The sequence below is a fragment of the Bemisia tabaci genome, chromosome 8 (assembly GCF_918797505.1).
Source record: "Bemisia tabaci chromosome 8, PGI_BMITA_v3".
NCBI classification, from domain to species: Eukaryota; Metazoa; Arthropoda; class Insecta; order Hemiptera; family Aleyrodidae; genus Bemisia; species Bemisia tabaci.
The window spans coordinates 44,790,752-44,851,358 of NC_092800.1; the positions used below are offsets into that span (position 1 = coordinate 44,790,752).

Consider the following 60,607-nt stretch of genomic DNA (forward strand, 5'->3'; position numbering starts at 1 on the left):
AGAGGAAAAATCACAGAAATTTTCAAGACTGGATGTTAAGTAGTTTTTCATTTAAAAAATAAAGTATGACAGGAAGTCTGCGACGTCGCAGAACCGAGATACGTGGGTTGGTAAGTTTTCACCGGCGAATATATAATGTGTACAGGTTGGCAAGGCGTTGCAGGTGAAATACCTTCAATCTGGAGAGTATGCAATCCGCAAATGTGGTTTCCCCTTGTGTCCGCCACCACACCGAGGCGGGCTCCTGAGTTCTAATACAGCCCTGGTTTTGCCCTCTGCTTTGCAACGTTTGATTCACTTCCGCCCATACTGCGTGTACACGCCATAATTGATGACAAAAATATGGAGCATTCCAGTGACAGCTCGGAGGGGCACCGATGCATCTCGGAGCAGAAACCGTTTTAGCATCATGCTCCGTGACGCACTCCGCCCTCACGCAGCAAATCGGGATTTAAATATCTGTCACGCGGCTTCGCGTCCACCTGTTCCGAAACATCATACCACCAACGTAGAGCAATGAGATTTATGCCTTTTCCGGTGGAATATTCAACAAAAATTCAGGAGTTATGTAGAACGTTCGCTGGAGAATCGCAAACGTATTGTTAATAAAATAAAATGTTTACTAGCACACGCATTTTAAAAGATGAAAAATTAACTGTTTGTTTTCTTGGATGCATTTTGGCAAGAATTTGTAAAAAATTTTCTGGCAAAATCCTCTGAAATCGTAAAAAAATGTACATAAATTTTAATAAGCCACATGAGACCAAACCAAACTTTTTTAAAATAAAGGAATAGAATGTTTAACAGAGCACGCATTTTAGAAGATGAGTAATTAAATGTTTATTTTCTTGGATGCAATTCGACAGGATGCCATATTCAGCAAGAAAATATTTTCACAACACGCAAAACAGTGAACTTTATCAAGATGGAAAGATGCATCATGTCAAATTTGTTCTTGATAAAGTTCTCTGTCTTGTGTTCTGTGAAAAAATTTTCTTGCTGAAGATGGCATTTTGCGAAAATCATCCAAGAAAATAAACAGTTAATTTTCATCTGTTAAAATGAATGTTTTGGTAAACATTTTATTCCTTTATCTTAAAAATGTTGGTTTGTCCTCTTTTTGCGCATTAGAATTTATGTACATTCTTTTACAATTTCAGAGAATTTTATGTTCCTAATATGTTTTCTTTCTTTCCGACGGTACAAATTCAATTTTAGTTGAAATTCCTAGAGCTGGAAGAATTTAAAGTTTTAAACATTTTAACGATTCTCTCACTCATGTCAGCTGAGCTAACTCGTATTAGGTTCTCCAGTATCTGTGCTGCCTCTTCGTATTCGTATTTAGCCTTTACGTTTTATTTTGTTGAAAAAAGTTAATCTTCCAAAAAAAAATTTTCTACTTTTATTTCAAAACTGCACATGTTGGGCACGAAAGGACTCGAAATTTTGTGCAAATTTTAGGTACGTGATACAAATGCGTGAATTAGTAAAATTTCCCTTTTTTTTCGCCTCTTTAATATTTCGATTGTTATTAACAGCACGGTAATGCGACAAAAAATTGAAAATTGGAAATTCTCAAATTTTTCTCTTTTTCTTGTTCCTATCCCTGCAAACTTGCCAAATAAATGCATCAGAAAATGTTGTATTCAGAATATTTTTCTCCAACATTCATTCTCTTTAAGAATATTTTATTTTCAGTGAACATTTTTCAGAGGAGAGAGAAACAAAATCAAAACTCACCTGATCACCTCAACTTAGGTACATCAAGATTTATTACTACCGTTTGAAGAGGAAATAGACGTCTTCAACAAGCGTGTAATTCTCTAATGGCATGATAACAAATTGCAGCCTGGAATCGTCAGTTGCAAATGCCTCAATCAACGATTGCACCTCCATTGCGAGGAGGCCAAATTGCAGATATTTTAAATTTTCACATGAGGTATGTTTACATTTACTTCACCTTTCGACAGCACTGCTCAATACACTGGTTGAAATTTACATTGGCACGCACAATTTTCATGGGACAGTATTGCCAAAAGTATGTATAGGCTAAAAAAGTATTAAATCATTTTTTAAATGAATTTTAAGAGGAGGAAATTCAGGACAGACTATCCTGGCCAGTCCCATACCAAGACAAGGCCAGACCTCCCTGCGCCAACGGCGACGGCAAACACCGCGCTAAAATTTGACGAGTTCAAAATAATATTTTATACTTTATCTCGTCATTTTTCAATTCAGTTTAATTGTTAAAATACATATTAAATAACAGAGTTCATTAAAGTAACAGCGTATGGTGGATCGAGGCAATCAACGCACATATGACACACAGTGCTTTCGCTGCCACTTCAACACATTATAGTGCGATCCACTAATACCACGAGTGATCTCGATTCGAAAATTGACGAAAGGCTTTAGCTTCGCAAGGGCGTCGTTTTGGAATACAGTCAACGGAGATAAAATCTAAGTTCCAGATCGTAAATGACGCCCCTGAAATTTGTTTTAGAAAAATGCAAATTTTAAAATTTCTTATGAGATGTTTTGATATGAGCTTATGCCCAAATTAACTGAATGCCACCAATTCTTTTGAATTTATCGATTTAATTTTCACAACACAATTGAATATGCTTCATAGATGTCTGCTATGTGAATACGTATGAATATTAGCCCGTTGATTTATCATGGATTCCCTGGTAAAAATTGGCGATAAGAGCTGCGTTTCGAAATACCGTAGGAATTCTTGTATCCGGCTAAAGAAGGCTACAGAAAAGCATATAGCTGGCTGTAGAATGCGGAGAATATCATACGGCCGGGCTATACGAAGCGATACAAAATTATGCAGCCGGGCTATAGTTCCTATCGCCGGGCTTTACACTAACTTGATTGTTGCTTTTTCGCCATCGATTATAAAAGACTATAAGAAATTGTGTAGAAATTCGTGTGCTTTGGAAATCATTAAATTCTATACGGAACCACCTTAATATTTACTAAACACACATTATATTTTCTTTTAATACATATGTTTTTTTCATCCATAAAAATGAGAATAATCCATACAGGATGTGCAAAAATTTTAAAATCATGAATTGAATAACGCTGACTCCGCCAGATTAATTATTAGAGCCTAACGCACAGCGGAGCGGCGACGCACTGGCGCCTACAAACCTAACAGGGATACTTCACGCATTGCGCAACGCGTGAAGTATCCCTGTTAGGTTTGCAGGCGCCAGTGCGTCGCCGCTCTGGCTGTCCGCCTGCCGCGCCGCAGCGTGCCACGGCGCTTGAAGCAACTATTTCACACCAGATGTATTGCACAGTATCATACGAAACTGAAGGCGCTCTAATATATTAGTAATGGCAGGCATTCATCAAAAGTATGGAGCTTTCCTCGCAAAATAAATCAAGATACTACGGCCCAAAAAGAGAGCAGTATTCCAAAAACTCACCAAGTCCTAGCATCCGTAATTAGTAACGCTTAGCATACACTTAATCGCCTGGCTGTTGCTTTATCGCCATCGGCTATAGAAGGCTACAAAAAATTGTGTAGCCGGCTATAGAAGCTATTGGAAATCTTACAGCCGGCTGTAGGTCTATGGTATTTTGGAACGCAGATTTTACTGTCAATTTTTACCAGGGTTTGGCGCTCAAAAAACTTTTTCTTTCCCACAATAAATAGAAAAAAATAAACACGTTTAATCGAGACGGAGCAAAATGCATCGTATTTTGACAATTTGAGTTGTTTGCCAGTTTTTTTTTAGAAAAAAGAAATAGAAGAGGATTACACATCGACAGTGAAACTACCAAAGCGCGTATCTCGTTTGCTGTGTTCCAAAATCTCCGCTCCAATTTTCTTTTTTTGAGGTAGAACGACAGAACGAATCAATATTATTTCTTGAAATTTTTGCATAGTTTTCCTGGTATAGAGAGGAAAAAATACGGAAGTTTTCAGGAGTTGATCGTTGATCAGTTTTCCATTTTAAAACCAGAGTTTGACAGGAAGCTTGTAACGTCGCAAACCGAGATACGTGGTCTGGTGGTCTCATCGTTGATATAATCATTGAGATCTTTATAACGCTTCTACCAAATAACACGAATTTGCAAGCATTTTCAATGGGAGGATTTAACTTTTTTGGGAGTCGGGTTTTCTTAAAAACTGTGAATAAAAATGAAACTTGTACACGACTTTGCGATGCGTTTTTTTTATTTTTTAATTTTTTTTATTATTATTATTATATACTTTTTTCACAAAAATAAACAGTTTTTGGATTTAAACTGACTGAAAGACGGGCCGTGGCCAAGTCTTTCAAACCTATAGCCTTTTTCAAATTGCTAAATTTTGAGATTTTAAAAAGATTGTTAAAGTAAAAGAGTTGTTAAAAAAATTTAAAGTGCAAAAACTACTATATAAGCAGTCGCTCACATAATTAAAAATAATAATACAGTCACTGCCCGAAGCTTAGGAATGATCTAGTGATATTACAGGTGTACAGGATCACAGGTATTATTTGGAAACATTGAATTAATGAGATAAGTAATATTACTGCGCCATTTTATCATGAACAAATAGCGCGCCGATAAAACACTGTTTATTTAATTCTAAAAATCATCATCAGTTCACATTTCGCATCCTCTTTGTAAAGAAATTACTATCTTTTTTACTGAAATAACGATCGACTTTCAGAACCAGGGGTACGTTCTTTAGAAGAGTGGTTGGTTTTATTTTCTTGGTGGGAAAAGGAGTAACTATTACACATCCTACATCACTGTACCAATGCAACTTACTGAAACTCAGAGCTCCAGCATAGTTGCATCTGTCGCATTCTCTACATAAATAAACGCACATCCTCATCTCATGGCTGGATGTCAAATCATGTCAAATTCGAGGGGCTTTCGACTTCATTCACCACTAAATTCCAACGTTTTTATCCGGCGACGGCAACGCGCACATTCAGCGGCTCCCTTTAATCCGCACGCCATTCATCGCACTTCGACAGCCGGACACTAATCTTGTTTATTTTTGACCGATCTCATCAACGGTTTACTGCCAAATCTTCGACGAATCCGTCGGGTCCCCGTGTAAAGTAGGCGTATTTTAGCGTCGACCCGCAAACAGCGAAGTGTCTTCACCAGCGTTGTCTATGCCTGGAGAATGCGTCGGCTTTCCCCGTATGATCTAATGTAAAGTAGGGGGATTTTTCTGGACCATCGGCAACGGCGCGTTTCGGCGGATGGTCCGGCTGTCACGTCTGGCAATTAGTGAGTTCGAGTGCGCGATGTACAGTGACGAGTGTCGCGAGTTGCAGGAGCGGCTTCATGCCCATTTGAGCGCCAATGGCTGCCCCCTCCTACCAGGTGATTGGCTCGTTTCAATGTGACGTCACGTTGGTCATGATAGGGCCCAACGGGCTACAAAGTGCGATAGCGAAAAAAGCAGATGGTGATTGCGAGTTGTGGATATGTTTCCAGTGACGTCACTGGAAAAATGTGAAAAATCGCTATAACCTTGCGTTCATTCACGTTTTTCAGTTTACTTGGTGGATACTTAAATTTCAAGCACTCTTTTGTGCGTGAATGTTTTCCAATGGATCAACCGTTTACAGCTGGGTACTCGTGCGATCACCCCTTAGATGGCGCAGCGATGCACCGTTAGTCGGACCGCGTTAAGCAGAAAGGAACCAACCAAAAACGGTTGTGCGGATTTAGATGAAGTTTCTGTATAGTGCGAAACATATCCCTTTAAATTTTCAAAAGAATTTGCATAAACGTTCTCTTGTAGAAAATTAAATTGCGCAGTTAAATTTGGCACCAGTTGAAGTGGCTTGGTTCCTTTCTGCTAAACGAGGTCCAGTTGTACTCTCAGCGGCGTAGTATGTGCAAATGGCGCATAAAATGGCTCTGCAAAAATGAACACGACGCAATCACCTTTGAGAAAGTGTAGTTCGCAGTACGCAGAATGCGCTTCATGACGAAGAGAGAAGCGATTTTTGCACAAACGGTATGCACTTTTGGCGGGGCAAAAAGTTCGGTACCCGGTGTATAGAACAGAGAAATGCCAGCGTCCTTGCGTCTAGTCTATCGAAGTGCGTGGGAAATTGGCACATTTTTGGCCACCTCTTTTAATATCTCTGTATCTACTTCTTTCTAAACTACGAACAATATCAGTAGCCTTGAGTAGAAAAATCCCGACTAAATGTTCCCTCTTCCGAGATATCACGAGAAAATTGCCACGTGGCACCATTGTCTCCGATGTAATCCACAAATTGTGGACATTGTAATTTGTATTCTCGCATCTGGCATTAGATATCACTATCAATTTTTTTTCATTCATGCATATGGAAAGAATCCTCATAAGAATCCTCTCATAAGAATATGGTGAATGTGAATGACTTGGATTTTTCAAAAATTAATAACAATTTTTAAGTTACGGATATATTGACGTTAAATATGGAATACAGAGTATCTGTAATGGATATTTCAAAATTTGTTCTTATTTTTTTCTTTGTTGTAAAGCTGCAAATTGGTTGTTTCAGTGGTGCCTTCTTAAATTTTGCATAACTTTTGGTGAAAAGACTTTTGTTTTGAACATACATATTTGTAGGCTGCCGTTACTAACCACACGCCTGGGCGGAGCGGAACTACACTCAGAGTTGAGCCCGGGCAAACATTGAGTTATATGGACGACAGGGCTCAGAGGGGAGAGTAGTTAAATCCTTATGTCCGGAGAACGATGATATTCCGGTCAAAGCATCACAAGCACCATGCGACGTTTCGCTTCCCGTCATTTTATTTTTCACAAAGAAATTGTTAAACAAAGCTGTCCAAAAATTTCACTGACTTTTCTTTGTACTGCCTATTAAATTCAGTGAAATTTTCAAACAGATTTAACCAAAAATTGCAGTTTAAAAAAATAAAACGACGGCGGAAATTTTGAAACGTTGCATGGGGCTTGTGATATTTTGGCTGGAAGGTGATGATATTTGATCGCGGAAATCCATTTCATAGTAGTCAAAGTAAGTTCACAGTGAATCCTTCACGGTTGCCATACGTAAAGGACCCATTTGAAAGTATGTCTTTGAATGATTCATATATCAATTTTAAGAAATAGGCAAGTCAAAGATCTGTGGCTTTAAGACGTTATTCATACAACTTGCATCTCCTCCCAGCCTTGTTCCTGTTCCCTTGTGGCTTAAATGAACTGAGTTATTCTTGTGCTTTGTTTATACGTTTATACGCAGCACTTCAGTTCATCAACTGGGAAATATTAGACACTCTGAACTCTCGTTAGCTCCATTAAGAGGCTGAATCACCGAGATTTGGCGCGGTCTGAGACGCTGCTAAAATTTATGGACAGTTAGAGTGACAACACGCTCGTTATGACCCGCGAAACAGCTCGCTATTCGATTACCGGACGCATCATTCAGAGCCCCTGCTCCAAAATGGTCCCAGCTTGTGCCAATCTGGTTTCCCCCACCTTAACTCATAGAGCGGTGCGTGTTTTCTTTACGCTCTGACAATATTACATTGCAAGTTCAAAATTGGTCATTAAAGCATCGCTAGTTTCCAAGCTGGGTTATATTCAGGCACAAATGAGGGGTCTAGAGGACAAGGCGCATAAGTGCAGTTTTTTAAAAAAAAATGAGTTATTAATGATTTCAAGTAAAACTAGTTTTACTAGTTTATAGTAGTTAACTTGTTAAGTCATATTCTTTGAAAAATTGGCCCAAAAATTTTCATTTTCAAGCATCATCAGCAAGTCTGATGAACTTTGTCTTGAAACAAAGTCTTGTTGCAAGTCTTAGAACTTTCTTTTTGCCTTAAGGATCCATGTAATTTAGAAACTTCAAACACGTATTTCTTGAAATAGCAAAATCTGCGTTCATGCGCCTCGTCCTTCAAGCCCATTAAATTATCTACGGGTATTCTTGTGATCGCATGACTTTTTCAAGTTGATCAGTATGTCTGACAATCCAATGAAGATTATTTTCAAATTTAAGCTGTATGGAGGAGGAGCACTTTGCGGCTGCGGTATTTTAGTATTTCCGTGAATATTTCATTCATTGCAAGGAAAATAAAATGCATGCATTTTTTTCCGAAATTTCTCTTCTTCTTTTTCTCTTTCTCATTTTTCTAAATTTTTCTTCGAAATGTTTATTGAGTATTTTTTACCAAGGTTCTGTGGAGACGCATTTCGGAAATATCACCCATCAGATTCTTCTGTGAGGCATAAATTAGGGCCGATGATTCTAAAACATCGCAACCAAGAAGTGCTCATCTCGCCTCCAACGTTGCGACCCAAAATTAATTTTCTCATTGAAACAGTCGCCAGCTCGGCATATCTCAGAACAGCAATTGGTTCAAAGACACAATACTACAGGTGTCCTCCTAAATCGAACCTACATATAATTGTGTAAGTGTCAGTTACTTTTACGGAAAGATAATAATGACCATCGCGAACTATTTCGTTAAATTTCAGTGCTTGATAGTGAACTCATTGAAATTTTGCCTTTCTTACTAATAGACTATCTTCTTATAGACGCCTCTTTTCAACCGACTCTCGCCCCTTCATGATTGAAATTCGAATGATTTGGCGTCCTCAGTATTTAAGTAAAGTAGCTCATAGCCCATATTATAGACCAATGCAATGGACCACTAGACAAGGTACGAATTTAAGCAATCTGATACATGTTTCTTAATCAGAATTTCACGTAAAACACGATTAGCGCAACAAATATCACTGAAACTAACTTCTAACGAAGATATTAACGTTTTAGTTCACATTGGTTACGAGGAATTTGAACTGCCCGCTCACAAGAAACTTAAAGCTCTACGTGAGTCAAATCGTGCACTACAACGGTTTCAGCAAGCTTCTCAATCGAGCAATGTTCATTTCCCGCCATGTGTTGTTCACACTATCAGCAATTTGCTATAGCTGAGCCAAAGCGTCAAAATTGAGGTTGCCGGATTTTTAAATTGCAGATACTGTCATGTTATAACGTTTAGCGCGCGATGTGAATCACGCAGAGCATTGAGTTTTCATGAGCGGGTGGTTTGAATCTACGCATCAAGAATCATCAAATATCTTCGTAAGGAGATGATATCGGTAATTTTCGTTGTGCGCATAGTATTCTACGTAAAATTTTGGTGATTATGTAGCATCGCGTCCATGATATTGGACTCCATGCTCACCCTTGATATACTTGCCTGCTCATCTAGTCCAAGATCTTGGACTCCATGCTCATCGCTAAACTTATCTCTTCTTTGCTTGAGCATGGAGTCCAATAGCAAGTGGACCCTCCTTAGTTTTAAAGTCCATCATGATAGAAAATCGTATACTTCTCTTATCTCATCAAACTTGAACTAACCTAACCTAACCTAACACAACATAACCTAACCTAACCTAACCCAACCTAACTTAACCTAACCAATGCACAATTGTTTACGAATACATTATTTCACAAAAATTGTCTAACTACATTTTTGGACCATATGCTCGTGTGTTGTCAGAGAATACCTGCATCCATAATTTTGGACGATATTCTCACTCCGATTTTTCTAAAAAATTATCCCTCATTAAAATGAGCATGAAGTCCAATATCTTTGACGTGATGAGCAACCGAACATTATATAGGTGATCATGGAGTCCAATATCATGGACGCGATGCTAAATTACCATTTTGGTTAAGCATCATGAATCACAATGCTGAAATCCGTACCTTGTCTAGTGGTCCATCATAGCATTCTCCAAGTCTCACAATCCTTCTGTCCCGCAGGCACCTGGACTTTGGGAGCCTCGCCGCTGGCGGGTCGAGGGGTGTTCGCGGGGAGGGCGCTTCGGGCCCACGAGGCGGTGCTGTGCGACGCCCCCCTGGTGGTGGGGCCCCGGACCTACGAGCGCTGCCCGGTCGTCTGCGTGGAGTGCGGTCGGTGGGGCCCTCGCGGGCCTGCCCCAAGGGCTGCCTCCTGCCGCTGTGTTCCGGGTGCGCGGGCGCCCCCTCCCCCGCCCGCCACCGCGGCGAGTGCGAGTACATCCGCCAACTGGGGCCCCAGGGAGCCGCCGACGAGGGGTACTCCCGGCTCCTGTATAAAGCGGTGACGCCCATCAGGTGTCTCGCCCTCCGAGCAGAGCAGCGGGAACTTGTCAGGAGACTGCAGAGCAACGATGAGCCCAGGCACTCGTTCGAGGTGAGTTGAATTCGAGCGCCTATATTATGGACAGCATTAAGCAGGAAGTACAAAAAAAAAGTTAATATGGTCATATTTAAAGAATGGCAGGAGACAGGTTCCCGAAGAAGATCGTTGATTGGGTTTCACCTGGGAGAAGACGCAGAAGGCGCCCAATAGGAGGTTGGAGGCAGGGGGAATAGGGGATTGATGCCGCAATCACACGCTGGCAGCTGAATGTTGCAGTCAACAGTCAGTGCTTAACAGCTGAAAATTTCACTAATTCGAGTTATTTTCATCCAAATGTGTATCAAATCTATTCAAATAGTTCAGATAAATCCGACATTATCCGATGGTCGCTGAGAATCGTTGCTGAATTTTGCGTGTCACGCGCAAAATTCAGGCATCAAGCCGATGACTTTCACATTCAAGCCACATTCAGCTCCCACATTCAGCGTGTGATTGCGGCATGAAGCAGAGATATTTAGGTGCTCAATGCCCCAGGGTTGTGGTTCGACAGAGAGCAGTGGAGGTTAGGTGTCGCGCAGTGGATCGAGCCAATTAGAGAGGTCGGACATGAGATTTTTGACTAAAACTGCAAGTTTCAATGTTTATTTCGTCATATTTTAGATTTTAAGAAGTGCTACGGGAAGAACATTTTACGAGGAAACAAATGGAACCACTTTCGGAACCTCAAGGTTTTGATAAACGGAGTTTTAAGCGTTTAAAGTGTCCAAATTTTGTCCGACCTCTTTAATTGAGTCAATCCTTCGTGTGTCGTAGAGCGCAATGGAGTGCTGTAACGCGACCTAGATGTATGTATGTAACAACACAAATGGACCTCGTCAAGCAGAACGTAACCAAGTCATATCAGCTATTGCCAAATTTAATCGGGCATTTCTGTTTTTTACATGAAAACGGTTGTGCGGATTTTTGTGCGAATTTTAGAGAATTTTTTGCATAGTACGAGGCAAATTCCTTAAAAATTTCAAAGGAATCTGCACACACGTTCTTTTGTAAAAAAATAAATTTCCCAGCTAAATTTGGCAAAAGCTGATGTTGCTTGGTTTCTCATTGCAAAACGTGGTCCATAAGGAAAGTGCGGACATGTCGGTAGTTTAGAGGGTATGTCATAAAACTTTTCGGGCCCAAAAGGACACCGAACTAATGAATTCAAATGATCAAGAGTAATTTATCATTATAATTGGATTACATTTTGCAAAAAGGAACCATTATTTCTGGTCCCTTTTAGAAACAACATACATGCCATTGGTTTTCCTATGCAGATAAGTGCTTTTATGAAAGAGCCAGAAATAGTGGTTCCTTATTGCAAAATGTAATCCAATTATTATGACACGTTATTTGTGTACACGTATTTGACTTAATTTTTGCATTTTAGTTAGTTAGTTAGTTATTATAATTTTAAGACATCCAGCATCTCAGGCTATTAACGTCTTTACAGATAATTTTGAAAATGGGAGTATAAACGAAAATTTAGATTTTTAAATTAAGAGAGGTGAAGAATTTTAGAATTTTCTCACTTTAGCGGGAGATCCCTCATACAGGGTGTCTCACGAAAAACGAGCCACCTTGAATATCTGCCGAACGCGTCGGAATTTCGAAAAACGGTAAAAGACGTGTTCGTTTATATCGAAGGGGGACACCTTTTGGCGTATTCGACATTTTCCAACAACGCACCGCGGAAAAATAGCGTCCTCAGAAGTATCAAGGTCCGGCTCAAGTCATTGACCCCCCCCCCCCCAAAAAAAAGCTAATCCATTTGTTTTTCTACTTAACTGCTTCTTTATGGACACGGTTTCTTATGCTTCAGAAAAAGATTAATAATTCTTGTCTAAAACTTACTACTCCCTCCCGATGAGCGCTCCTCGGAAATGTTCGGTATTACGAATTTTAATGTCGCAAAGAAGGGCTCCGCGTGCTCTAGATTTCGGGTGCAGCAGATTTTTTTTATTTTTTTATCGAAAGTGCAATGTTTAAGAATTTTTTTGGCGGAGAGTTTGGTTTGATACAGCAATTCCATTGGGCGTGGGAAATTTTTGAAAAGAGCATGAAAAAAAATGTTTCAAACTCTCTCAATCACTGAAAAATTGTCCGATTTACATTCGGTTTGGACAGGGTAGCTTGTTTTTTTGCGTAAAATTGATTTCTGCAATAAAAAAGTAGGGGTGCCATTTGAAAAGTTCGACTTACGGGTGGGGCACCCCCCGCCCCGCGCCCCTCCCGCGGTTTGGGAAAATGTCGAATACGCCAAACGGTGTCCCCCTCGACATAAATGAACACGTCTTTTACCGTTTTTTGAAATTCCGACGCGTTCGGCAGATATTCAAGGTGGCTCGTTTTTCGTGAGACACCCTGTATACAGCCAGCCTCCTTAAACAAAATGTCAATGCCGACAACATATTTTTGAAATTCGAAAGGGAAAGAGAAACTATAGGATACTCATGTACAGCGGCAAAAAAGTACGGCTGTGTGACTCGAACTTTTCGGGTGACCATACGTTTTATCTGAATATTCAAGATTTCGCTCGCATCATTTTAATTGTAGGTGGATATTCTGAAGAAGTCCGTCGAGAAGCAAATTGAGCCTGAAGATGAGGCATTCATGCGACTTTGCTGTCAAGTGATGGACGTCAACGCTTTCGAGACAGTTGCGCTCCATGAAGACAGCCGCAAGGGTGCAAACTACGAATCCAGTTTGCGAGGTCTCTACCCCTGGCCGCCATTATGAACCATTCCTGCTCCCCAAACATTAGGATAGGATTTGACGATAGACAAAGGTCTGTATACAAATTAACAAATAGTCATTTTTCTTTAGCGACTAATCTTACAATACGGCTTGACATTAAGGAGGAGTGTTTTCATTACTAAAGATATGCTTATTATAAAATCCCCTCGGAATTAATTATGGAGGGGTTAAGGTACCTAAGATCGTAAGGAAATTTTTGAAATACTAGACCACGAAACGTTATGAGCTTACTTAATTTTTAAAAAAAAACTCTAAAATTCTTCCTACTGTTGTTTCGGTTTACGAGAAAACCTGATGGCTCAGAAAGCGACGGTGTTTTATAACATAGAACGTCGTGCCTTCAGACCGTAACGAACTCAAGGACGCATCATAATTTTTAGAACTTTCACACGTGGTTATATTTTCGGAATAACGGCTCTTTAATTAGTGCTTTGCATACCATAGGCATTGGACATACAAATTGGCAGTATGGGCTCTTCATCCAAATAATACCATTTGTAACAATATTAATAATCGATATGAGGTAACCTATTTTGAAAATATCAAATGTTTCATATATCTTAAAAGGACATCAACTTTAACAAATCGCGAAAATTTTCACTGACCATGAGCTCTCTCACATTGATCTCATCAATATTCATCACAGATACAAGTGGTGCATCTGTGCTCAATATATCCATCACCTATATTCATGAGATTAACGATAGGCAGAACCTCAGAACCATAATTACTGATTACATTATTCAACATGTTATTGTTAAAAGTCTTTTCTTCCGACTCTTGAAGATACGGCGACAACTCGTCGTTTTTCTCACGAAAGAACGTAACTGCATTTCAATGTTGCCAAATTTTCCCTCACAAATTGCATTTTTACCACGATAATCTTGGCTATTTCTACCTGAATTCTACACTGATTTTTTGTCCGATATCATGCAAAAAGTTACGGACATTTTCAACCACAAGTACACGGGTATATTCTCGTAAAAAATTGAATTGTTTGAGTCAATTTGCAACCTTGGAATAAAGCTACGTTCTTTCGCCTGGGAAATGACGAATTAGGTGGATCTCATCGGTGGCGTGGCGAGCTTTGCGTTATATTGAGTAATCAGCCATTGAAACCTATGGAAAAGGATCGAGAAACAGGGTGTTCGTCACAAACACCTCAATAATCAAGTCTTTACCATAGTTTCAAATGAGAAAATATCGATAATCGATCATTCATGCCCTTGGATCTCATTACTTTCTGCTAGCCGGTAAGATTTATTCATCAAAAGATGCTCCGGTGACTTGAACACTCTGTAGTGAATTACTTTCTGTTTTATCTCCGCCTAATTGTCTCCTTTCTAGAATGGTAGCAAGGGCAACTAGGTCGATTGAGTGTGGAGAGGAAATCACAACTTCTTATTCTCTCTTGCTTTGGGGAACGTCCACTCGGCGATCACATCTACTAGACACAAAGCATTTTCTGTGTTCATGCTTCCGCTGCCTTGATCCCACTGTAAGTTTTTCTTGTGTGTGATTACATACAAATACGATGTTTATGACCAAAGAACTAGTTTTACTTTGAATTTTTGGCAGATGCTCTTTTTCAATGAATCTATTTTTTATCAACTCTCAACTGAAGTTGAAAGTATATGAGCATAAAACATTGAGTTCGAATGGTCAATCGAACGATGGACGTCGGCGTTTTTCTGATTTCAATTTTATTTAAAGGGTTTACAAAAGAGCTTTTTTGCGAGTAAACAGCTGAACTGTTTCTTCATGCGTCAAAGATCCGTCTGTATTATTTGCGACATCATACTCACAACCAAGCGAAAATAAGCGAAGGAATGTGTTGCCTGCCGTGATGCAACTATAAAGCCTCCGGAGTCGTGATCTAGCCTATACGCTAAATTGAAGGCGTTTTTCACTTTTAGACATTCGATCAAGTAACCCAGAGAATTACGCTAAATAATATGATACGCTACGGTTGGAAATATGTCTTTGTACCTTCAGATGTTGTAAGTGTAGATATACGCTGGAGCAGGGGGGGGGGGGGGGGCACATGACCTCTGCGAAACCCAATTTTAACGTGTTTCGTGCCCGCGACAGTCGGGGCATGCAGTCGAGCCTCCCGAAGAGAAAAAAGCAAGAGCCTCCCAAAATTTCGCCCCTTTTTCGGTATTCGATTCGACCATCGAACCAAGGTTTAAGTGGAAGCTTATAATGACAGAAAACTCAGGAAAAAATTTCAAGATGAGTTTAGGAACCGTTTTCGAGTTACGGGGGGGCAAAGGGGTCAAACTCCGGCCTTATTTTTCGCTATTTTCATGTTGAATTGATGTGTCTACGGGGTTGTTATCGTTGTTTACGCATGTTATACACACCGGTTCCTGCGTATTTTTACACGCAAAATCGAGTTTTAATGTTGACGAGTCGATTTATCGATCGGTTATATCGATCTTTTTAGATTCTTTACGGAAAATCGACGATTTTTTGAGATTGAAATTGTTCATTTGTGATTCATGGATGACTAAATGCACCTAATATGACTGTAGTACACCGACACCTACGTATTTTTTCTTGCAGAATCGATCTTTAACGTTAACGAGTCGATAAATCAATCGCAAATATCGAATTTTTGCGATTTTTTAGGAAAATCATTGATATATTGGTATTGAAATTGGTTATTCTCCATCCGAGAACAACCAAATTTTGGGTTGCAACACATTTCCGGTCGGGTCGATTTCCAGTTGAGTCAAGTTTTCGATTGGGGCACATTTTCGGTGCAGTAGAAAGTAAGATTTTCGATTTCCGGTCAAGTGAAATTTCGGGTGGATAACGAATCCCGTTGATTGTGGTTTCGGTAGGTTAGATTTCCGATCGAATCAAATTTTCAGTCGAGTCAAATTTTCGACAGGGACACGTTACCGGTTGGAAACAGTTTCCGATTGGGTTAATTTCCGGTCACGTCATATTCGGATGGATTACGGTTCCAGTGAATAGGAATTTTTGGATGGGTCAGATTTCAGGTTGGATCAAATTTCCAGTTGGGTGACGTTTTCGATTGGAGCACGTTTCCGGTCGAGCAGAGTTTACGGTTGTCAATTTCCGGCTAAGCAAAATTCGGCCGGACGATTGGTCGATTGATTTGAGTTTCCGGCGGGTAAGATCACCGGTTGAGTAAAGTTTTGGTTAGCAGGGTTTGATCAGGTTTTCGGTTGAGTAGGATTTGTGGTTAATTTGAGTTTCCAGTTAATTTAAAGATTCAGTCAAATGAATCAAGTGTCCCGTTTAATTGAACGATCCCAATTTTTTTAATGACGATTTGCGTTGTCCAGGATGATCATCGATTTTTGAATCCAAGAATTCCGAGGGATGCACCAGAAACAAAAAAGAAAGACACATGCTGATTAGAAGAGAGAAAATTACATGTAAACTTAAAGATGGAAATAAATATCTCTGAAATATTCATCAGTGTATAAGTCGCAGGGAGTCAGCAATCGCCGGCAATTTGCAAGCTCCGTACTTGTCAATTCGTCGAATTGTAATTACGATAACATCGATATAGTAAAGATTTCTTTACGCCTTCAAATCCAGCGTTACTCTCCGCTTTGCCAAGAAGTTAGTTTAGTTGCTTAACCGAACCTAACACAGATTATTGATGACATTTCACGAACTCGCGAGTGTGCTAGCTGGCACCATGTATCCAAGAAGAAGGGGCTAACGTATGTTTGAATTCAAAGCATAATAATCCCTACTTCCAATCTCGTTTTTTCACGTTAAAACGATTAAATTTGTTGATTAAACACGAATAGATTGCAATATGCCGGCGATTGATAATTGCCTGCAACATATATACCTGATAATTTTTGTAAAGAAATTAATGAGAAAAAAAAAATTACTGACTGAACAATCATAATCACTGCCTGTGTAAATGTTAATTAAACAATACTAAAGCTCTTTATAGATGGTGAAAGTGCAGAAGTGCGAATCTCGGAAAACACGATTTTCCAGGAGAATAAAGAAACTGTCTGCATTCCTCTTTATTGTCGGTAGAGGGTAATAATTCTTGAGGATAGCAAGAATAAGATGTTTTTTCAAACTCCATCAGCAGTTTCAATAATTTCTCGAACTGCTAGAAAATACGGCAGAAATGCCGAGATACGCATTTTTGCACATAGTGATTTAAACTTGTTGGTGGATTTGGATCATTTAAAGACTGAAAAAAGGGTTTCACACTTCAAATTCCTTATCAAATAAGATTTAGTTGGTCATCGATGCTCCATCCATCCATGCTTTACGCTTTCCTAATGGACCAGTAAACAAAGTACCATTTCTTCAATGTTGATTATTCACAGTTAATCAAAGAAAGCTCATTTTATCCGTACAAAACTTTTTAAATTCACAACCGCTTTTGAGAAGGTTGCGATCTTGTAAACGGTGACTCTTTTAATTTCACTTCAGAATACAATGACCGAACCAGGGTACTTAAAATACACAATCTGATCCAGCCCGCCTGCGCTCTATTCTTTGAAATAAGACGTAGAGACCAAAAATAATCTTATTATATTTTCAAAATAATATTCCTCGGCAGTTTTCGAACATGCAGCTCGCATATAAAACCCAAAATAATGAACTATTTGGTCAACATCATTGTACAAGGCCACTCACAATGGAAAGAGAAAAGCGCCTTCAAATCAATCCGTAAACTTAATGCAAAATTCTGATACCACTATTCGTGCGTCACGGTAGTCATTCTGCATACCCGGCCATTTGAAGGCGAATCATTGACTGCAGGAAACGGGGTACGAATTACAGCAATGTCATTCGATATTCTTAGGGAGAAAAACTCCGTGACGGAATGTTCTAAAACACAATTGTTAATTCGTATTCAATGTTTCCGACGAATTTTATTTTCCTTCTTTCCGATGACAATTTTTTTTTTATTTCAGTGAGTAATTCAGATACTTGGATCGCATTTAGCAAAAATGAAACAGCGTGATTACAGTGCCTTAACATGTTGCTTCTTCATAGTTATATAAAAAATCTTCGAGAATAGCAAATAGTTTTTTCTTCCCTCCAAAACATTGTTAATTTTAAAGGAAAATAATTCTATAAATTTGAATACTGTACGAGTATTTTTAAAAGAAAAGAAGAAGTCGCGCGATTTTGGAAACACTGAGATTGGGCTGGTTCCTTTTTGGTAAATATAATCCACTTGCTCCTATATCATATGGATTACATTTTGAAATAAGGAACCGCTATTTTTCGCCCATTTCAAAAACAACATACATACCATTGGTTTCCCTATGCAGGTATGTGCTTTTATGGAAGAACCAGAGATACTGGTTCCTTATTGCAAAATGTAATCCATATTTACAGTTCATGGTTGTCATAGTTTAATTTTGTGCAAAATGAGAGTTTTCCCCGATGAGGCACCGGTTGCTTCCTTCAGTTTTAAAACAAACATAATGCACAAAAATGTTACCTTACTCAACCCAAAATTAAAGCCAATATCAAGTATGCATTATTTTCTACGTGATATCCCAGCGTGAGGTTGGTTGTACGAACTTGGGTAACGTTGTGCGCGGCAAATCCACTACTTTTTTGCCGCACAATAAATCAGGCCCCAGTCTGAGCAATACATCAAAGTGTGACGTCATCGTTCCGCGCTTTCATTGTGTGGTGGTGGCAGCAAGTGATCAAAGTTGAACCCTGCAATAACGGCTTGGAGCTTGTCAAACAGCGAGAATAATGCAGCTAGTACAAAAAGGGCGGAATCATACACGATCAAAGAACAAACAACGCTTAAAACGTGTCATTAGTCAACTTCGGCTGAAGGCGGGTTTGCCAAGCGATGAACGTTCCGATGAAAATTAGAGCTAACATCCACCAATAGCGGTATAATATTTTCATTTTCATTAAAATGAATCGCATTAAGCAAAAAGGAACCGGTGTGATAACAGTGTTGTATAAATGTTGCTTCTTCATAATTATCTAAAAAATCTCCCAGATTAGCACATAGTTTTTGTCTTCCCACCAAATAATTGTTGATGTAAAAGAAAAATAGTTGTATAAATTTGAATACTGTACATAGTTAAGTATATTTGAAAGAAAAGAAGAATTTTTACAACTTTGAAAACACTGTAAACGCGCTAATTCCTTTTTGCAAAATGCGATTCAAATAATATCACCTGATACTGTCGCGTAGAAATTTCAAGGAATGTTTTTGGAGGAGGAGGAAAACAGAAAAAAAAGAGAAAAAAAACATTAAATTTTTTGTAGTAAAGAGGATTGATTGCAGAAGATAGACTACGTAGATTCACTACATTTTCAATACTTAGTTTCTTTTTCACTGTATATATCCAAATATAAACAAAACGATGGTTTCGTAGAATTTCATATCCAAAGAATGTATATTTTTCTGAGAGGGCAGAAAGGAAAGGTTTGCACTCATGTCTTTCTCATGTCTTATTAGAAAAATGTGTACGTATGGAGAAACTAACGGTCGAAGTTGAATTGGACGTATTTCTGCCAAACGGAACTATGCGCATTAAGACATGAGCCCTGAGACCCATAAAAATATAAGCATAACAGAGCTAACGTCGAAATGCACATAGCTCCGTTCGGCAGAAATACGTCCAACTGAAAGACGAGAACTCACAAAATGGCAAACAAAACGCCTCTATATATTGACGCGTCAATGAAAAGCAGATAGTTTTTTCACTGTCGACTAACGGTCCGCATTTGCCGCACTTGTTTTTTTTTTTTTTTTTTTTTTTTTTTTTTTTTTTTCTGGGCAAGACATACATCATCCCCTGTTTGAAATTTATTGTGCGCGGAACTTTTTTGTGCTACCGTGTCCGACATGTGACATAGAAATGTCAGCACTTAACCTGCATGGAACGTGACAAATATTCCACTGATAAAATAATGCGCTCTTTTTCATCGCGGAGGGTCGGGTGAAAAAAAGCGCATACAGTAAGCTGAAAACTGAAACCACTTGAGTGAATTTCAATTAAGATCATTAAGTTTTAGGGCCAAACAACTTTTGGTATGAGCGGGAAATTTATACCTCGGTAATGATTTTACTGAAATTATCTCGTAATACTTCGGCGTTAATTATTTTTCGAAGGTTCAACGTGATGGGTATCGACGCAAATTGACTTTAATACAATTAAAAACCTTTCTTGATATTGAGGCTTCCTCAGGAATTTTCTCAAGGGTCACATTTTTACCGCCTACACATCCTCTAGCGGCCAAACAAATCCGTTACTCTGTGTAACGGCTGTGAATCGCTTTTCGTCTAAAATAGGATCATTTTTAAACAAAACGTAAAGCGCTTACATCATGCATAGGATATTGTTTTTTGCAGTGAACGTGGTATTTATATTTGGATTTCATTTTGCAATAAGGAACCACTATCTCTGGCTCTTCCTTAAAAGCACCTTTCTTCATAGGGAAACCAATGTCATATATGTTGTTTCTAAAATGAGCTAGAAACAGTGGTTCCTTATTGCAAAATGTGGTCCATTTGACTATTATACAAAGTAGACTGTAACTTGTTCAGTGCCAACGTTCAAAAAGAGGGATCACGCCATTTAAAAACCAGACCAGGACACATAAACGAATTCTAGAAACACGGAATATTATTCTGCCGTGCTAAGGAAGAACGCCGTATAAACATTCAATAGTTGCCAAATTTCTTTCGATGAAATGTTATTTTGGAGGAAAGTTTGTAATATTTTTCCATGGAATTTTCAGGGAATTCAGGTGAAATCGCGAACAAAATTTACTGACAAACTGGAAGAAAAATATTCATGAGCCTACCGAAAAATTCGCATTTCATCAAAAGAAAATTTGGCAGCGCTTGAAGGCTCATACGACGTTTTTCCCTAGCATGGCAATATTTAGAACGCGGAAAGAACGCCTGGAAGAACATTTTAAGCCATTATTGGATGAAATGTGTTTAATAAAATAATTATCCCCTTGGAACAATTTTTCTATTACAATATTTATATGTATCTTATTTTGTTTCAAAATCTTCCGATTTATTTTTCATAGAGAAAATTCACCAAAAATGTATTGTTGTTAAATAATCTATCTATAAAAAATTACGTTACCATCGGAGTTAGGTTTTTTTTTACTAAAACTATCGATATGCAATCTTTTAACCGGCACTCATTGTTAATGCAATGTTAATGCTAATTTGATAGTCATTTTCAGGCATTTGTCGTATGCATTAAATTTTCATCTGAGACCCCAAACGATCACGCTGATAAGTGCCACAGAGAGCAAACCAGATCTGTAATAAAATTTCCGAGATAGTCCTCACAGATTGTGGCGGCAACAACAGCATTTTTCTCAAGTCCAAAACTGCTTTTTGAGCTCGCCCACTCGGGAGAGCTCTTTGCGATCGATTTCTTTTAGCATTGGTAGTGTCCGTGGCGACAAATGGATGGTTCTCGTTGCCGTCGGAGGAACGGCCAAAATCCCATTGATTTCAAGGTCTAAAAGTTGAATTTTCGCGGGTTACAGTTTTCCTCCGTCGAACATTTCCGTTCCCTCATTCAACTGAGGATTAATTGTTCCTCGTTTGCTATACTAGAGAGCAGCACTTTCCGGTGGCCGAGCAGACTTGACTCACACCAACACGAATTTGTTTGTGTATGTGTTCACCTTTATGCTAAATTATTTATACAGGGTTATTCAAAAGTTACGCACCACTGGCCATAACTTTAGTTCTAATTATGATATCGATTTGCGGTTTGTGGCGTCCTTCCTCATATCGAGGGGGAAACTTTTTGAGGTACTTTTCAGTTCTTCACCCCCCCAGGGGGAGGGGGGGCGGGGGGCAACTCAAAAATTTCAAATGGCAACCCCCATCATGTGATACATCGTTAGAAAGAGCATGAAAAAAGAAAATTTTTGGCGCAAACCGGAAGTCGATCTGACCCCCCTGTCAAAAGTTAGGGGGGTCCAAAGGTTATTTAGGGGGTCCGTACCTTCATTTTTTAGAGTAGCTTCGGCGGCTCTTGGACATACCGTTTCTCTTTTCAAAGAGTCCTCGAATACTCCAAGTCTGATACCGAAGTCTTCATATTGCCCCCGGGCCACCACAGCCCCCCGTAGGGGGGGATGGGCCTGTTACAATGAAACATTGCATTAAAATGCGAAAAGTCACAGAAGAGCTTCAAACTTAGCATCAAATCCGAGTGGAACTTCTTGCCAATGTTAACGCAAACGCAGCCTGCGACTTTAAAGTGAGTTTTCAAAACTCTTAGCCCCCTGCCCCCCCTCATTTTTGGTTGCAGAGCGGGTAAAAACCGGGAAATTCACTACAAATAATGCCCGAAACTAATGTCCAACTTGAGGAGGACCCTTGAAACGTTGCGATCAGTCGGAGCATTGAAATACAAGGACTGCCACCCCCTTAAAGTACGGAAACATCCAAAACACCCCCGCTGCCCCCCTCATTTTTCGTTGCGGAGCGGGTAAAAACCGGGAAAATCGCCAGAAATGATGCCCGAAACCACTGTAGAACTTGACGAGAACCCTTGAAACGTTGCGCTCAGTCGGAGAACTGCAACACAGGAACTGCCGCCCACTTTAAGGACGGAAACATCCATAAAACCCCCGCTGCCCCCCTCTTTTTGGTTGCAGAGCTGGTAAGAACCGGGAAATTCGCCAGAAATGATGCCCCGGTTCTTACCAGCTCTGCAACGAAAAAAGAGGGGGGCAGCGGGGGTTTTATGGATGTTTCCGTCCTTAAAGTGGGCGGCAGTTCCTGTGTTGCAGTTCTCCGACTGAGCGCAACGTTTCAAGGGTTCTCGTCAAGTTCTACAGTGGTTTCGGGCATCATTTCTGGCGATTTTCCCGGTTTTTACCCGCTCCGCAACGAAAAATGAGGGGGGCAGCGGGGGTGTTTTGGATGTTTCCGTACTTTAAGGGGGTGGCAGTCCTTGTATTTCAATGCTCCGACTGATCGCAACGTTTCAAGGGTCCTCCTCAAGTTGGACATTAGTTTCGGGCATTATTTGTAGTGAATTTCCCGGTTTTTACCCGCTCTGCAACCAAAAATGAGGGGGGGCAGGGGGCTAAGAGTTTTGAAAACTCACTTTAAAGTCGCAGGCTGCGTTTGCGTTAACATTGGCAAGAAGTTCCACTCGGATTTGATGCTAAGTTTGAAGCTCTTCTGTGACTTTTCGCATTTTAATGCAATGTTTCATTGTAACAGGCCCATCCCCCCCTACGGGGGGGCTGTGGTGGCCCGGGGGCAATATGAAGACTTCGGTATCAGACTTGGAGTATTCGAGGACTCTTTGAAAAGAGAAACGGCTATGTCCAAGAGCCGCCGAAGCTACTCTAAAAAATGAAGGTACGGACCCCCTAAATAACCTTTGGACCCCCCTAACTTTTGACAGGGGGGTCAGATCGACTTCCGGTTTGCGCCAAAAATTTTCTTTTTTCATGCTCTTTCTAACGATGTATCACATGATGGGGGTTGCCATTTGAAATTTTTGAGTTGCCCCCCGCCCCCCTCCCCCTGGGGGGGGTGAAGAACTGAAAAGTACCTCAAAAAGTTTCCCCCTCGATATGAGGAAGGACGCCACAAACCGCAAATCGATATCATAATTAGAACTAAAGTTATGGCCAGTGGTGCGTAACTTTTGAATAACCCTGTATGTATTATTTTCCGTTCACATTTTCAAAAACTGAAGTCCTATTTTTTTGCTGTTCCGTTGCGATAAAATTATCAGCTGACTGCTATCTCTATGCTATCTTATTAGAGAATCTTCCAGTTTCCTCGGTTACAGAGTGTAATGGAAAATCCTTCTTTTCCGATGAGACAGTGACATCCTGAATTTTTCTATTTCCGATAAAATGAAGAGACGCTCTACAAACCAGGTACTGCTTTTTGAACTCATTTATTTTCTTCCTATTTTTTACGAAGTACTATACTTACTTTCCAGATAAATCTTAATAATTTTGTGAAAGACGAAGAATAAATGTGATAGAATTTTACACATGATTGTCCGCAGGAAAAGAAGGTTTATAGTTTACAGATTCAAATTACTTGTTATGTGAAAGACTCGTGTTGAGTTTTGTTGAAAAATTAGATTGTACAAGGTAATATGTACTCATATTAATGGGCTAGTTCAAAAGCGGATTCAGCAATTTGGCAACACTGCCTTCCTTCCATTTAAACCTGTGTTGAATAATCGATTCTTGGCGGAGCACTTGGCCCCTCCTGGAATCGATACATTTACATATGTTTAAATGAGGAAAGAACAATGTTGCCAAATTTTTGGATCTGATAATGCGCTGGTCACAGAATTTTTGTTGATGTACGTTTTTTGCCGAGTTTTACATTTTATAACCAGAGCAAATATGCGTTACATTGACTAATAATGGGCCTGTTGCAAACTTTTGCTAGAGCAAAAATAAGAGTTGTTTCCTATAGATAATGCCTCAAAAATCACGATGAGCGCATCGGAAAACTCTGAAATGCACTCATAACTTCACAATCTGCGTAAGAAATTTGCGTTTTTTTGAGCTTCCCGCTTCAAAAACGATACTACGGCATAGGTGAACATTTTGTTAGAAGAGTCGCTCCATCGTCGGCAATATTCATCATGGCCGACGCTTGCGCAGTTCCGCGCGTGATTCGAGGAGAGTTCAAGGTCAATCAAGGCGGGTGAGGAAAATATGAACGTAAACACGCCGATTGTTATCTGGTCTAATCCTGTTCAGGTGTTATCTCGTCTCATCATAGGTGTTTTGGCGGATTGTCGTCGGCCATGATGAGTATTGCCGACGATGGAACGACTCCTCTAACAAAATGTTCAACAAATGTGTTTGCCAACTTTTTTTGGCTAAGCATGAATCAATATATATATTATCAGGATATGTATCTCCTGCTTATAAAAAAAAATATTTTAAATCTGATGTAAATACCATACTTAAATTTTTACCTTATGCTGCAAAAATTGTAATTATAGGAGATTTCAATTATGACGTGTTGAAGCAAGAAAACACAATTTATCATGAATTATTTCATAAATACGAAATTCATTCAGCACTACCAACACACTCTGTAACAACACAATATGGATCACAGCTAGATGTTATTTTCACAAATTTATCAAATTATAATGCTCAAACTTATTACACTGAATTCAGTGACCATTCACCTGTATATATGCAAATATAAAAATAAAAAAAAATAAATAAATAAATAAATAAACTGAGTTTGTTGTTTATTTTATTTATTTTTTTATTTGCATATATACAGGTGGACGTGCATTATAATTTGATAAATTTGTGGAAACAACATCTAGCTGAATAAGGCATCAAAACTGTCAGGAACTGTGTCAGATAGTAATCAGAAACACCATGCCCCATGTACATCCACTAATAAAATTTATTGCCAATAATTGTCCTAGTTCATCTTTCCCTGTCAACTTTACAATAAATTTCGTTGTACCATTTTTCTATTGTATTTTGTCTTATCTCACTCTTATCTTCTGTTTTATTAATGATTCAGTTTATTTATTGCGGTGTGAAAAATTTGTCATGTTAATAGTTTCACGAAGGCGAGCTCTCCAACACAGTAGTGTTGGAACCAGCAGCTTGTTTGCTATTAATCTGCGTCACTATTTTTCAGAAGATACCTGCAGCTCACGAGATGTTTTCGTAACAAGATAATCGTCAGGAACTTAAAATAAGAAATTAAAATGAAATTTCAGCACCTCAAAGTTTTCTTTAAGCACAGAAAAAGAAAAGAGACCATAAAAAAATAAGTTCCATTAAGAATGAAAGTGCTTCGACCAATAGATTAAGTCAGATTGTCTTGTGGGCCGATTGCTGTCTACGAGCATACGGGCAATAAAGCAGGCTGTCCCATCGTCTCCATGCCGCGTCAAGGGCGATCGTTAAACAATTCGGATCGGGAAAGTCGAGACTAAAAGTTCATCCGTATTGATGAGACTAGCGCGGCAGCGTTGCCGATGTACACAGCAAAACACGAGAACACATCGCCGATGTATTGTTCAAGAATTTAAAAACTGCGGAGTCTAAGGAGTTAATGAAAATGATTTAGGGCAACAATTATAGTCGTCTCGAAACAGCTCCTTTTCTTGGAGGTTTAAGGAAGTTCGAATGGTGGCTCTCATTGAATAATACCTCGTTAGAAATATGATAACAAAGTTTTTTTTTTATTTAAAATACATATTTGAATCAGTGAGAACGAAAATGAACCAAATCGGTAACTCGCTTTTCATTAGAGACGGTTAATTTCCATGATGGTCATTGAAATTAACGCATCTGTTCCATTCTAGATCTTTGAAGATCTAGATCTTTTTCCTTGAGTACTTGTTTTTTAGCACCAAAAATATATTTTTTTTAGACTAAATTCTTCACCCACTGCGCAGTTTTGTGTGTGTCTTAATTATTTTCATTTTTTTTTCGAGTTTTGGTGTGTTTTTGATCTCACTGATTCAGGTATAAAAACTCACTACCGTAAACTTAGTACTTATTTTTTAAGTGTAACGCAAAAAGAAACCTAAGTCTTTCCAATAGGGCTGGGCTGGGGTTCATTACAGAACAAATCAATTTTTTTAAAAAATGTTTCATTTCTGCAAACCTCGGTTTTTTACATAGGAGCTGGGGACCTTTTTGTTCATGATGGACTGCCCGAGCCGTGGTTGCGGCGGGCAGCTCTCGCCTGCAGATCCGCTGTCCCTAAGTTGCGCCTGGAGTTGCGGACGATGCAACCGGGTGGTCACGGAGCAACAGATCTCCATCCTCCGCAACATCGCCGCCGGACCCACTCCTGACCCTGATCTCGAGGACCTGTCTGCGCTCAAGACCTCGCTGGAAGGGCGCCTCGGACAGGTGGCCGTAAGTCTTAAGCTCAGCGTAATTGGGAGTTTAGGCCATAAACCGAAGTACACTTGGACAGGTGAGCCGTGAAGTTTTTTATAACTTTTAAACGAAGTAGAAAAAAAACAGAGCGCTAACTTGTTGCCTGAACATGTATGAGGCAAAACAGACGCAGGTTTTTTTTTTTTTTTTTTTTATTTATGAACAAAACTACAGAGTATTAATTGTTTTTACATTATAAGGTTAAAATATGATTAGTAAATGAACTTTGAACTTTTGAGTCTAACTTAATATTAGACTCTAGCTTATAACTAAATTATATATAGGTACTATGTATAATTGTTAATTTAGTTGTTAGTTCCTCCCCCTACGCCAGTGTCAAAAGATGAAAAGCTGACAAATTCAAGGAAATGTTGAATGTTGCATTTGGTCTGACGTAGACGCAGGTGCTCGTGCTCTCTTCTGCCGCAGTGATACCGGTTTGGGCGAATAACGACCAAAGTCAAAAAAAAGGTGTCAAACCGAAGAAAGTCGTAAGAGATACGGTTTTTTGCAAAGTAATCTGGATTGTACTGCAAATTTGTCGGGAATGATGTCAATTTTTTAGCATCTCCTACTATTAGGCAACTTTCTTTCGTTCCAAAAATACAACATGTTGCTCTGTTGGAGAAAACATTCAATTTGCTTCGGTTAGATCTGCCAAGTTTTGAACAAGAAAACTCGATTTCGAAAATTCGGTCGTCACTGCTTTTTTTTCGGGAACACAGCAGCACTACACCGGCAAAAAAGGGTGCTGATTCAACATTCTGGACGTGAAAAAAGCGTGCGAAAACTCACAAAATGCTGAAGTAACCACTTCTGCAATTACTATAGCAATGTCAAGACGTAAAATGTACTGATGTGGCGGTTAATTCAGCGTTTTGAGAGGTGTCGCACATTTTGTTATATCTAGGATGTTAAACCAGCATCCATTTAATCGACGTGTATTCTCATGCCCAACATGGCAGTGCAGGCAACCTTGAATAAATATCACGATGCACTGTGCAAGCTGGCAAGAGCGGCGTCAGCAAATTGACCGATGGTCGATCAACTGTGAGTTTCGCGACGGGATAATGCACCGATCGGCCCTTTCGCCTAATAAGATTAAAACGCCCTTGTTGATTGTTTACTCTGTGTCCGCTGCAGCCCCCCCCCCCCCCCCATCTGTAAGAGCCCCGGTGCGCTCTGCAGTGGTATCAAGAGGAAGTTTCGAGGAAACGTTATTCTAGCCTTTGGTGGTTGTGGTATGATAAGAGCTGTTCAGCTTCACTGTTTCCTTCGCAACGCTTGAATATTCAATCCGGAATCCTATGTTGAAATTCACGAGAGGGCTCCCGAAATATTCGTCTGAAGGTGACTTAAGGTGATACATCTTCAGCGGTGCGCAATGAGACATCGACGACGTACGTCGGCAATCACATAACTCGGTTTGCGACGTCGCAGACTTCCTGTCACACTTAATTTTTTAAACGGAAAACTACTCAACGGCAATTCTTTAAAAGTGTCATTGATTTTCTTCTCAATTCGAAGAAAATTCTGCAAAAACTTCAAGAAATAATGTCAATTTGTTCTCCTTTAAAAGAATGACGTACAGGCGGAGATTTTCAGACACTGAAAACGAGTTGTGTGATTGCCGACTTTCACCGTCGACATTTTTCAGCGCAGAAGGCTCCTTGAGTCCTCGAGCTACTATGAAAATCAAAGGAATTTCTTTTAAAATCAAAGAGTCGAAAGTTCTAGCTGACATTTTGCTTCTTATCGACACCATTAACGGACTTAAAAATTAATTTCTAAAGCTCTGTAACTTTATCTCAGAAAAAGGAGGGTTAAGCAAAATGGCCTTCATGTGACCAATCACGAGTGACCTCTCTTGACAGTTCCAGATGTCTCTTTCTTACCGTGAACTATCTCACTCACACTTACAGGCATCCCGTAAGAGAAATAGGGATCAAGTTTTAGCTTTTCTTACTAAAATTTCAAAGATCAAGTTTGTTTTTAAACATTCCAGAATGTGCTACTGGAACTTATGAGTCTTCAAATTTTAATAAATCTGTTGTGATATTTGAATGATCACTGATTTTGGAGCTAGAATTTAGCAGCGCGACGTGGTGGATATTTTGGAACTACAACTGAGGATTCACCTTAAGATCCAAATTCAATCAGTCCATCCGCAAACGTTCGAATTCAATCTCATCTCTCCTGTTAACGCTATGAAATTCATTTCTATGGATGTATCATTGCGTTATTTGAACATATTTATGCTAAAAGGAACTATGTCGCACGCAACTCCTATGCACATAGTTCCTTTTAGCATAAATATGTCCATTTTAGTTCCTCAAAACCGTGAATACGCTCTTTTATAATCAGCTGTACTCTATCTCATTAGACTGAAAATATGTATCCTTGAAATTGGACGATTCCGTAAAAGACGATTCTAGAAATACAGCGAGGGAGCAATCTTACAATTTTACAATATTTTATACACTGTACCTAATATTTTAATAGAAATGAAATATGAAACAGTTGTAACCTAAAAGATTTACGGCTGACGTCTGAAATTGCGTATCTCTAATTGATGACCTTTGAGGACGAGGCGCATAAGTGCAGTTTTTGCTATTTCGAGAAATACGTGTTTGAAGTTTCGAAATTACACGGATACTTAAGGCAGAGAGAAAGTTGAACAGGGTGTTCGCAACCAACACCTCATTAATTGATTTTTTCCCATTGCGTCAAACGGGGGAAATGTCGATAATCGATTATTCGCACCTCGCCACTGATCAGAAAAATTAAGGAAAGTGGGAAGTTGATTTACGTCATAGTCAGCGATCACTAAGAGAGGAAATGTGTTTTCCCCACAAAAAAGGGCTCCTCAGCGTGGCAAAAAACTGCCAAGGAAATGGGTTTTTTGTGATGATAAGTACGGTAAGCCTCGTCTAAAAACTAAGATGGTCGACATCATTTAACTGAGGGACTTAGAGGAGCCTAAGTGCAGCTAGAGCTAAGAGCATTGAGGCGCCTAAGTGTAGATTTTGCTATTTCGAGAAATACGTGTTTGAAGTTTCGAAATTAAATGGATCCTCGGAGAGAAAATTTAAAGTAACTTTTTGATGTTTGAAAATTGGAATCCAGGAGCAAATTTTTCGCAGAATATGCATTTAGACTAGTTTTACTTGAAATCATTAAAATCTCAATTTTTTTCCAGAACTGCTCTTTTACGTCTTGTCCTCCAAGTTCCTAAATTGGAAATTTTCTCTCTCCTTTTTCCGCAGAAAAGAAGCAGCCAGTTTTTCTAGATATTTTTTGTAACCCTTTTTTTCACATATTCAAACATATTTTCAAGGGGGGGGGGGATTATTACAACTGTGCCCGATTGAAAGAGGGTGATTTTATGTTAGCAGATATTGATTCTTACTAAAGTAAAAAAAAAAACGTGATAAATACCGGACCCTAAAACTTCTCTGTTACAGAACTGGACGAGAAAGCTCTATTGTTCAAGAGGCAGCTTTGTGAGGAAGTTCTTCAGCTATTACAATCTTTGCAGCTGGGAGTTTGTCGACTGAGAGGTAAATACAATAGTTATTTCTTTCGTCTTAATCTTAGCCACTTTATCGTATTAAAAAATTCAAATGCATTTAGTAAAATATTGACATTTGCATTTTTGATGTTCCTTCAAATTTAATCCCACTTCATATTCGTATCATAGATGCCATAAGGTACGGTTACAACTCTACCGTGCGAAGGAAGAACGCCGTCGAGAGTTGCCAAATTTCCTTCGATTAAACATGTATTTTTGACAAAATTTATGCAAATATTTCCTTGAAACTTTCAGACATTTTAGATTAAAGTGCGTATAACATTGTGTACAAATATTCACAATTTTCTCAGTAAATTTTATTCTCATCGGAAGAAATTTGGCAACGTCTGAAGGTTCATACGGCGTTTTTCCTCAGCACGGCAGAACTGACGCGACATAGTTTCACTTCCTTCGTGTCCTTGCAAGTTGCAATAAGGGAAAGTTAGATCGGTGTCTTCACACACTGTAAGACTGCCATTATACAAGAAGCTGAGAAGGTGCAGTTATTAAGGAATCTTTAAAGATAAGCAGCTGGATCTAAGTTCAAAGTAGTTGCTGTCTTTCAAATGCTTCTCCTCAAACTTTACTACAGAGACGCAAACAGAGTTCGCGAAAAGACGCTGTTGCAATATTTCCTCCAGTTATCAAGATATTCCTCCGCTATAATTACATTTCATATGGATGGAATCGAAATTCAAGCATTAACGCCTGTACTTAGTTCGTTACAATCAATAGGGCCATAGAGAAAAAAAAGGAGGTGTTTGCATTTCGGGCATCTTGGAATTTTTTGATGACTTGATGACGTAGGTGGGTACAGCGACGTTTTTATCCTTGTCGATTTTCTTGGAAATGGTGTAATTTAAGGAAAAAAGTCATTCTATAAAAAGTGCTTGAAATTATATAATGAGTTGATTTAAGTTAAAAAAGCGGACATGATGGTCCGTTTTTCATATTTAGCTAAACCCACCGCTGTACCCGCCTACGTCATCAAGTCATCAAAAAAGTCCAAGATGCCGGAAATGCAAACACCTCCTTTTTTTTCTCTATGCAATAGGGCGTATTTCCGCCAAAAGGAACTATGTGCATTATGGCGTAAGCCCTGTTAGACATATATTCCTGTGGGTCTCAGGGCTCATGTCTTAATACACATAATTTTGTTTGGCAGAAATACGTCCAATATTGATGGTGAAACTGCAAAAATGCGTATCTCGATTGCGGTGTTGCGAAATCTCCGCCCCTGTTTTATTTTTAACAAGGAGACTGAGCCAACGTCACGGATTGAAATTTTTACAGAATATTCTTCATGAAGGGAAGAAAAACTGGACGCAGAAAATTTGACTTAGAACAATATTTTAGCCTATTGGCAATGTAAGCAGTGGGGGACCCAGATATCGACGGTGTAAGTCGGAAATCACATAACTCGATTTTTGGCGGTTTTGAGTTAGCTGCAGAAATGAAGTGTAGTAGATGCCCTTTACCTGCTGTCAAAATATTTCAGTCGAAAAAAATCTGAAAGTCACCAAAAAACGTAGAACTCGAAACATATATCTCGGCATTAATTCCAATAACACATAACTCGTGCCGTCGCGCCGCATTTTTACACAACGCGCGCTCTCCCGGGACGAATCGTATGAACAGTTTTTTTTTTATTTTTATTTTTATTTTGTAGATACAACAGAACTACAAAAATATTAACCGTTTTTACGTAATTGATAAAAATAAGAGAGATTAAAATATGAGCTGGTGAGTTAGTGGACTCTAACTTAACTACGCTTATAAATAGGTACTATTTACAAACATTATACTAATTATTGTTTCTGCTTCCCAGCGGTAACTCGGTTTTTCGGTCATTTCTCCTGGCAGACAAGAATATTATTCAAAATGATGATAGAGTCTGATGAAGCATCTTATTCTTGCTGTCTCTAAGAATTATTTCTCCTCTACCTTCAAAGATGAGGAATGTAGAGAGTTTTTTCCCCTCTCCTGAATAATCGCATTTTCCGAGTTATGTGATTGCCGACTTACACCGTCGATATATTGCAATAAGTTTCAGTAAATGGGGCCCCTTCAAATAGGAGCTAGGCAACATACACAACACTCAGTTGAATAGCAATATTTACATTATGTAATTACTACGTATTGCAATCTGTGCTACTTGGGGCCCCTTTGACGGTCACATCTTCATAGCTGAACTCGAAAAATGCGTTTCCCAGTTTGCGACAAAAATTGAAAAATGCGTTGTTCAGTTTGTCTCCGATCATGTTTTATTTTTTGAGTGAATATCAACCAACATACACTTCAAGGAACCGTTTTGGTTAGTAATCCTTGCAGAGAATAAAACCTCTAAATTTGGTCTATTGGAAACTTAGAACATTAGGTATAGCAACACCTGATAACACTTACAAGATTTTGAATTTCTGCTCTGAATATAAAAAAAAATTCACACTTCTACAGCTTCGTGTTGCTCTCACCTGAAAATTTCAGTTTCGCACGGTTCAATAAAAAGATTCTCAGGTTTTGACGTCAGCAAGAAGCTATACTGCCGTGCTAAGGAGGAACGCCGTATAAACCCTTAGGCGTTGCCAAATTTCCTCCGCGATATCACGAATTTTTGGGAAAATGTTTAAATATTTTTCTCCCAAATTTTCAGATAATTTTGTTCGCAATTTCACCTAAAGTTCCTGAAAATGTCAAGGAAAAATATTCATAACTTTCTTCTTTACTAAACGTTTTATCGGAGGACATTTGGCACCTCTCGAATATTCATACGGCGTTTTTCCTCAGCACGGCAGTATAAAGCACAACTCGTAAAAGGAACGGGGAAACAATTTTTGAAAAGCTCGTTTCCACACCACCTTAGGATACTGCTCCTGGAGGTAGAGCTTTAGGCGCGCTTTTTTTAACGTGGTATCGCCATGAGCCCTAATCCACGGGGGGGGGGGGGGGAGGAAAAAATGCCATTTTTGATTCTGCTAAAAAGCAGCTCTGCTCGGAAGACGGAAGTAGTGCCCGCTAAAACTGCTTAACGATTATAACCCTTATTTAAAAATGAAGAGAAATTAAACGGTATCTTACCTTCGGTTACGGGAACGGCAGCTGCACCTGGAAAAAAAAAAAAAAAAAAAAAAAAAAAAAAAAAAAAAAAAAAAAATTCGACGATCCGGGTACGATGATCCTGGTACGATGATCCCGGTACGACGATCCCGTTACGATGACGGCCTCCCCCAACCCCGGCTTCAGGCCCCTCCGGCCCCCAGGTTCCTTTCCCACCTCCTCCCTTTTTTTTTTTTTTTTTTTTTTTCCACTCGTGGCTTGCTGAGATCCTCCGGGGCGTAACGCCCCGGAGTCGCCGTCGCCGGCAGGGGCGCCCGCTGGGACCCCATAAGGGTCCGCTGGGCGCCCCCACCCCCGACCCCCCGCGAGGGGGGAAAAAGCCCCCCCTTGTGGGGGGGCAAAGACCCCCCTCGCGGGGGGTCGGGGGCAGGGACGCCCAACGGACCCACGGGGTCCCGGCGGGCGCCCCTGCCGGCGACGGCGAACCCCGGGACGTAACGCCCCGGAGGATCTCAGCAAGCCAGTCGCGGAAAAAAAAAAAAAAAAAAATCCTACTCCTCCCCCCGTGATTCTACACCGCGGCCCCTCCCCCTGGGAAACCCTACTCCGCGATCCTACTTAAACCCTACGAACGTCCCCCCTCTTCCCGGGGACCCCCTAGGAAACCCTAGCCCGCGATGCCGCACCAACCCCACGTACCCCCCTTTCCCCGGGACTCTCCCCCCTGGGAATCCTCAATCCGCGATATTTCCCAACCCTACGAACCCCCCTTCCCTGGGAACCCTTCCCCTCAGCGATTCCTCCCCCCAAGCCCGTTTCTTCTGCCGCATCTGAAACAAACAAGGCAAATCAAGAATTATTAGCATGATTAGCAACAGGTCACAAAACTGGCTTTTACGTTTCTATTTAATCCCTCATCCACGTTGTTAAAAGTTCTGTTCTATGATCATCAGTGGCGTGGCATGAATTGCGACATATCGATTGATATGCCATTCAAACCTATGGAAAAGAATCTATAAACAGGGTGTTCGTAGCGAACACCTTCATAATCGATTCTTTACCATAGGTTTGAATGGCAAATCAATCGATATGTCGCAATTCATGCCACGCCTTTGATTATTAAACTGGACTTATGGGTGCTAAAGAGAACTATTTGCGTGCAACATACTTCCTTTTAGCGTGCATAGGTCCGATATCCATTTGTCCATTTATCTCTTGTCAAAATTCTAGTCAAGGCACCATGCCAAATGTATCAAATTGCAGGTATTACTTTTTCAAATTTTAATTGCCGTTCCGTGTTGCTTTTTGACTATACCATGCAGCGTTAATTGCAGAAAGGTGGTAAAAAAGTGCTGCATTCAAACTATTTTGCGGGGGAAACGAGGCCAAAGAGAACTTTTTGATTTTTTTTTCGAGCTTTTTGGCCTTGTTTTCCCAGCAAAATTGTGTGGACGCAGCACTATTGTACCATTTGGCCTATTTTACTATTAATTACTATTGTACCACCTTCTTACATACTGTCGCCCTTTTGACTTAAAGGCATATCTCAATTTCCACGTGAGCTCTATTTCGCATATAAAACCATATCGAGATACGCCCTTACGCCAGAGGAGCGACAATGCGTCCGGGCTACGTTTCTTTGCGGTTTTATTTTTCTCGATACTTTCAAATTTGCATTCATCCGTAGAGTAACTGATCTGCATCACGCGAAAAGAAACTAATTTTTCTCGCTCACTTAGAAAAATTTATGGCATTTATGTCTTTGCTACAACAAACCGAAAAAACTAACTCCTTTCTACATGATTCAGTCTAATTACTTTCAGTTGAATACAGTATTGTTCGATAGTACACCGAAAAAAATAATATGCTGTTTTAGCACCTAGGATGTCAAAAATGTGTCTGGTGATCCGAAGTTGTTGTCTTTACTGCCTCCGCAGTTAACTTTACATCCTGTGAATGCAAATTTAACTAAGTAAGCAGTTAAGGCAGCATCTTGGGATCACCAGACACATTTTTGACATCCTAGGTGCTAAAACAGCATATAATTTTTTTCGGTGTATCACAAGAGAGACATGCAGAACTGCAAGAAATTGCAAATACTTTTCATCTCTTTCAACAACTGAGGGCATTCAAGTTAAGGATACGATAGGACAAATAGGTGCACATTTTGGAGGGCACTACTTCCGTCTTCAATGGCTCATCACTCGGAGCATTTTCTTCGTTTTTTGCAGGCCTGAAACAAACTAAGAATAAAAAAAAGAATGATTAGTTGGAGCTTAACCTAACTTGAAAATAAAAAATTTATTAGAGAATTAGTTTTGTTCATGTAAAATCAGCTATTGTTTTTTGACTTGTGCCATAGCTCCAATAATGGGGTTCTCATGTACGTAAATATAATAAATAAATGAATAAATAAAAAAAAAAAATTTGATAAAGCTGATACCCATCTCTTATTCTAATGCAAAATTAATAATTTATTTGGAATGTAATGAAGCTAATTTTTACTTTTGTCTTTTCTTTCGCTATTTGATAATTCCTCGCTTGGCTTACAGAAGGGCGTAACTACACATTGAGATGAGCCCGGAAAAGCATTGAATTGTGTCAGGGTTCACTGCAGAGTGTAGTTACGCCCTTATGTCAGGTAGGCGATGATGTGAGCGACTAATAAAAGTCATTTTAAAGTGATTATGAATGATAAAAAAGTGATAAGTGATTAAAAATGTCTTAGTATTTCCTGCTAAATTATGCGAAAATCTATGTTAAGGCGATTCGATGGACGCCATATTTTGTGTCAGAACGGCAATCAATATATATCGCATCAATTGGTTCCATTTTTTCAGCTACTCGTCATTTTTCTCCAATTTTGAGATCGCAATTTTGTTGTCAGGAGACTAAAACACTCACTTACCAATTTTAACAAAGAAATTCAACGTAATAAAGGCGTGGTTTTTTCGGAGAGAAAACATCGCATTCGATACTGATATCGAAACTGCACTCGAATGCGATATTTTGTCTCTAAAAAAACCACGCCTTTATTACGTTGAATTTCTTTGTTAAAATCGGTAAGCGAGTGCTTTAGTCTCCTGACAACAAAATTGCGATCTCGAAATCGGAGAAAAATAACGAGTAGCTGAAAAAATGGAACCAATTGATGCGATATACCGCATGCCGTTCTGACACACAATATGGCGTCCATCGAATCACCTTAATATTTGCAACACTAAAAATAATGAATGTGAAATTCAATGATCAAAATGCATTTAAAATTGCTTTCACTGTGAGCGTGCTATAAATTATGCGAAAATCTATGTTTATATTTGCAACACTAAAAATAATTAATGTGAAATTCAATTATCAAAATGCGAGTAAAACAGCTTTCACTGTGAGCGCTTCGTTTCTTGCCGATCTGAAAAAAAAGATAAACAAAGGGAAATTAGGTAGTTTGAGGTTTACGGAACGTAACACGGAAAATGAAACTAGGTAAGCTGAACAGTTTGAAAAACTGTTTTTCCTATCAGTCTGAAGGTATGGAAAAAGAGGAAAAGTAGTTTAAAATACACAAGAAAAAACACTAAATAAAACATGTTCTTTTTACTGTGTTTTTTTCCATACTAATCTGATAAAAAATAAATGAAAGTAAAACACAGAGACTAGAGTTAATACTTCGTAGTTCTCTATATTTTGAATAAAGAAAAAAGAAAGAAAGAAAGAAGAAAAAATACACACGCACAGAGTATCTAAGACTAGTTTGTCATTCAAGAGATTAATAATTTGGAGCTATAAATTCTGAAAAAACACGTACGTGCATAGGGAAACTAATGGCACATACGTTGTTTTTAAAACAGGGCCAGAAATTGAAGTTGCAAATTACAAAATGCAGTCCAATTTTCTTTGTGATTAAAATGCTGAAAATCATCTAACCGCATCTCTCGTAAATTCTGAAAAGATTCATACAAATGAGAAAGAAAAGTAACTGTGAAGTTTTTGAAGAGGGGAAATATACGGCTTAAGGTGAGTCGATGGACGCCATATTTTGTGTCAGAACGGCATGCAATATATCGTATCAATTGGTTCCATTTTTTCAGCTACTAGCCCGTCATTTTTTTCCAATATTGAGATCATATATTTCTTAATAATTTTGTAGTAGGCGAAATCTTGAATAAAACTTAAAAAAATTGAGATCGCAATTCTGTTGTCAGGAGACTGAAGCACTCCTACTTACCAATTTTAACAAAGAAATTCAACGTGATGAAGGCGTAGTTTTTTCAGAGGGAAAATATCGCATTCGAGTGCAGTTTCGATATCAGTATCGAATGCGATGTTTTCTCTCTGAAAAAACCACGCTTTAATACGTTGAATTTCTTTGTTAAAATTTGTAAGTGAGTGCTTTATTAGTCTCCTGACAACAGAATTGCGATCTCAAATTTGGAGAAAAATGACGAGTAGCTGAAAAAATAGAACCAATTGATGCGATATATCGCATGCCTTTCTAACACGAAATACGGCGTCCATCGAATGACCTTATGAAGAGTTTAACAGTCTTTACAGTTGAAAAACTTTAGTTTCGATTTTTAAAATTTAATTTTTTTTAATTTCAAAAATTTTATCTTTTAAATTTTAGAAATAAAATTTTTACGTTTTAAATTTTAAATTTTTATTTTTCAATTTGATTTTCATGTTAATGTTTTACATCATTTTTAACAATTTTTTCAGACTCAATAGATCAATAGTGTATATATACTATAAACATAGTAGTAGTGAGTATATAGTGAGTAGTATAGTAAGTAAATCAGTATAGTAAGTACAGTAAGTAAATAAGTATGGTATGAGTAGTAAGTAAGTATATAGTTGTGGTAGTAGTAATATATGTGTACTATTGACCTATTGAGTATGAATAGATTGGAAAAATGATGTGAAACATTAAAATGAAATTCAAATTGAAAAGTTAAAATCTTAAAATTTATAAAGTAAAAATTTAAATCTAAAATTTGAAAGATAAAAATTTTGAAATGAAAAAAAATTAAAAAATAAGTTTTTAAATTGTAGAGGATATTTTTAAACATTAAATTTTGTGACAGTAGAAGTTATGAATGAGATATCATACGGTGTACTCACGGATTAGAACCTGCAGTATAAGTGTTGCAATTCCAGTATCCGACTGCACTACATCACTACAACACAACACAACACAACATCACTGACCCACTGGCCTGCTCGCCCATTGAACTACTTCACTTGCTGAAACCAAACTGATTGAAATTAGGGGTTGGGGTTCCCTTTTATAAGCTCGTATCCTGTTTGTCTGTATCCACCACAAACGATCCCATCCTCCCCTCCCTTGTGACCCCTCTAGCAATTAGGGTGTATTCCAGAAACTTCCAGAAACTTTTTCCTGTTTTCCAGTGGCGGGAAACCCGAACTTTACGGATTTTAGGAAGGGGTGCAGCATCCCGTCGTAAACATCATCAGTCAGGTGGTGCGTAGGGAGGGGTCCTTTGTTCCATTGCGAGGTGGATGATGGACCTCACGTGCGTCATTGTAATCAGGACATGGAAATCCTCTGTTTTGTTTCTTTGGCGGTCCGGGCAGGGAACCTCCGGGCTGCGAAACAATGAAAAAGGGTTAACTTTTGTGAACACGAAAAAGAACACGGAAATAAATTATTTCTAAGACGTCCGTTATAGTGAAACATCAAAAAATACTGAACTACAAAAAAGAGCGAGGGGGGGGGGGGCAAAGAACAGAAAAAGTCTCTAAGTGAACTGCGTAGTGCGTAGTTCCACAAACAAAAGCGGTGAGTATCATGATAATATTAATATTATTTTTTGGTAAGGTATGGTATGAATATTTTTCCTTGAAATATTTAGATAGTTTTGATGAAATCACGATTAAAATTCATAGGCAAATGGAGAATCCGCAGGTGTCTGATATTTTGTAAATTTCGTGTTTAAGTGGAAACTACTGAGTGAACTGAACACGAGGATGCCCTTAGTTCATAAATTGAACAAATATTGGTAAAGATATGACAAAATAACCCAATCTGCTAAAATACATGTGTTTAAATGGGAAATGCCGCCAGATGACGTCACTAGGTGGTGCATTTTCTCACTTTTAATTTTATTTTTATACTATTTCCCATCGCAGAAAATTTTTGTATGAAATACTGCAAAATCAGCTCTTTAGACACTTTCAGATGAAGCACGCGTGCAAATTCTCCATTAGGGGGAAAAATCACAAATTTCCCATGAAATTTCCGTTTTATCACACGAATTTTGGCAACGTCCGAGGGCTCATAAGACTTTCTCTCGCAAGACAGAGTTCGGTCTGACGGGATTTGAGTATCGACATCAAACATTTTTTCTGCCGATTAATTTTTCCGGCTATCGATGAGAGACATTCTCCAGCTGAACCCGCTCTCCCTAGATCAGGGTGTCTACAGGTCCGGAAAACCCGGATATTACTGTTTTTTTTTAGAGTGGCTCAGAAGCACTCATAATGCGTGGTTTTCAAAGACAGCCTGGAAAGTATGCAATCTCTTGCGCATCAATTCTTAGTCCACCTGAGAGTTCGCCTTCAATTTTCCGCATAAGGATGGAAACCTACCGGGAAGCTCGAATAGTTGTCTATTCTAAGGGAGCAAATTTATCTCACATAATAAGCTTCAACAGAGAATATGCAGGTGTCTTAAATTTTGAATTTTCATCTTGAAAATTGAGTACGAGAATATCTTTGGTTCCTAAATCGAACAATTATTGGAGAACATATTCTTGATTATTTATTTTTTTTATGATAATCTTTCATTATATACCAAAACGCAACTTTTCTACCCTAATGCGAAGCTGAGAAAAATGGTTAGAGCTTTTGAAGAGGTCTAGGACAACACTGCCTTGCTTAGCAAGAACGCTGTATGAGCCATTAGGAGTTGCCAAATGTCCATCGAAGAAATCACGAATTTCTAGGAAAATTTGTGAATATTTTTTCTTCAATTTTTCAGAGGATTTTGTCCGTAATTTGACACAGTGGTCTTGAAGCAAAAAAATGCGACAAAAATGTACCCAAAAACGGTTTGCTGGGGGTGTATGATACGTGTGGACTTAAAATCGTGGAACATCAAAATCTTGGCTGATCATAACGACGAGACACTGCAATTAGAAATTTTCATAGCTAATACAAGTTTCCTACTGATTTTGATCAGCTTATTCATATATTTGCCCATGAAATCTGTGTTGATCGGTTGACGTTTTAACTCTTCGTTCGATTCATTTCAATCGAATACATACGCTTTCGTTACATGCATACTTCCTATCATACTCTTTTTGTAAACTGAGCTATTCGCCTTCTGCTGCGTCTGCAGCAATTGTTGTTAAGGATATGTTGTGCGTGCTGATTATAGTTCATTACATACTCGACTCTCTGAAGGCGTTTTTTGTGCACAAGCAGCGCAATCTGTCGGAGAAAGAGAGAAGTAGGGATAAGTCGATTCGTTCAATCTCACCTCTGTTGTTCTCCAACAGGATGCTCTACTTTCGCATTTTAAACCCCTTCGAAGAGTCAAGTATGTAATGAGCTGAGATCAGCACGCACAACATATTCGCAACAACAATTGCTGCGGACGCAGCTGAAGGCGACTTGAAAACAACCGTATAAAACACGTTGAAAACCATGATCCCAAGTTGATCTCTCTAATTAATAATGTTACCAATAGATAGTTGTATTTAATGGATATTTTATGGGGGATTAAGGAACAAGTTTTCAACAGAAACTAAAACGTGAGATATGACTGATGATCCGCAGCCCATGACAAGTTATACAATTATAAAACATATTACACGATAGGTAACGAAGTTACAAGGCTAATTTTCACGTAAATATCACCAAACAGTTTGAGCTGAAAAGCCAGCATTCCTAAGTTGGATAAAACAATAAAAAATTGTATAAATCTGAGAAAGTAATACTTGGCTGCACCTTCCAAAGCGAGCAGAACAATATTGTTGTGCGATTTTCTCTCGGGAGAAAGTGTCCTCGAGAGAGAAATTTATTCTACCGGGAGAGAAAACTATCCTCTCGGGAGGAAAAACTTTTCTCTTGGGAGAGAAAACTATTCTCTCGGAAGAAAAACTATTTTCTTGGGAGAGAAAACTATTTTCTTGGGAGAGAAAACTATTTTTTCGGGAAAGAAAACTATTTTTTCCGGAAAGGAAACTATTTTCTTGGGAAAGAAAACTTTTTTCTCGGGAGAGACAACTATTCTCTCGGGAGAGTAAATTTTCCTCTCGTATGAGAATAATTGAGGAGCCTCCCTCCTACCTGAGAGGAAATTTATCAACATTCGAATACGATTACAGCTTTTTTACTTAGCACGGCAGGGCAGTGAAGGGTATCTTTAATATCCGTAATATCGGTTTCCGTCCGCCAGAGAAGATTCCATATTTTTGTCGAAATTCATCCATCCGTCTCGAAATATCCCAGGTATGAGAAAACCGGTGCATTTTCCGTGCGACCAGGTGGCTGCTCACAGCCGTCCTTTGACGGGACGGGTGGCTTTTCAACGGGATAACACTCAAGGGCAGGTGCGACTGCAGATGTCCTCTCTCTCTCTCTCTCGATCCCTCGAGAACTTGGCGGTTGGAAAGAGACAGAGACAGGGGTCATCTCCGCCTCGAGCCCGGAGCCGTGTCCTTTGTTAACATGTGCGTTTAATAAGCGGCAGAGCGAGAGGGGAACTTCCCGGATCCGTCCTCCGCGGGGATTATATCTTGCAATTTTAGAGCGTACCTGCCGCGCAGTGGATCGAGTCAATGCGAGAGATCGGACAAAATTTGGAAACTTTAAAAGATTAAAACTCCGTTTCAAACAAAATTTTGAGGTTTTGAAAGTTGTTCCATTGGCTTACTCGTGAAATTTTGTTTTAGAATCACCCGTTAAAATTTAAAATGTGAAGAATTAAACATCAAAATTTGTGGTTTTAGTAAAAAAAATCATGTGCGACCTCTCTGATTGACTCGATCCACTGTGTGGCGGGAGGCGGGGTCGAACTGGAGGGCTGAGGAGCTTAAAAGTCGCTTCGCTTGTCTCTTTTTCAGTCCCGCGTCTTCAGCCATATTAAAGTTTATCCTGCCTTGCTCTGGAGCCTTGCTGCCAGGTTTCCTGCACGTCTTGGAATATACGTGGACATTTTTGTACGAATCGATGACAATGGGGGATGTTGATTGTAAGATTTTTCCAAACTCGAGAAAAAGTCAGTTGCAAACGTCAAAGAAGTCGCATTTTGATGATTGAGGCTCACACAGGATGTCCTATAGGGTTGAATGGCCAGAGCTTGGATCTTTTCTTTGTACAATTTTTTTCAAAAGTGCTCCTTGGTTGGAGCTAGGGCTCCTCGACCGAAGTTTTTGGGGAATCGTAGTTTCTTCTAAGACTTTAGCAAACCTCGTGAAAAGTGACTGCCCCCTCATGAGTTTTAGCGTTCCATTCATGTTGACCCTAAAGATCTAATTTCAACTATTCTAATGATTTTAATTTTAATTTTCAGGGTTCATTTTACAAGAGTTATTTCATGTTCTGAATGAATTGAGGAAACGGAAGAAGTGTAGTAAAAACAAAAGCTCCATTGCTGAAATTAAGGTAATTTTTGACACTTTTTGATCTATTGGGGTGTAATGAGCCATTGACGCTTTTTTACCGTAAAACATCTCGGAGTAAAATCCACAGTAAATTTCACCTCGAAACCTACCCCCCCCCTCCCAATTCCAGAACGATATCGATGAGGAATGAAATTTGATTACAAAGAGCGCAGAATAAACCGCAAAAAGGTTTATTTTGTTCTATTGGCAGAATTTTCTCCGCAAAAAAGTTAATTTTACACTACATTCAAACGTCAAAAATGAATTTCGGATCCGCTCTTGTTCGTTCGAAGATTTCCTCTCATCTTTATTTTTCCTTTTTAACAAAAGCAAACATACATTTGGACTTGAATGAAAAATTAAAATTACATTTCTCGCGGAAAAATCGCGACGGATTGCAAAGTGTTCTATTTGCTCTTGGTCCAGACAAACAGTGCATAAAAGGGGCCAAAACCTGCAAAATGCATTTTCATTTCCGATCTCTTCTTGAGACGCTTTTTCAAATGTAATTCCAAAATGTTGCTTAGTTTTATATTGTGTGCAGATATTTGACGTAGCACTGCAATATGCTGCTCAGAAATGCTGAACATAAGTTCACAATTTCAAAATTTATCATTTCATCCGTGTACAGTCGAATTATTCTCCAAAAGTTAAAATCCTCCTTAATAAGAATATTCAACTGACGATGATTCCATTTGCAACTTTACAATGGGCCTGTTGCATACTTTTGCTGGAGCAGTAATAAGAGTTTTTCTTTCAGTAAATGTCTCAAAAATCAAGGCGAGCGCATTGCGCAATGCGTGAAGTATCCCTGTTAGGTTTGTAGGCGCTAATGCAACTATTCCACCACGAAAGTATTGCACAGTATCAAATGTAATTGAAGGCGCACTAACGTATGAAACTTGACTGTTACCGTCATGGTGTCAGGAGGTATTTTTTAACGAGGAGCTTGAATCTCAACTTAAATTTTCAAAATTCAAAAATTCAAAATGGCAGGATTTGCTGAAAATGTTATCTTGAGACTTTCGAAATTTAAGACGGTTGACTGCCTGACCCGCGCATCACCATGAAAAAAATGCTTATAATTTCAAATAAAATAATCGCTGGAATGGTGGAAGTTTACTCACTGAAAAACGATTTGTAAAGTTCCAAAGGGAGTCACCGTCAGTTGAGTCATAACCATAGGTGTCAGACGAGACCATTATCAACAAGCGAGAATTGCACAAAGTATTTACAATGATTATTAACAACTGATTACGTGCTTAATTCAAAATGTACATATCAGAATCTTGTTCTTTCACTAGAGCGTAGAAAATTTTTGCAGGCGGGTTACCCGCAACGTATATACCTCCGTTTGAATGTTTTTCGCTTGGCTCATCCCATCACTAATTTATTGCAATATGGGGATGTTCAGTCAATTCATTAAATTACGCGCATAGTTTTTTTTTTTTTTTTTTTTTTTTTTTTTTTTTTTTTTTTTAGCAAAATTCGTACGATTCTTCGCACACTATGTTGCCATGCTAAGGAAGCACGCCGTATGAACATTTAAGAGTTGCCAAATTTACTTTGTTCAAATGTTCATGCCCGACAAAAGTTAGGAATATTTTTCCTTGAAATTTTCAAGAACTTTAGGCGAAATTGCTAACAAAATTACCTGAAAAATTGAAAGAGAAATACCCATAAGTTTACCAGGAAATCCGTGTATTATCAAAGGAAATTTGGCAACGACTGAAGGTTCATAAGGCGTTTTTCCTTAGCACGCCAGCATGTTCCTCCTGAGCGCTGCCTCCAATTTCTGATTTTTTGAATCCGTGCGATGTTTTATTTAAATCCATCGTGACAAGAGACTCGGGACTCGAAAGAACCCTTGAAGAAGCCTCCTAAACTTTGCCCGAAAGTTCCCGTTCCGGGAAGCCAAGGTTGTTTGGATTGGCGGAAGGCAGTGGCGTGGCGTGAACAATCGATTATCGATATTTTCCTATTTGAAGCTATGGTAAAGAATCGATTATTAGGGTGTTCGCTGCGAAAACCCAGTTTATCGATCTTTTTCCATAGGTTTAAATGGCAGATCTATCGATATATCGCAAAGCACGCCATGCCACTGGGCGGAAGGTGGGGTGTCGGGAGGCGTTGTTTGGCCGGGAGCGGGCCGAGGTTTCGGGCCGGCTAATTCCCTCAATTAGTCAACGGTAATTTAATTCTTAAAACATTAACTCCGCCCGGGACGGGGCTTCTCGCATTTGCGGCTCTCATTAAGAGCGATTCGGCGGCCGATGGCGCAAGAAGGGGAAGGATGGGGAACGGAGGCGAGGGTAGGCGGATTTGCCGCCTCGTCCTATATTCGGAGGGGTGGATTTTCGGGGGTGCTGTCAAATCGACCCAACGCTTCGGAGAATTGTGTAAAATTAGAGCTCTGCGATTATAGTGTAATGGACCACTAGACAAGGTACGAATTTAACATTCTGATAAATGTTTCTTAAGGTGATTCGTCAAGCTCAAGTGACGTTGTCGAACTGGAATGCAATAAATCGCATCGATCAGGTCCAAATTATTGGCAGATTTTGAATTTTCAACAAAAAAAAGAGAACGATAGGCCCTGCGCATAATCCTAAAGGAGCATTCAAAACCTAAAAATCGGCTAAATTCAGAGGAATGAAAGCAGAATAGTGTTTGGAAAAAAACCTCGCATTCGATGCAGAAATTGATGGCTGTATCGAATTTTGCCGATTTTTAGGTTTAGAATTATATTTTAAGCTTATGCGCAAGGACTATCGTTCTTTTTTTGCTGAAAATTCAAAATCTGCCAAGAATTTGGACCTAATTGATGCGATATATCGCATGCCAGTTCGACCACGTCACCTGAGCTCGACAAATAATCCTAACCAGAATTTTACGAAGAACACGGTTTTTGCGACCAAAGTTACTGACGTCAACTCCTAATTAACTTATTATTGTTTTTATTTTACATTGGTTACGGGGATTTTGAATTGCCCGGGCAATTCTTTATATGTGAGTCAAATAGCGCCTCACAACAGTTTTGGTAGAATTCTCAATCGAGCATTGTGCCTTTCCCACTCTTTATCGTTCAAACGGTAAACAATTTGCTACAGCTGAGTCAAAGCGTCAAGATTGAAGTTGCCATATTTTTGTATCTAAGGGATCGTCATAGTAAAGTTTAGTGTGTAATTTGACTCAAGTAGACTATTGTGTTTTCATAAGCGGGAGGTTTGAATTCACTCGTTAAGAACAGTAAATATCTTAGTTAGGAGTTGTCGCGGAAACCGCGTTCTAAGTGACATTTTGGTTAGAAAATATGTATCAGAACTTCATGCCTTTGTGTGGTGGTCCATTGAGGCGTTGGGTGCAGAAAAGGCATTTTTTGTTGCGTTATTTTGGAATCTCCACCGTCATTTGATATTTTAGAGAAGGGACTAATGATTGAATTTTCTGAAATTTTTCAAATTTCAGCATCGTAAAATCACGAAGAAAATTCAGTAAAAATTAAAACGAATTCCATACATTTGCTTTATTTACAATGTATGGAACATCAGTGGTGACTCCGAGACGGTAGCTAGACATGTAACCGAATGTTATTTTATCCTATGCCTAGTCTGGCCAACTAATTCAATACAAATCATACTTTGGCTGTGTTGCTCACGTAGCCCTTTAAGCACCGCTACAAATCAGAACGGAAACAACACAACACGGAAATAGAGTGAGAAAGGACTCTCTTTGATGACGGCGCAGAGATACAAATATTCCTGCTTGATAGATGTCCGTGTTGTATCTGTAAAATTGAAAGTGCGATGCGTGAACTTGCAATGCTCCGCTCTACGCCTTCAATGAGGTATCACTCGATTCGGGAGGAAAGGCAAAAAACAAGGCTCGATTACATCTTTCCTTTCTTCGACTGTTTCGCTAACGTTGCGCTTGAAGAACCACTACAAATAATACAAACGGACCAAAAACGGGAAATGGAGCAAGGGAAGGCTACGCGCTGATGACGGCGCAGAGATACTACTATTCGTGCTTGATGGATGTCCGTGCTGCATCTGCAAAATTGAAGGCGCTATGGTGCGATGCGTGAACTCGCAAATGCTCCTCTCTATACTGCCAATGAATTGTCGCTCTGATTCGAGAGATGAGTTTTAAGGTACAGACCAAAGAACGTCACTCCTTCCTTCAGATATGTTAATATTTGATTTTCTCTTTTTTTTTTATCAGATGCCCTATTCTTTTTATAAGATGTATTCCTAAGAATTGATTGTATTTTCAGGAGGGTGCAGACCTGTATCACCGGTGTGGCGAGCAGAGGGTGGTGGAAGTTAAAACAATCAGATTTTAGTGTTACGTGTCCTTAAAGAACGCATTTTTATTCGAAGAAAATATAGATCGCATTCAGCAAAAAGGAAATACCGTGATTACAGCATTGTGAAAATGTTGTTTCTTCATACTTATCTAAAAAAATCTCTCAGAATGGCAAATATTTTATGCTCCCCACCAAAAAAAAAATTAATTTTAAGGAAAATAATAGTGTACATTTTAATACTGTGCTTATTGAGTGTTTTTGAACAGGAAGAAGAAGTGCGCGATTTTGCAACTACTGTAATCGTGATGTTCCTTTTTGCTGAATGCGATTCAAGTCTCAAAGACATTTGGATCGCATTTTGCAAAAAAGAACCAAGAGCTTTCCGATGTTGCTAGGATTGTGCAACTCACATCCTACACCAAAAATTACTGAAATCATGTAAGAAATTGAAATTACAAAGATAATTTTTGTCTTGAATTCGCAGTTTTTTGGGAGTAAAGATAAATCGACGGTGCAAGTCGGCAATCACATAACTCGTTTGCGGTGTCTGAAAATCTCCGCAACTATGTTATTTTTTTAAAGGAGAACAAATGGACATGATTCCTTGCAGTTTTTGCAGAATTTTCCTCGCACATAGAAGAAAAATCACGGCAGTTTTATGGAATTACCGTTGAGTAGTTTTCCGTTTAAAAAATAAAGTATGACAGGAAGTCTGCGACGTCGCAAATCGAGTTATGTGATTGCCGACTTTCACCGTCGAAATATTGTTTAGATGATTAGCTTACATTTCCAGGTGAAAAAAATCCCACAATCTTAGCGACATTGGAATGCTCTTGGTTCCATTCTGCAAAATGCAGTCCATTTGGATTGCATTTTGCAAAAAGGAACCACTAACATTGCAATGATGCTAAGATTGTGCAACTTCATCCTTTCCAATAAAATTTCGGAAACTGAGAAAAACTATGAAATTTAGATAGTAATTTTGGTCTTAAATTTACAGTTCTTAGCGAGTAAAATAAGAAACTATTAAGGGATAATCGGGTTTTTCCTCCAAGACAGAAGAAGAATCTTAGCAACATTGCAACGCTAGTGGTTCCTTTTTGCAAAATGCAATCCATTTAATATTTACCTTGTCTAGTGGTCCACTTTCCTGACACGCATCGTGCAACTCGGCAACATGATTGGGGTGGGCGCGGGGGTGGTTCGGCGGGCGGGGGGGGGGAAGGGAGGCGGTTTTCCGTCGGAAAGTCGACCAAGGTCGCGGGACGTCGCCGTCCCTCGGGTCGGCCACTCCGCGCCAAAAATCCCACCTTCCCCGAACGAATCATCGCGAAATCCCACATTTCCGCACCGAGCCGACAACCACCCCCTCCGCAACCCTATCGGTCGCACAACCCTCCGTATCGAGAATTTTAGCGAGTCGCTCTCGCTCCATTCTCGCCACTCGCAACTGGCGCTTGGCAATCCACAGACGTATCGTCATGGCGAATGGAGATGTTGCATATCGACGGTGAAACTACCAAACCACGTATCTCGATTTGCGACGTCGCAGACTTCCCGTCATACTTCATTTTTTAAATGAAAAACTACTCAACGTCCAGTCTTGAAAATTTCTGTGATTTTTCCTCTTCGTGCGGAGAAAATTCTGTGAAAATTTCAAGGAATGATATTGATTTGGTCTACTTCAAATATATAAAATGCGAGCGTAGATTTTTAAACACCGCGAACGAGATACGTGGTTTGGTAGTTTCACCGTCGATATGTGAGGAATTTGCGATTTGACTGTTGATTCTTATGTGAAAGTTTGCGAGAAACACGATGGTCCTACTGGTTTTCTCTGAAATCAACTCCCAAGCTCAAAAAAGCTCTCAAATTGAGACCAAGATGGAGGGGATATCCCACGTTATCCTGAGAGTCCACGTCTACATCAAGACAAACTCTCCATGCAAATATAGGGAGCAAATACATCAGCAGGGATGCCTTGTTTTCAGTTTTAGAGTCTGCAAATAAAGTGGCAGCCCTGTCAATGTATTTGCACCCTATCTTTGCATGGGGAGTTTGTCTTGGTGTAGACGTGGACTCTCAGGATAGCGTGGGATATCCCCTCCATTTTGGCCTCAACTTGAGAGCTTTTTTTGAGCTTGGGAGTTGATTTCAGAAAAAACCAGTGGCACCGTCGTGTTTTTTGCGAACTTTTACATAAGAATCAACAGTCAAATCGCTAATTCCCCACACATGCAACATCTCCATTGGTGCAAACCATTCAACCAGTAGATATAGTAATTAAGTATATTTTAATCGATGCATCTCCATATGTGATGTCAGAGGTGGTCACGCTCCTTCCTTGAATCCTATTCCTTTCTGGTGTATAACGATTAATCGAATTTCCGATTGTGGATTTGCTTAAGTTTCTGACTTGCTCTGCCGTGCTAAGGGAGAACGCCGTATGAACATTCGGGAGTTGCCAAATGGAGAATTTGCACACAAAAATTGTATTGCTCTATCTCAGAGTGCCTAATGAGCTGAGTTCGCAGTATTTTTCATAGTTTTCTTAGAACATGGGAAATTGTAGAAAAATGGATTTAAAAGTGAGAAAATTTCCCGCCTTGTGACGTCACCTGGCAGCATTTTCCATTTAAACACATGTATTTTAGCAAATTAGGTTATTTTGTCATAGTTCCTCTAATGATTGTCCAATTTTGAAACCAAGGATATCCTCGAACTCAGTTTTCCTAGTAGTTTCATTTTAAAGATGAGATTTACAAAATTTAAGACACCTGCAAATTCTCTGTTTCCCTCGATGAAACATATATTTTTGACGACATTCATGCATATTTTTCCTTGAAATTTTCAAATATTTTAGATTGAATTTCGTACAAAATTGTCTGAAAATTTTAGAAAATAATATACACAATTTCCCCAGTAAATTCGGTTTTTCGGAGATTTGGCAACGTCTGAAGGCTCATACGGCGTTTTCCTTAGCACGGCAGTACTACCAACCTCCGTTACGATAAAACGAAACTTCCTTCAGGTGACGGTGTGCCTACAGCATATCAGTGCCCCAGAGGCAAAAGGGGCTGCACATCTATCCTTTCACGTTTCAACCTCGCACACTTTTTGTGATTATCACTCTCGCTCAGTGTTTTAGGATTTTATGTATTTCTTTACACAGCGTGACAACATCGCATTGGAAAGTGCATGGAGATGATAGTATCTATCGTTGGATCCCGTTTGAACTGATAACGCTCCTTGATTCCACCCAGTCACCGAAATATGACACGTCTGAATTGAAATTAGTGACCTCTTGTCAGCTGACGCGAACAGCAAATTAATTTTTTGTGATTTTAAAGTTTTTATCCTTCAGATTTTAGCGATGAATGAAAATGTTTCAAAATAATTAAAAGTGACAAGGGAAATGACAAATTAGAATACAGAGGCACAAAGTTTTACAAATTTCGCGATCAAATAAAGGGTATAATTTCGAACAAGCTACCCATAGGTAATGCTGTTAAAAAAGCATTTCCCGGAATAATCGAACAGGAGCCCAATGCTGTAGGATCAACGGGACTATAAACAGTGGTGAACGGTAACAGTCAATTTTCATATATACGTTAGTGCGCCTTCAATTACATTTGATACTGTGCAATACTTTCGTGGTGGAATAGTTGCATTGGCGCCTACAAACCTAACAGGGATACTTCACGCATTGCGCAATGCGTGAAGTATCCCTGTTAGGTTTGTAGGCGCCAATGCAACTATTCCACCACGAAAGTATTGCACAGTATCAAATGTAATTGAAGGCGCACCAACGTATGAAAATTGACTGTTACCGTCATGGTGTCAGGGGGTAATTTTTAACGAGGAACTTGAATCTCAACTCAAATTTTTAAAATTTGAAAATCCAAAATGAAAGAATTTGCCAAAAATGCTATCTTGGGATTTTCAAAATTTAAGACGGTTGACCTCCTGACCCATGTATCACCATGAAAAAATGCTCATAATTTCAATTAATCGCTAATTGATGGGTAGGGTATTGATAGGGTATAGTTTTGAACAAGCTGCCCATAGGTAATGCTGTTAAAAAATCATTTCCAGGAATAATTTTGAGGGCTTGCAAGTTTCATTTACACCAATGTTGGTTACAGCGTATTCGCCTCTCAAATACCCTACGATGTGCATACCATTACAAAATCGACGGCGTCGGTGAAATATGTCGAATAAAACTGTGGCTAAAATCATTTTCCTCGTTGTCATATCTATATCCTGCCGATGTAGCATATCTGCATTTCAGAAATTGAAAAATATAATACCACCTTTTCCTGACTGCGCAAAATTCACAGCATATGTAGAAAAAAACTACATTAACACCACTTCACTTTTTCCGCCCACTTAATGGGTGTGTCCTTGAACTGATATTGAGTTCACTTCAACAAATGGAGTCGAAAGCTTTCAGAACAAGCATCAGCGGTTAATAACACACATCATTTCCATCATGTTTTTTTTACAGTGTCGCAATTTCATGCACATGCAAATGTGTGGCAAAGTATAGGCGTGCGAGGATGAAATTCGGAATGTGTGCGAGGATGATAATGGTCGCAAAAGTGTGCGAGGATGAAAGCCTCCCCCAAAGGATACCTGACTCCACTTCAGAATTTTCGAGATTTCAGGGGAAAACCGCGCATCAACCTAATTAATTGCAATAAAAGTCGCAATTTTTGAAAACCCGTATCTCATAATCGGCGTAAGATAGGGCTACCAATAGAGAATTTGCAGGTGTCTGAAATTTGATGAATTTTGTGTTTAAAGGGAATTCACTGAGTGAACTGAACACGAGGATACTCTCGGTTCATGAATTTGACTATTATTGAAGAAGTGCCACCATAGTGCCACCATTCATCATCTCCTGCCACAGGAAACATTTCTGCCAAGTTTTCATTTTAAAATGAAGCAAATTAATGAGTTTAAGACTGATGACTCCCGACACTTTGATGCTACTTTGATCGGAATTGATTCGGGAATTTGATCGTCTATCCAGGGCTAAAGTGATAGATGCGAACGTTTGTCAAAATTCATCAAGCAACTGAGTTTAGCTCTTGACCTTAGCAGGGTGTGTTGCAACACTGCCGATCTGGTCAAAAAATTTGACCAAATCCCCTCGTATTCCTCTGATTTTACATCAATTCACTCCTTCCTCGTTAAAACCTGAGGTCGATTCATATCAAACAATAAACTTTTTTTAACCAATAACACGAAATTATTAGAGTAACTTAAACGACGCGCCTAGCTTCGGCTAATCCAGCCTTGGTCCACTCCTTACCATTCCTTTTTATCCATGATCTGCACTTTTAAAGACTCCCCTCCCCTGGTTTTATATTTGGACGTATTCATGCGAAATGGAACTATGTGCGAGTGAAAAGATGGGGTGTGCTCATGGGTGCTCGGGCCATAAGAATGAATGGGGCTTTAAAAGTGCCAGTGACGTCAGTGGTGAAGATCGGGCGCGAGGAGGCGCGCCACGAGCGACGACGACTAGGTCGTCAGTCTTTAACTCATGAACCCTGTCTACAACGCTCTTGTTACATGCCCAAGGCTCACGAGTTAGCGCTCAGTTATCTTTGATTTAATGTCAAATCCCCTCTTTCCATTTTCTCAAAAGGAACTATTCCCACTTTTACATTGTTTCTTATGCAGCTTCCACGAGCACACCCCATATTTCCGCTTCCACATAGTTCCTTTTAGCAGAAATACGTCCGTTTGACAGTCAACGACTCAAGATGAGCTAAACAAATTTGTGTAATAATGCGTGCATGACTCTGTCGACTGAAATCCCAGATCCCATGATGCCAGGACAGTCTTGTCCGGTGTGCACTCAGCCGCGGAAAAATCAATGTGCGGTTCTTTTCAGCACGCAGAAAAAAGGGAAAAGATAAGAAATAAAGGAGGGAAAGAAATAAGGAAAAAAAGAGGGGTATTTTGCCGAAGCGGGTATCTTGAGCTAGGTTCTACGTCGTAGTGGTGAGAGGGGACCGTGGTTGGGGGGGGGGGGGGGGGGTTGACGGGGACCGGGAAGAGAAATCGCGCGGAAATTCAGATATTAGTCGCGTCTCGCGCGTGTCTTGAGCCGCTCGAGTAGTTTTCATTGATCTGCCTGTGGCCTGTGTAGCGCCGCCGCCACTTTTACCTCCGAGACGATCTCCCGAACGACGGCCAGATTGAGCGCCATTGGCTGGATTAATCATGGGAGACGTCCGAGTATACTTCCATCTCCCGTGCTACACATCTTTTTTTAGTACTATTATTTTTTCAATAATAGCTACTTATAAAGTAATATAAACGATTTCGTTATGCCACACAAATTAAGACCTTTCAATATATAATAGAGTAATACGTAATGTTCTTAATCGATGGGGAAAGATGGGGGTTGGTGTTATAGCATCATCTAAAATGGACATATTTATGATACAAAAAATGTCGCTAGAGAAAAATCGCTCGAAAAGGACTGCCGTAGGCGAAAATAGGGAAAGGGTAGTTAGAGGTCCTGGATTTCCACAGAAATCTACTTGGATCTATTTGGAAATTTACTTAATTTCCGGTTTGCATGCCGAATTTCCGGTTTGTCAGACCGGACTTCGACGGTAAAGTGAACTGACGAACAAGGTTCGGTCATATGAAACAAATGTTCTGTTGCACGAACCGAGAGTTCAGCTTGACAAACGGAATAGTTGGGATGATGATATGGAACGCCGAATGCTCGGTTCAATTGACCGAAATTTTTTTCTCAGTATACGGAAGAACGCCACATGGATTTTCGAGTGTCGTCAAATTTACTCGCAGGAATCATTCATTCTTGAGACAAGTATTGAGCACTTTCCCTTCAGACTTTCCCAGACTTTAGACCATATTGCGAATAAAATGCTCTGAAGATAGATATCCTCCGTTTATCGGCGTTTATTCCTACCGTGTTAAACCGCAAAATTTAAAAATTACCCTCGGCAACGCTGAGGGGGGTGGACTTTGCGAGAAGTGAGCCGTAGGAGACATTGAGGCATCGCGGTGTGGGCGGCCGCGCTGGGATGAGAGAGGGAGGGGGTGGCTCAAATTTCATTCAGTTTCGAGTACTCTTCGCTGGCGGGAGGGAGGGGCAGTGAAGGGGGGAAAAGCTCGTTGTCGGCTTTTAAAGAAAATTTAGCGGGATGTTCTCACAGGGTTGGAAGATAAGCACGTTTCGAGCGGCAAAAATTCCACCCACAGACTGAGGAGTCCCGGTCATGCGCACGGCTAGTGCGGAAAAAGCATATCGTTTTCGAGGCTTCGGGAGAAACGACTGTAATTCGAGAACTTCGGAAACTTCATTAACTTTCGAGACTTTTAGAGAGGAAGTAACTCACGGAACTAAAGTAACGAGGATTGGGGGAGGGGGTACCTACTGTTTTCCGCTGAAACCTTACGTGAATCTACTTTCTTTTGTATGAAAGCTTTCAGTTATACAACCCGACCTGATTGAGCGTCAAATTGTAATGACAAGAATTTTGATTGTTCTGTGTCAAATTTTGTGCCCGAAATATGTATTTCGTTTTCTTTCAAAAATAACCGGGTAAATGTTGCGATTTATTATTTAGAATTGAAATATCGGACACTTTTAAAATATTTGTGTATGTCGGCGACAGATATACTGAAATTAAATCTCATCCTCGATCGTTGAATGCAATTAGCAAGGTTAAAACTTATACCTGAAAATCACCGTGACAGCTTTGCATTTTTCCATCGCAAAATCTTATAGCTGTTTCTTTTTCCACTTTATGCTTAAAATATTTAGTGTGGGAATACAGTTTTTAGCAGGAACTTTATAAAACTAAAGCTAAGTCGATAGTTTTTAAACTTTATCACTATACGAATATATTCATAAGGATTGACGCGCGTGGGGCGTAGTTGAGTTGGTCCCCGTCCCGGTTTCAGCGTAGCCGAGTTGGCCCCCGTTTGTAATCAGAATCCGCGTGCGCGCTGGCAGAGTTGGTCCTCAGATTAGAACAAGATTAAATTGAAATTGGCAACGCTGCATATTCCAGCACATTTTTCTTCCCATTTTACACAGGCTTAGGACTATCAATTGAAGACTTGAGTGATATACAGTGATATAAATTTGATACAAATGGAAAACATTTAGTAGAAAAATTTAGGGCAACTTTTATAAGTTCCATCAACGTATACCTCGTTAGCATTTTTCAACGCTTCAAGTTTTATATCTCGTGTGAACATCAAAATATTCTTGACTGGGTCCTTGTGAAACAAAAAATCCTCATTCCTATTCGTCTTTGTATCAAAATTAATTAGTTTTTCTTGCACTTCAGCTGCATTTTTCGTTAACGTAGAGAATAAACTAAGCTTGGCTGCCCCTAAATGTTTTCGGAAATGAATATGATCTTGCGCACCTAGTGCATTACCTAGAAGAATCAATTACAGCAGTTGCAGCGTTGCCGCCGCACATTCATCGTCATTTAATCAATGTTTTTAAAAAGCTACACTTAATTTGTCTGAAAAGTTTCCGCGACTTTTCCTAAACGATCTCAAATAAAAGCATCGCAAATTTTGACGCGATAGTTTCGTTCGTTCTATTTCCTATTTATGTAATCAATTAAAATTAAATATATTACGATACTTATCACCCGATATTAAATTGTTGAAATATTTCTTCAGTTGTGTAGGCGCTAAAATGCGTCTCACGCCAACTGACCGACTGCATGGCGTTTGGTGCAATGCGAGAGGTATTCAGGCAGTCTTGTAGGCGCTAACATGCATCCGACGCCGACCTCACCGTTTGGCGCAATGCGTGAAGTATTTCAACAGTCTTGCAGGCGCTAATATGCGTCTAATGCTGGCCGCACTGTGTTTGGCGCGATTATTCGAACTCGTGATAGGATAATCGCGGCACTTTGCTCCTTCAAAATTTTTTCCTGCTTTTTGTTAACCCTTTTTTTAAAATTTTCTTAAAGGAGGAAGAAGCTAACTTCATAGCTTAAAATATATACAGAATATTCTGCTGAAGGAGAAGGAAAATTAAGATAGCTTAAAATAAAGCACGTTGGACAGATTTCATGAGAAAAAATAAAGTATGGCAGGGAGTCTGACTTGTGAGGCTATGTTTACATTCTGAAGCAATCTATATTCGATAACATCTCACCTATTTGATGTATCGAATACGATTCATTGTTTTTGCTAGTTGCCAATAAACAAGCGGGGACCAATTCGGCTGGCGGTGGACGATCAGTGAAATTGAACCCGGGACCAACTCGGACATATGGGGTCCAATTCGGTATTATCCGGCGAGTGGATGCAACTAAGCGTGTTGTGTGTTTGTTGTGCGTCTGACAAGAAGAAAGACTCCCCTTGTTTGTGTTTATGCAAGAAGCTGCATCACACGACGGCAGTAGTTTTGAGTTTCCTGTGGAATCATAAAACCGAAACAGCATTTCGACTCTGTAAGTCCGCAGCCACGTATCTCGATTTGCGACGTGGTAGACTTACTGCCATGCTTCATTTTTTAAGTGGGAAACTACTGAATAGCGATTCCTAAAAACTGCCGTGAATTTTCTTCCCCGACCGTAGAAAATTCTGCAAAAGCCCCAAAGGATGATGTCGATTTATTTTCCCTTAAAAAATAAATAGGAGCGGAGATTGCCGAACATCGCAAATGAGATACGTGGTTGCAGACTTATGCCCAGAAGTTTTACGCAGTATATCTTTTAGAAAGCCAGAACGCCTGCAAATTTCTGCGCACGCAACACGCACATCCCGAGATCACGAATAGTTGCGTCAAGAGCCAGCTATTAAAAATGCCGGCGGCCTCTCAATTTTTCCTACAATGTCTGACTTAATGCATTCATACGTCGTTTTTAATCACATTGAAAACAGAAATGAGTAGATAAATAAATGATATATCAGTAATATTGGGACTATAAGTGCAGCAAGCAACACCTTTCAAAGTTTTTTCATGAAATCCTTCTCTTTTCAGAACGAATTAATCTCCAAATTTAATGTATTCTTTCCTCGCCTATCTTTTAATTTTGTGTACTACCCTTTTGTGACCCCTACTTTTCAAATTTTTAAATTCTGTACTACACTATTTTGATCTCTCCTTTAAGGTGTTAATGACTCAAATGTTAAAAGCACCAAATAAACGTATCTGCCAACCATACTTGAATCTCTTTCTGAATCTAATTTCGTCTACTTGGAAAATCGTATCCTGTCAAATATTTACTGTTTTCCGTGAGTGACAGCGATGCCAAATAGTGCGATTTGCGGTACTGCTGTCGTGAAAAACGAGCGAAATCACGGCCTATAGGGATCATTGATGTTTACAAGGAGACACGCTTTCTTGGATTTAACTTTGATTTTACAATTAGACCACATTTTGCAATAAGGAACCACTATTCCTGGCTAATTTAAGAAACAACATATATGCCATTGGTTTCCCCATGCAGGAAGCTGATTTTACAGAAGAGCCAAAGAAAATGGTTCCTAATTGCAAAATGTCGTCCAGTTATTATGAACATATAAATCGCCGAATTTTGCCTAGCTTCTCAGATTTTTGCTCCCATGGTTTCTGACGAAAATTCAGATCACACAAAATTCACAGCGCGACGTATCTTTGAGCGAGGCAAAAAGGCAACGCTTTGGTTAGAGAGAGAAAAATATCCGCGGAAAAGTTTCCTAACTATTTTCGACTTATTAGGATTGGACAAAATTTTTCGAACAGATGCTGATTATCTTTTAAAGATTAAATTATTATATGCTTTACTTCCAAATGAGTACCAGTCTCCACTAAGTTATATACCAATTACAATGTTCCCCAACTGGTGTCTTTGGACGTCGAAGAGCTGTTTCCTTTTTAAATTTGTTGGCTTGTAAAATTGTGAAATTCAATTTTCGTTTCATCACCACTCATTCTTCATTGTTTTAGCGTATGTAACAAGAGCGCCCTTTGAGAGCAAATATTTACCATTAGGGTCAATCGCCAGCTAGGCTTCACTTGTCGGCTGTGTTACTATAATGATTAAAATTTGTGTAGAATGGGAAGATAACAAACTTAGAGACTGCTTCACTTCAAATAAATCGGATAATTCCTTTTTTTAGAGCTAGGGACTTATTGGAATGGAGTAACCGTATTCCTTCAAAAAGTCATCTCAACGATAAAAGGATTCGACGCAAAATCCCAGTAGACTCTCAAAACCTCCCCCTTTCCGTCGCTTTGTTGAGCGAATTCTTGCTTACTTTTTTCGATGTTGTATACAAGGTATGAACCAGATGACGTTTAGGACTAGAATCCTATCTCTTATGCTTATGTAAATTCATACCTTGTTGCTAAATCAGTAAAAAAAAACTCCAAATTGAAAATTTCCTATATCAATTAAAAAAGAAACTCTTGAAAATGACACGTTGTTTCGATAAATCGAAATAATGCGCATCGGCATAATGCAATTTTTAAGGGTTAAGGTCTTCAAAAGTATGAGTTCGGGCTAAGGCGCCTTCATTTAATGTGATGCTCTACACTTTGTCAAGATGTTAGTTTAGTTGTCTGTCCGTACTCAAACCAACTATGTGACGAAGTTCATTACACGTTCTTCCGAGTGTGCATATTCCTGCCGTGTTTTTCAGGATGGAAAAGTGTCTATTCACATTATAAGCAACCTAATCAGCACTCTAATCTTGTTCTTTCATTTTTAAATTTTATGATTTTCTATATTTATTCACCACTGCCATGCACATTGCCGGCGATTGCCAATTGCCTGCGATAGATACACCGAACCACTATCGAATACGCCCCATAGTTACCTCGTAAAAATGTGTATTAAATTGCTTGCTACCGCAAACCATTTCACCGTTAACCACGAAGACTGGCAACATCGCATCCGCTCTTCGCGAGCTCAAAAGCGCCTTTAATCATGCCCGACGCAGCCCGCGAGGCTTCCTTCCTGTGTTCCCTCCCCACGTCCTTGCCTGCAAGGCTGCCAGGTGGAAAGAAATCTCTCGAATTTCCCTCGACAGCATAAATGAAATGTGCGAATTAAACGAGCGACCTGGCATCCGGGCCTGGCCCCCCGCGGCAGCTGATTTCCACTTCCGCTTTGTCGGGGACCGGCGGAAGCCGATGGGAAACACGTGACGTCATGACGTCAGCACCGTATTAAAGCTGACAATTAGCCCGACAAGATGACAAACTTGAAGCAGCGCTCGAACTTCCGGTCTTGGTGACCGAAAGATCGGGTCTTCAGCCTGATGATGATACAATGTAATGAGACTTCGTTCCGCGGGAAAAATTAATAGTTGCGATACCGTGAGGCATCGCATTTTCTTGGATTTACGACACTCTTTACGATGAATTAATCTTCGTTAGCCAATTATTCAGTCCAATTAGCTGATTTTATGAAAGAAGCTTATTATTTTAGTCACTGTCACATCTTAGTTCATGTTCTACTCTTTTTTTCATTAATTGATGATGCTTGGTAATTTGTTTCAGCATTTAGCTAAACTTGCGGCGTCATCTTTGAAAGAAGCTTTGCAGATAATCAAAGCGGAAAACTTGGACACGTTATAATGAAAGAATGTCAATATTTTATCCGTAGTTCCAACTTTTACGATAAACTTTCGGTTTTACTTTTACGTTAGTATTAAATACTGTTTTTTTCTTTATTTTCACTTCATATTATTTTCCTTAACCATCGCCGAAAAACATTCGGTTTGAGGTACAGTGGTATGAGCATGGTGATCACCAACAGACTTCATGAGAGCAATAAACGTAACTCTAATTGCATTCACCGAAAGCATGGTAAATTCTACTAGGTGCCTGGTTATCCTTAGCCTTAAAAATCGCACCGTGTCAAAAATCAAGTAGACTCGTACCACACCGCTGGTAAAATTTTCCATCATTAGTTTTCCATGTAAATACTACACAAAATTTATTATGTAATTGAAAAAAAAACTTCAACAATTTTTACTATTTACCGCGGCCGTTAATTTTTCTTTTAGATTATTGAAATCGTCCTTAAAAATTGATATGAGTAAAGCCTTACAGATTGATAAAATAATACTGAATTAAAATTTTACTAAAAAGAGCTTTTTGTGGGTGTTAATCTCGTGGGGCCAAGCGGCAACAGTCAAGGGGAAAGTTGCTGAAAAATTCATGAGTCCAAATCGCCCGCAACGACAGCGGGTCGAAGGTAA

The 60,607-nt window shown here is 39.4% G+C and overlaps 1 protein-coding gene across 1 annotated transcript; it reads left to right on the plus strand.

The window, feature by feature from the left end:
- Positions 1-4,215: 4,215 nt before the first annotated feature.
- Positions 4,216-60,074, plus strand: LOC109040629 (SET domain-containing protein SmydA-8). Its single transcript, XM_019056604.2, is given in 9 exon segments — positions 4,216-5,349; positions 9,768-10,179; positions 12,724-12,889; positions 12,892-12,955; positions 14,272-14,422; positions 26,569-26,869; positions 30,297-30,392; positions 42,990-43,081; positions 59,904-60,074. Coding segments are annotated over 7 exon segments (891 nt in total). The 5' UTR covers positions 4,216-5,349; positions 9,768-10,179; positions 12,724-12,780; the 3' UTR covers positions 59,982-60,074.
- The last annotated feature ends 533 nt before the right edge of the window (positions 60,075-60,607 follow it).